Source organism: Mobula hypostoma, chromosome 14, assembly GCF_963921235.1.
Source record: "Mobula hypostoma chromosome 14, sMobHyp1.1, whole genome shotgun sequence".
Classification (NCBI taxonomy): Eukaryota; Metazoa; Chordata; class Chondrichthyes; order Myliobatiformes; family Myliobatidae; genus Mobula; species Mobula hypostoma.
In genome coordinates, this window is record NC_086110.1 from 11,916,403 (window position 1) to 11,988,491 (window position 72,089).

General features: G+C 42.4%; 1 protein-coding gene across 5 annotated transcripts; it reads left to right on the top strand.

Annotated features, from left to right (window-relative positions):
• The first annotated feature begins 4,907 nt into the window (after positions 1-4,907).
• csnk2a2b (casein kinase 2, alpha prime polypeptide b) lies at positions 4,908-56,222 on the top strand. Of its 5 annotated transcripts, XR_010020281.1 has the most exons (12): positions 4,908-5,431; positions 20,675-20,786; positions 32,983-33,084; positions 38,161-38,211; positions 38,380-38,439; positions 39,249-39,332; positions 42,246-42,356; positions 44,326-44,427; positions 52,040-52,140; positions 52,545-52,693; positions 54,271-55,258; positions 55,817-56,219. XR_010020281.1 is itself a non-coding variant. In XM_063066680.1 (11 exons), the coding sequence occupies exons 1-11, from the start codon at positions 5,328-5,330 to the stop codon at positions 54,348-54,350; spliced, it is 1,056 nt and encodes a 351-aa protein (XP_062922750.1). In that variant the 5' UTR covers positions 4,908-5,327; the 3' UTR covers positions 54,351-56,221. The 5 variants fall into 5 exon arrangements, 4 of the variants coding, with proteins under 4 accessions (XP_062922750.1, XP_062922751.1, XP_062922753.1 ...); XM_063066680.1 differs by having other exon boundaries at positions 54,271-56,221; XM_063066681.1 differs by having other exon boundaries at positions 38,392-38,439; positions 54,271-56,221.
• The last annotated feature ends 15,867 nt before the right edge of the window (positions 56,223-72,089 follow it).

The window sequence follows — 72,089 nt, forward strand, 5'->3', positions numbered from 1 at the left end:
AGATAACTGAAGGCAAGGAGCAACTAATTGAAACTGGCTGGTTTGATGAGTTGGAAACGAGCGGCGGGTGGTTCCTGTTAGCTAGGTAGAGGTGTCTGCTGTTCAGGCCTGACAGCTATTCTGTTATACAATATGTGGACCTGACACTGATAAACTCAGTGAATGACTTTTTCAACATGATAAATTTCATCCTGTATTAAATCTTTTTACTATACATGAGCATGAATATATTCTGATGCTAATTACATTATACGTTGTTACCAAGCCATATTGCAGATCTATAAAACTCTGGTTAGATCACACCTGGAGTATTCTGTTCCGTTCTGGTTGCCACATTATAGGAAGGATGTAGAAGCTTTAGAGAGGGTGCGGAGAGCATGTCTTATGAGGAAAGGCTGAGTAGGCTGGAGCTTTCCCTTTGAAGCGGAGGATGAGAGGTGACGATAGAAGTGTACTAGATGATAAGAGGCATAGATGGACTGGATAACTGGACTTTTTCCAGGGCAGCAATAGCTAATATGAGAGGACATCATTTTAAGGAGATTGGAGTAAAGTTTAAGGAGGATGTCAGAAGTAGTTCTTTTACACAGAGAATAGAAAGTACAGTATATGGAATACACTGCTGAGTTGGTCGTTGAGGCAAATACATAAGGCATACCTAAGAGACTTAGATTGCCAGATAGGTGATAGAAGAATGGATGGCTCTGTGAGAGGAAACGGTTAGATTGATCTTCAAGGGGGTCACAAGATTAGTACCACATTGTGGGCCAAAGGGCCTATGTTCATGGGTTTCCCCTGAATGCTGCAGTTTCTTCCCACATCTCAAAGATTGGCTAACTGCCTAAGTAAATTGCAGGTGAATAGTGGATTCCTGGGAGCGTTGATGGGAATATGGGGATTAGTATAAATGTGGGGTTGATAGTCAGTGTGGACTCGATGGGTGTAAGGACCATGCTGTATGACTCTATGACTCTCTAACCTCCTTTTGATTTCTCCGGGCCCAAACTGCAGTTCTTTAAAACACACGGACTCTTAACTGAAGTGATTTGATGCAGTTGACGCCCATGGTTTCAAGTACACAGCTCCACCTCATCACCACCATCACAATCTTTTCCATTAGCTTCCTACTGAATGCTAGTTCACATCACCTCAAAAATGCCTGAGATATTTTGGGCACACAGGTTTCTCCGTATCTGATTGGTTTGCTGAAGTATAGTGCCCATAATGATCATGGTTCAGCTGAAAATGTGGCTGCTAATGGATTATCAAAAACTCCCTTTGCAGATGTACAGTAAATTCCATTTTACATAGGTGACTTCACCACTTTTGCTCCCCATTCCACTGCATTGAATGGTACCCCTGTTTTTCTGTTGTGTAACTAATGGTAAAGGGCCATAAATCTCAAACATTATCTCTGTTTCTCTTATCGCAGATACTGCCTGACATGCTAAACTTTTGCTGATTTTGTTCTGCATCTTTGCAACTGATTTGGGCACATCATTTGTGAGACTCTCTGAAGAGTTCTTACAATATCCTCGTAAGAGTCTATATCTGTAGTTCATGGTGTTAATAAACCCACTGGCATTTCATATGTCTAGCCCTACTAATAACATCTTTCCTCCATGCACATACAAGGACTTAAAAGGTAGGAGCTAGGACTAGTCTGTTTGATTCCTTGAGCCTACGCTGTCATTTTACAAATCATAGCTGCCCCAGCACTTTTTGATTTGCTGTCTCAACACTTTTTTTTTTCCTGGTACTATCTCCGTTTTCTCTTGAATCCTCTAATATCCAATTATCTCTGTTTTATATCCAATCAATGGCTAACCCACAATCCTGCAGCATAGGAAGTTCCAAGATTCACTACACCTTGAGTGAAGAAATTTCTTCTCGTCTCAGTCCCAACTTTTTTTAGATTGTTACCTCCAGTTCTAATCTCCTCAGTTACTGGGAAGCATCCATACCCCATCTACCCAGGAAAGCTAGCTAAAGATTTTGTCTGCTTCGATGGCCGGGGGGGGGGGCGGGGAGGGGTCACTGCTTCTAAACGGTAGGGAATCAATGCCTTGCTTGCACAATCTGCCAAATGAGTCAAGACTTGTCACTCTAGGATTTGGTCTGGTAAATCTTCACTGCGCTCCCTCCAGCAAGTATATGTCCATTTTTAGAAAAGGACAACAAAATTGTATACAGTAGTTAAAGTGTGATCTCATTAAAGCTCTATATAATTGTAGCAAAACACCATGACTTTGGTGCTCAATTCCTTCAGTAATAAATATCACTAAGTATCTGATTTGTCTGCTGCACCCGCAGATTAGTTTTCAGCTAAACCTGTATGAGAAAACCCAAATTTCTTTGAACAGCCACATTTCCCAATCCCACCATTTAAAACATACTCACCATTTCGGGTTTTATCATGGTAGAGTGAGAAAAAACCTCACGTTGATAATATCGCTGATTGATAATCTTGTCCTTATCCATATGAGGTGTCAATGTATCCTCACCACCACAGTAAAATAGATAATCTGGCACTCTCAGGACTTTGGTTTCAGATCGGTGGACTTTCCAAATAATTCAATGTTACTCCTCTGAAATTCACATATTTTAATTGTTCCCAGCAGTATCATAAATTATTCAGGGAACTGGTAAGTTGCTTGGGAAACAGGGCCCCGGAGAGTTGAAAAGGAGTGCAGGAAACAGAATCCAGGGAATGGCCCTACAAGTTCTTTTCTTCTCTCCACTCTGATTGATTTTCCCCTTCACTACTACCCTGCCAGAGCATTCTGGACCCCAACTGCCCACTGCCTTGAAGTTTTTTCCTGATGTTAGTTTTGGTTCTTCTGCCAGTCATCTTCATACATTCATCCTATCATTTTGGATCTCCCCCTCCCCTTCCCACTTTCAAATCTCTTACTAACTCTTCCTTCAGTTAGTCCTGACGAAGGATCTCGGCCTGAAACGTCGACTGTACCTCTTCCTAGAGATGCTGCCTGGCCTGCTGCGTTCACCAGCAACTTTGATGTGTGTTGCTTGAATTTCTAGCATCTGCAGAATTCCTGTTGTTTGCATCTTCATACAATGTTTCCTAGTTCCTGGTCATTCTGGACCTCTCTCATCATTTTGGTTTCTCTGTATTTTCTCTAAAGCCTTCACTTCTTATTTAAAGTAAGGCACTTGGAACCGGTGCCATACCAGTGCTCCAGTTCTGGCAGAACCAGTGTTTATAAAGGCTCATTATAACTTCTTTGTTTTATGTGCAAAAGACTAAAGAAGGTACTATGGAAATAGTGGATGGATTGGATTTCATTTTCCACAATTCCATAAATTATAGAATAGTTCTCACACTTTGGACAGCAGTAAATGTAATGCCACTATTTTTTTTAAAAAGAGGGAGAAAATAAACAAACCCTACAGTCCCGTTGGCGCATTATCAATAATGCAAAACAAAATGCTAGAAGCTATAATAGAGGATGATATCAACAAGACTGTACAAGGTCAATATGGATTCCTGAAAGGGAAATAGTGGTTGCTACATGCACTCGAGTTTGGTTCATGTATTAGAGTGTAACTGATAAATATATAAGGGTAAACTAGTGATGTGGCCTACCCAGATTTTCAAAAAAAAACATAATATAGTCCCATATAAAAGATAAGTATCTGAAATTAAAGTGTACAGGATTAGGACTAATGGATTGAAAATTGATTATCAGATAAAAAGCAGTCAGAATTAATGGGTCTTGCTTTGGGTGACAGTGTTAAATAAGGCACTGAGGGGATCGATGACTGGGCTTTCAGCTATTCAAACTATGATTTAGATAAGGGATGGATTGTAATATTTCAAAGACACTAAACTATGAATTGTGAGAAGATACAAAAGGAGTTCGAAGTGACTTAGACAGATTGAGCAACTGGGCAAGAGCAAAAAAATTTTGGTCTCCTTATCTTGTTATGGAGGGAATGCAGTTCATCGGCACGATTAAGTTGACTTGGTCTGTATAACAGAGCTGAGGAGAATTAGCGGGATTCTAAGGGAACGTAAAAAATCTTGACACACTGGACACCTGGGGGATGTTTCATTTGGTCTGGGATTCTAGAACAAGGAATCAAGTCTCAGATTACAGAGCAAGAGAACTGAGGCTGAAATGAGGAGAAAGAATCTTTTCACAGGGTGGTGAAATCTGTGGAATTTGCATTCAGAGGTATACAGGTATACAGTTATCACATACATTTTAGAAAGATGTAGCTTGAGACATAAAAGGTGAAAAGGTATGTGGGAAGATAGATGATCAGCTATAATTGTATTGAATGGCCTTCAGCCCTTCAGACTTTAAGGGTTAACTAGCCTGTTCCCTACTCCATTTACCTGTTCCTATTTTCAATGTACTTTATTCCTTATTTATAAAGAATTCTGATCCCCAGTATCTTTTTAACAATCTCCTCAACCTGCTTTGCCACTACTGATGAACTATATTTCCTATATTTTCGTTATGATATGGAAAGACATCATTCAGTCAGGCTGGTCTCTGCTGGTTTTCAGTGTTCTCGTTCACTATGTACTTTTTTATAATTGTCCCCTCTTTACCGTCAGATCTTGCCGCTTTAAAATCATACTCTTCGCTGTTACTTTTTTATGACGATAAAAGATTCGTGCATTTATATTGACAGAGGAAGGGGTGTAGTGTTAGAAGTGGTGGTCTCCAGAGGAATATCCTGCATCAGGCGCATCCTTGAGCCTGAGCGCCAGCTTCTGTTGCTGCGGCCTGTGTCCCCTAGGTAGCGCTGCTGACCGGAGTCTGCAGCGACGCCAGGCGCGTCCAATGTGACGTCATCGCGGGCCGCCGTTGTTGGCCGGTATCTTTACCAGGTGCCGCTAGGCAGCGCTGCGAGTGGAGTGTCTCGGTCGTGGCTGGGTGCCGCCAGGAGCCGCTGTGGCCGGCCCTGTCAGTCCCGGTGTTCGGTCTCCTCGCTGACACACCGGGGTTGTGACTGGTTTCTCGCCGCTTCCTCTGCACCCGGTCGAACCGCTGCCGGCCTCGCCGTCGTTAACCTTGGCCTTCTCGCACTTTTGCTCCGGCGTTGCCTGCCTTCCATAGCTGGGGCCCGCTCTCGTTGCCCGGTCCTTTCCTGCCTACCCGCCCCGGTGGAAGCTTCCGCTGGCTCCCCGGACCCCTTTGCTGAAGTTAAGCCGGGAGGTGCTGTGCTGGTTGTGGCCGGGCCTGGCTCCCGATAGTCGGTGTGTCCGGTGGCGGTGCGGTCTGTCTCTCACCCCCGCGGTATCCCGCTGGGGATTTCGCCCTTTTATCCCTGAGCTGAGCCCTGGCTCTGCCATGCCGGGTCCGGCTACCGGGAGCAGGGCACGCGTGTATGCCGAGGTAAACAGCCTGAAACCCCGCGAGTACTGGGATTACGAGTTGCACGTTCCTGAGTGGGGGTAAGAGACATTTACAGAGTAATGTAGTTAATGTTATTTGAATACATTGACATCTATTTATGGAGTGAGTAATTCGCCTGTAGGTTGGAGAAATGCTGGTAAACGTAATAAGAACGTGCAGAGCAGTTGTGTGAACTGTGAATAGGAATATGTGGAAATACAGTTTTTAAAAAAGTAATGGATTTACTTCTATATCCCCAAAGACATATGTTCTTGTTGGCATATAAATGTTAGAAATTGTTAGAACCTCTTAAGTAATAAATTGTGGTTAATTTCTTAATAAACTTCACATCATATGATTTCAGTCCTTGATATGAGCTGTCCTACATCATAAATATATTTAAGTAGGTTGGTATCAGTACTTGATTTTAGTTATTAATTATGTTGTCACTGATTTGAACCACACCCTTTTTATAAACTTCATAGTTAAATACAGATTACTCTACAGGTTATAAGCATTTAGCTTTTGACATTTGGGGTACGTTTTGATTGGCTTACTTGCCTAAATATTGACAAAATTGGATTAGAACTGAATGGCAGTGGCAAGAATGTAAAATCAATGTCAATATTTTCAGAGGAGGTTGCTTGGCTTATTGAGGCTTGGGTACATAAATGTAACACTTGGATGGGGTTTCTTCCTATGTGGTTTCGCATAGTTCTGCAAGACTTGAGCAATGTACAAAGTACTTCTAACTGGGCAAAACACAGAAAACTTCATAATGGCCTTACTGATTGGTGCCTTTATGTTCAGAGTCTTCTATTTTGTCCTGAATACTAGAGCCTGGGTGTGCATGATAAACATCCTTTCTGAGGGAATTCATAGCACCTACACCTGAACTGATACATTCAATTTGGAGATTGGCAGTGTATAGTGACTGCTTTCTGTCCATGCAATTGTCAAAAAAAAAAGAAAAAGTGCTATTTAAGTTCTTTTGATATTTGTTCCTGTGTTAGGTTGTGTTGTTTTTTTTTGTTGTCAATAGAACATTTGCTTTAGGGTTAGAATTTTAGTAAGAAAAAGCTGATTTAGCAATTGGTTGAACAATACTTAGCAAGTCTTCCTGCTTAAAGAAGAGCCGGATTCTAGCATAGCTGCATATTCCTAATGTATAATATTAAAGTAGTCAAGATGTTCCTGAGTTGTATAAAGTGACATTTAAAATATTAAATTATTCCTGTCATAAATTGAAGATTTTTCACAGAAGCAACATTAAGATTGATACCTGCATCTTTAGTTGTCATGAAACGAAACAAATATTGTCTGCACATGTCAGGGAAGCTACTTGATTTACTCAATTTGATTTTTTGAGATTTATTCAGACACCTTGGATGTAGTAACTGCAAACAATAAAAACTCATCTCTATTTAAATCTGCATTTGGGACAACTCTGACCATGTGCATGTTCCTAAAAGACACTTATCTTTTTTAGACATTTACCTGTAAAGAATAGAGTGGGGATCTATAAATCTTTCAGTAAAATATTTGCAAGGAATTTGAGCAAGTGTTCACACTATAGTATTCCAAATGCTGAATTTGTTGGTGTTTACTTAGCTCGTTATCTTAAAACATACAATGTTTGTTTTTATTCTCATAATATACTCGGAAACTAAAATTAAAGAAAAAAGGTTAAATTTAAATGTTATGAACCACTCAGCGATGCTTATCGTAATTTGCTGTTGCATTTTGTTGCAGTTTTACATTTTTGTCAAAAGATGTTTTAAAGAAAATGTTCCAAAATTAGACACAATTTTACCAAGTATGACAAGGAACAAAAAGATGAAAAATCTGTCCTGTTTGGTGATAATGGGACAGCTGTTTCTCTACATGTAGAACCTTTGAAATGCTTAATAATTCCCAGAAAGGTCTTGGTTTAACTTTGTGTTCAATGTAAAACAGAAAATGCTGGGAATACTCAGGCCAAATTGCACCTGCGGCAAGAATTTATGTTGACATTTTTTTCAGCATTCTAACAGCGCCTTTGATCTACAAAGTTAATTCAGTTTCTCTTAAAGGTGCATCCTGGTCTGAGTATTCCCAGCATTTTGTTTTTATTTTACAGAGCATTAGTGAAGTACACACAGAAACAGGTCCTTTGGCCCATCTATTCCATGCTGAAACCAGTTAAACTGCCTACTGCCAATGACCTGTGCCTGTGCCTGGACCATAGACCATATTCCTACTATCCGTGTACTTATCCAAGCTTCCCTTAAACATTGAAACTGTGCTCGCATGGATCTCGTATGCTGGCAGCTCATTCCACATTCTCACAACCCTCTGAGTGAAGAAGTTTCCCCTAGTTCTCCTCAAACTTCTCACCTTTTACCCTTGAGCCACGACCTCTGGTTGTAGCCCCACCCAACCTCAGTGGAAAAAGCCTGCTTGTATTTACCCTATCTATACCCCTCAATTTTGTATACTGCTATCAAATCTCCCCTCAATCTTCACAAACAAATCTGCAGATGCTGGAAGTCCAAGCAACACACACAAAATGCTGGAGGAGCTCAGGAGGCCAGGCAGCATCTATGGAAAAAAGCACAGTCAGTGTTTCAGGTTGAAACCCTTTGGCAGTACTCAAAGTCGGGTTTCAGCCCAAAACATCGACTGTGCTTTTTTTCTATAGATGCTGCTTGGCCTGCTGAGTTCCTCCAACATTTTGTTTGTTCCTTTCAATCTTCATCCTTTCAATGTACGTTCTAAAGCATACAGCCCTAACCTTAATCTTGCCTCCAGACCTGGCATCATCTTTGTAAATTTTCTCTGCATTCTTTCAACCTTGTTTGCATCTTTCCTGTAGGTAGGTGACCAAAACTGCACACATTACTCTAAACTAGGCCTTACCATCATCTTGTACAACTTCAACTTTAGATGTACCTCATCTGTATTTTTCCCATTTTCATTATATTCCTCACCATTATCTGTACTATATGCCATGCCTTAAGCACTTGAAAAAGGCTGAACTGTAATTTCTGAGTGAGATTCTATTTAGATACCAAGGAGGTGATGTCCAACATTAATGCTCATTTGAACCACAGTTCCCTTCTAATTCAATTAAATCACTTAGATACGTTTGTATAAAATTAAGTTTTACAGCACAAAAGATGATTTTTCATATTACTGCTTGAAGACAGTAAAAGAAGGATGCTGCAAAGAACTGCAGATGCGAGGAAGTCCAAAGTAAAAACAGAAATATGCTGGAAATCCCCAGCAGTTTGAAGTAGCAATTGTGAAGCAAGAAATAAAATATTTTGGGTTGATTACTTATTATCAGCTAAGAGGAGTCTCTCTCAAAATGCATAGATTTTGGTTATTAAGGAATTGGTAGGGTATGGGAATTGTGCTAGAGAATGCTGCTGAGGTTAGAATTTCAGACATGACCTTGATGACAGGAAAAAGTTTAAAACATTAACCACTGAGTGGACCTTTGTAACATCTCCCAAATTTTCATGCTTGTTTCTTGTGCTCTTGAACTTGATATGCAAGAGAGTTTTGACTGGGTTTGTGGTTCTGTAGTTTGAAAGGACTGGACTCTGAGCAACAGAAAGCTCCCTTTAAGGAATTCATAAAATATATGCAGAGTAATTTCCCCCCCTAGAGTTTTACTTTGTAAAAGCATAACTGCTGTACAGCTCTAGCAAGGAAGGGTGTGATGCAATCTCATCCTCCAGTGGCATTTATTATCACAGTGGGTTGTAATAATTACAAAGAAAGGTTCCAAAAATTGGAGACAGAATGCCTTTAGATCAAGTTTTATTATCCTAATTAAAATGAAAGATCTTGGATGTGGACACAAGGTAGTTTGACGGGGAAATTGTGATTGAGACGTTTTGAGGTGGATAAGACACGTCTTGAGCTTCTAGCAAAGTTATATGAAAACACTTACAGTTGCAACAGGTTTTTAACAAACCTGTGAATTGTAGAATTCTCCAGTTGGTAATGCACCAAATGAGTTCTTCCAACATTTGAAAGATCGAAGTCCATTTGGCTACTCCAAGTTCCACAGAACTTGATTTTTAAAACTTTTATGAGCTAGGCTATTAAGAGACAGGGCTTTTCAGTTTTGCACTTTAGAATGGGGGGGGGCACTGAAAAATTCAAATGACTCTCACTCATTAAAAAACAATAAAACATTCAGTCAATTTAACAAATAAGGGATATTTTAAGGTGATACAAGTGTCCTTTATCCTGAGGATTGGAAGCTTGGCCTTCCCTGTTACAAGCAGCAGTAAATGTAAGTTTTGTTTTGGGGGGGGAAACGGGATATTTGTTTTTACAAAGCTGCTGCTGTGCCAATTGCAGTGCTGCCCACTCACAGCCAAACTATGTAATATATTAATAAATGTAAGTCATGGTACTTTCTAACATGTGGGATATTGGGGTTGGTAAAATAACACAAGGTACAAGTTAATGCCAACATTAATTTCCCTCCTGCATTTTCATTTGCCATTCAATAGGTCAATTAAATTGAGAATTCCCAATTTTCTATTTTAAAGCTATTTCAATTCTGTCTGGTACATCAGTAAAATCTGTTGTGAATTAATCTGAGCATTGGGTCATTTTGACTGGATCTTACCTACCCTCTAAAAGCTTAAACATATTCAACATGTTGATATATTAGCTTGTACTATTGCACTCTCCCACCATCCTGTGCATGTTGACCTGGAGTGAATCCTGACTGGCTGTAAATATGGTGTTAAAATTCTCAGCCTCATTTTCAAATCTTTGGAGGACTCTTCGTTCCTCCAACTTTGCTGTACCCCAACACTGTAGACTTCATTCTGAAGCATCTCTACTTTTTTCCCAAGTCGCTATTTGTCTTTGTTAGAGATTTCAGTCACCAGTACTAATCTCCTTGGCTATTTGTAGAGTTTGGGTCGCTGTTATACATGTTACTGTTTATCTTCACACACCAAATAGTAAAATAAAGTAAACACGAGGAATTCTGCAGATGCTGGAAATTCAAGCAACACACGTCAAAGTTGCTGGTGAATGCTGCAGGCCAGGCAGCATCTCTAGGAAGAGTAAGAGATTTGACTTCTCTTACTAACTCTTCCTTCGGTTAGTTCTGACGAAGGGTCTCGGCCGAACCGTCGACTGTACCTCTTCCTAGAGATGCTGCCTGGCCTGCTGCGTTCACCAGCAACTTTGATGTGTGTTGCCTAAGTAAAATAAAGTATTCATTCTCACCATACTGGACCAGAAATGTTTAACCTTGAGCTTTTCATATTGAGATGAAATGGTTAATGTTAAAGACATTAACCATTTGTGAACTTTGAGACTTTCAAGATGGGTACTTGAATCATGTGGGCCCATGTCAACAACTGAACTGAAAGTAACACAAACTTTTTATGTATGTTTGAAGTTTGCACATTAATGGTAGAGTCTGTTGCCCCAAATTCAATGGACAGTGCACTTACTAGTAGCAACAATCCTTAGTCTTTTGTCAGTTTTACTCATGTACAGTACAATGAGTCACACATTCTTCTCTTACTTTGTTGCTGTGTGTTTAGTGGACCAGGAGATTAGAGTTCACTTTAATGGAACATAAGTGCTTCTCAGTGTCAAGTCTGTGACTGGAATATTCATATTCTGCAGCAGACCTTTTTCTCTATCCTACCTTGTAAGGAGGTTTTTTTTAAATAATAACTAATTTTAATGAACACTGCAGACATCCTCTTTTCTCCTTCACACCCCTTGTAAGCAAATCTGCCAACAATTTCAATGTTCTGTTTACACTCAGATTTTGCTTGTGTTCACAATTGTCTGCTTCCTCCTTAAAGGCCCTGCTTGATAAATTGAGTTATGATTATTGGACCCAGCAGTACTAAAGCATCATTACTAATGTCCATTCCTTTTTGTGGGTGTTTATGGTCATTCTGACAAGACCATATCTGCTTCCAGTCCTATTGTGGTCAATGATTGGTTGCAAACAGGAGTCTGGCTTGATACTTTTCTATTTTCTTTTGTATTCCAAAGAATAATAGTTATTATTGTCAGCGTCAGGTTTATTGTCACTGACGTGTTGTGAATTTGTTGCATTGTGGCAGCAGTACTATGCAAGACATAGCAAGTGGTGAATGCAACCAGTCAAGGTGTTTTCCCTGAGTCTTTGGTGACATACCAAATCTCCTCAAACTCGGAATGAAATAGAGCCATTAGCGTGCTGCCTTCATGATTACATCAGTGTGTTGGACCCAAAATAATTCCTCTGAGATATTGACACACAGGGACTTAAAGCTGTTCACCCCATCCACCAATGGCCCATCAACAAGGATGGTGTGTGTTTTCTTGATTTTCCTTTCCTGAGGTCCACAGTTTGTTTGTTGGTCTTGCTGATATTGAGCGCGAGGTGGTTGTTGCAAAACCATTCAACCAGCTGATCTATTTCACTCCTGAAGGCTTATTACCATCTGAGATTCTGCCAAAAGAAATGGTGTCATCATTGAGTTTATAGATGGTGTTTCAGCTTTGTCTAGTGTAGAGAGAGTAGACCAGTGGATGAAGCACACATTCTTGATAGGTTCTTGATTAGTAAGGATGTCGAAGGTTACAGGGAGTAGGTAGGAGAATGGGGGGAGGGGGGAATAAAATAACCATGATCAAATACTAGAGCAGACTCAATGGGCCGAATGGCTTAGTTCTGCTCCAATGTCTTATGGTCTTGAGATGCACCAGTACTGACAGAGAGAAGTGTTATTACTGATCTGCACTGCCTGTGACCTCACAGTAAGGAAGTGGAGGATCCAGTTGCAGAGAAAGAGGTGCAGAGGCCCAGGTAATGAAGTTTGTTGATTAGTACTGAGAGGATGATGGTATTGAATGTAATTCATAAAGAGCAACCTTCCGTATGGTTTGCTATTGTCTGGATGCTGCCTGGGCTCTCATCAGCCATGTACTGTTGCACTAGAAAAGGCCATGTTTTCCAGTTTTAATGTCCTACCTGTAAGATTCTTCATGATGTGTGATTAGTCTCTTCTGCTTTTCCTAAAAGTGAACATAGTTGAGGCACATCTGAACATCAGGACTTTACGAAGTAATGTGCAGTAACTAGCTGTATTGTGCACCATTCTACTCTTGGAAAATACTCCAGTATACCTAGAGCACTGAATGTAGATCTAAGATTGCCCTGTTATTGTCCTGCATTAAAACCTACCCTCCGGCTTGGTTGAGGTTCTCAATCCTCAGTCCACCAGAACTCATTTTCCTTTTTATTCTCTGCATGCCAGCATATGAATTCAGAGCAGCAGTTCATGGTTGATCTAATTTTAACCCTTTTCCACAATCCTGCACATCTACAGTAAGCTTTCACTCTTTTGCTGATCAAGCATCAACCTTGCCTCTGCTTTAAAATACTCAGACTCAAATTCCATCTTAAAGGGAGACCCAAAACTCATAACCCTTAGTAAAAATTTTTTTTAAAGTGTCATCTGTCTTAATGATAGGTAGTGGTGTCAGTGCTATTGCAGGCACATATTTGCCTGCATGTTAATTTTGGTAAGGCTCCTGAAGTTTGGAAAATGAGCCTTATTATGGATCTGGATTTAGTTGCCACTGAGTTTTAGATTTGATTGTGTACAACTTGTTTGAATTGGTCAAAATCTTACTGAAATAAAATACCTTGGAATGGTTTTCCTCATTAAACTTTTCTTGCACCCATTAGCTTGAAAAACTCACTGTTAATTTCTGAATATGCAATTGAAAACTGAGCAGCAAAGATGAAATAATGTATCTGGGCCCTTGATGAATGAGGGGATTAACAATGTGTCTTTGACAAAAGAAAAACAGAAAAATATTTCAAGACACATTCTAAAGGCAAGAGACAAAATGAAAGAAGGAATTGAGAAAGATCAAAGACAATAAGCAAAACATTTTAAAACTATGCAGGCTGGAGGATTTGATTGTCATAGATTATAGATTATTTTTGGTGCCTGTTGTAATTTCAATCAGTTTAATGTTCAAATCTAAAATTAATTTTAAAGTTCAGGATGAAGCAACAAGTGAAGTAGTTTAATTTAATAAATTAAAAAGTTGATAACTTTGCCACAATGTAAGTTATCATCATGTGCTTGCCAATATGTGCGGTAATAATAATTTTCAAGCAAGGTTAGTTCATCTATTATCCACTGAAACCTGTGAATAACTTTTCCTTCCTGTGGTTACTCCATTGACTAAGTTAGTTCGTAACTTAGTTTGTCTTCTAGTTGTGATTATTAATAAAATTAGTATGATTTGGAATCAGAAAAGAATAATTACCATTTACAATTACAAACTAACACTAGTTCCAGAGGGACCAGTGATGGAAAGGGTGAGCAGTTTCAAGTTCCCGAATGTCAGCATCTCTGAAGATCTATCCTGGACTCAACATACTGGTGCAATTGCAAAAAAAACTCAACAATATTTCATTAGGGGTTTGAGAAGACTTGGTATATCACCAAAGATGCTTGCAAATTTCTACAGATACACCGTGGAGAGAGTTCTAACTGGTTGCTTCACCATCTGGTGTGGAAGGGCTATTGCACAGGTTCAGAAAAATCTGCAGAAAATTGTAAACTTAGCCTCCCGAGCATCAAGGGCATCTTTAAAAGGTGATGCTCACAAAGGCAGCCTCCATCATCAAGGACTCTTATCACCCAGGACATGCCCTCTTCTCATTGCTGTCATCAAGGAGGCGATACAGGACCCTGTATCGTTGCTGCCATTAAAGAGGAGACACAGAACCTGAAGTCACACATCAAACATTTTAGGAACAGCTTCTTTCCCACTGCCCTCTGAATGGAAAATGAATCCATGCACACTACCTCACTTTTTTTTCCTTTGCTGTTGCACCACAAAAGTGTACACACATACATTTCTATTTCTTCCACAAAGCAACATATTTCATTACATGTACCAGTGATATTAAGTCTGATTCTGATTGCCCAAACCTTCAGTAAAAAAAAAGTTCTATAAATGGATGTAATTTGTATTTCAGTGTAGCATTCTCGCCTTTGGTTAGAGCTCAATTTCTTGGGCCTTAGTTAATAGAAACCATACAAAAAACTACAGCACAGAAACAGGCCTTTTGGCCCTTCTTGGCTGTGCCGAAATGTTCGAAGGTGCCATTTTTTTCCCCTGATAAATATAAAGTAGGATTAGCCTGGTCAGCAGATTTGAGACTGCTGCACCCTTTAACGAGATCATAGCTGAATTGCTACCCCAGCACCATTTTCTTGCCTTCCATCCATAAGACATAGGAGCAGAATTAGGCCATTTAGCCCATTGAGTGTGCTTTGCCATTCCATCATGACAGATTTTATTATTTCCCCCCCCCATCCCATTCTGCCTTCTCCCTATAACCTTTCATGCCTTAACTAATCAAAAACCTATCAACCTCAGCTTTCAACATATTCAATGACTTGGCCTCCACAGTTGTCTGTGGTAATGAAATCCACAAATTCACCACCCTCTGGCTAAAGAAATTCCTCCTTGTCTCTTTTCTAAATAGTTGTCCCTCTATTCTGAGGCTGTGCCCTCCGGTCCTAGACTCCCCCACTCTAGGAAACATCCTCTCCCCGTACACTCTGTCTTTCAATATTCAATAGGTTTCATTTTTTATTTTATGTGATATACAGCATCGAACAAACCTTTCCGGCCCCTGGAGCTGCACCACACAGCAAACCACCGATTTAACCCTAGCCTAATCATGGGACAATTTACAGTGACCCAGTGAACCTACTAACCAGTACATCTTTGGGCTGTGGGAGGAAACCGTGGTTACCCACACACACACAGGAAAGAATGTACAAACCCGTTAACAGAGGCTGCTGGAATTGAACTTCAAATCCAGCACCCCAAGCTGTAATAGTGTCACAGTAACTGCTATGCTACTGTGATGCCCCACAACCTTCTAAACTCCAGTGAGTACAGATCCAGAGAAATCAAACACTCCTCGTGTGTTAACCCTTCCATTCCCGGAAGCATTCTTGTGAACCTTTTCTGGGCCCTCATGTGCTAGTACAACTTTTCTTAGAGAAGGGGCCCAAAACTGCTCACAATACTCCAATTGTGATCTGACCAATGATATATAAAGCCTCAATATTACATTTATTTTTTAATATTCTAGTTCTCTTGAAATGAATGCTGACATTGGATTTGCCTTTCTTACCACCGACACGACCTGCAAATTAATCTTTAGGGAATCTTCCATGAACTCTTCCAAGTCCCCTTACACCTTTGATTTTTGAACTTTCTCTCCGTTTCAAAAATAATCTATGACTTTATTCCTTTTTCCAAAGTGCATAGCTATATACTTCCCGACACTATATCCCATCTCTCAATTTGCCAATTCTCCTAATCTTTCTAGGTCCTTTTTGCAGAATCACTGCTTCCTCAACGCCACTTGCCCTTTAACACTACTTGTCCCTCCACTTATTTGCAAGTTTGTTCGCAAAGCCATAGGTGCTGTCATCCAAATCATTGACATATAACATCAAAAGAAGCAGTCTCAACAGTGATCCCTATGAACACCATTATTCACCTCCAAACAACTAAATAAGACCCCCTTTATTTCCATTCTTTGCCTCCTGCCAGTTAACTGATCTTCTGTCCATGCTAGTATCTTTACTGCAATACTTGGGGGTTTCTTTTCTTGCTTAGCATCCTCATGTGCAGTCCCTGTCAAAGGCTTTCAGAAAATCCAAGTAAACAAAATCCACTGACTCTTTCTCTATTCATGTAATTTCCTCAAAGAATTCCAACATACGTCAAGCAAGATTTTCCCCTTAAAGAAACCATGCTGATTTTGGCCTATTTCATCATGTGCCTAAAAACCTTAGCCTTAACAATAGACTTAAATCTTAAAGCCAGGCTAACTGGTCTATAAGTTCCTTAAAACCAGGCTAACTGGTCTGTAAGTTCCTTCCTTCTGCCTCCTCCCTTTTTGAAGAGTGGAGTACATTTGCAATTTTCCAGTCTCCTGGAACCATTCCAATATCTAGTGATTCTTGAAAGAACACTAGTGCCTCCACAATCTCTTCAGTTATCTCTTTCAGAACCCTGAGGAATAGTCCATCTGGTCCAGGTGACTTATCAACCTTCAGAACTTTCAGCTTCCCAAGCACCAGCTCGTTAGTAATAGCGTCCCTAATCACTTCTGCCCCCCGACACTTAAATTTCTGGCAAGGTGTTTTTTCCACAATATATACTGATGCAAAATATTTACTAAGTTTGTCTGCTATTTCTCCAGTGTTACTCTCTGTCTAGCGTTATATATTTAATCTGAAAATCTTTTGGTATCCTGTTTTAATTATGACTAGCTTACCTTCATATTTCAGCTTTTTGCTGCTTGTGACTTTCTTAGTTGCCTTTTGTTAGCTTCTCAGTTCTCTAACTTCTCTCTAATTTTCAGAATATTATATGCCCTCTCTTTGCTTTTATGCTGTCTTTGATTTCCCTTGTCAGCTACTATTGTGTCATCTTCTTTAGAATGCCAGTACTTTGAGGTGTATCCATCCTGCGCCTTTCAAATTGCTCCCAGAAATTCCAGCCATTGCTATTCTGTCATCATCCCTGCTAGTGTCCCCTCCCAATCAACTTTGGCCAGTTTCTCTCATGCCTCTAATTCCCTTTACACTACTGTAATACTGATGCATCTGACTTTAGAAATTGTCCTATGGTTTGAGAGAGAAAAGTTAGAATTATTCATGTTCCTAGATTCCTACAATATCTGGAGTCCTGCCATTCAGTTTACGATGAAATTAATGTGCAATACCTGGGTCAGAAGTTTAGAAGATTGCTTTTGGTAGGTAGGAAACCGATGACTGTGGTGCATGCTTCTAACAGGTTCTTGTCTGCTTTGATATCTGCCCATACAGTATGGGGATCTATAAATTCTTCAGTAAAATATTTACATGGAGTTTGGGTAAATGTGGAAATAGTATTCCTAGTCCTGGTCATCTTTTTGACTGCTGACTTTGCTCATTCGCTTAGCCCAGATTTGTTGGTTAATGTTTTTTTGCTGACCTTGTCTTTATTCATAAGCTTTCTCTCTCTTCACTCTCCCTCTTTGCACAATCAGTTTGGTCCTTAGTTCAGCTCCTTGTGCCCCATCATTGCAATGCCATCTGGTCAACAAGCTGTGGAATTCTATTCTTAAATTCCTCTGTTTCATCCCTCTCAGGTCAAATAATTAACTTTTTGTTTTTGGCATGAATTATTTGTGATCAAGTATTAGAAGGGAATTTGGTTTGTTTTCTGCTGCTAGGAAGAAGAGCAGTAAATGAAAGTCAGTTTCTCCTCTACTTGTTGCTCCTGGCAGCCAGTTCTTAATTGGTGCAGAGGTGTATGTTCCTGCTTCCTAGTAACTCTGTAGTCAAGTGATAGAATGCAGATTTGCCTAACGAGTGTCATATTTTACCCTGGAGTGGAGATGCACTTATTAAATGAAAGCTTCTAATGGAGATGCCAGAAGGTCTAGTAAAATAGACTCAATCTTCTGTACCAAAACATGCTGAGAAGGGAACACTGAGCTGGCACAATGTTACGGTACTTTGGAAGGCAGATGAATATCAATTAAAGGTCCTAAAATGGTGCATACATAACTAAGTCAATTTGCCAATAACCTGGGATATTATTCAGTACTATCCATTGAACCTTTGAGATTCAATGTCAGAATTTTTATTTTTCTGATAGATATAATGATAGAACTAGCCTAGTTGGGGAAACTTGAGCCTGCATTGCTATTAAACAAGATTATGGCTAATTTTTGACCTCAAACGTCAGACATTGTAGGAATCTAGGGATCTGGGTAGAGTGGAGATCTATCATTCAGTTATGAAATTAATAGACATTAAAGCAACATACATCAAAGATGCTGGTGAACGCAGCAGGCCAGGCAGCATCTGTAGGAAGAGGTGCAGTCGACGTTTCAGGCCGAGACCCTTCGTCAGGACTAATTTGGTTTAAGAAGGTTCAAAGGTCCAACACGTTTCTGCTCATCTCACTCGGAAGTGGTTTGCCCATTCTTTTGAGATTGTGATACCCCCATTGCATTTTTAGTGAAGTAAATCTATACTGTCCCCTCTCTCAGGAGAAAGGATACCAGAATTGAGGTATAAAAGCAAGGCATTGCCTTCATTTACAGATAGGAATAAGATTACATAGCAAAATTTCAAGTAAAGATGGCAATACTCTTCCAGTTTCTCCAGTCAATGTGTATCCTTTCACCGATATCTGAAAACAAAACTATATTGTTACCTTCTCATCTGTAAGTTGTTTGCTCTATTTAGTGTTGATGAGGAGCTATAAATGTACTTGTGGTGAAGTGCCTTTATTCTGCAAGAGGCTACATAAGTAAAACTTTTAGTACAGGTAGCTTTTCATGATCAATTGTGTAAACAAGAAAAATAATTTTTGTTACAATTGTTTGGAGCCAAAAATGATCAAAAGCTTCCTGCAAATGTTTGGGAATCTGAACAAAGTCCCTTAGAATTTTAAAAGCAAAATTTTCCTCAGGAGCCAAATAAACATTTTCAGGAGTGAGCATTGAAAGATAGTGCAGATTCCTTTTGAAGTAGACTTGCATTGTTGTATATAGGAGGAAATTTGTTCTTGCAGGGACTTGTAACTTTATTTCTGGAGTGGAAGTGATGCATGTAGAACAGTTTTTCTTGTAGACTAGGTCTACTATAGTGTGAGCAATATTATAGTAAGAAAGGTAGCGAAAATAATTGTGTGAAGGCACAGGCTTCCTTGAGTACTCTACTCTGTTTTACCCTTTATTGAAGGTGTTGGGATGGAGATTACTGGCAGGTAAGCTTTGTGGATTTGGATAGGAGTCCTGCTTTCTGTTGTTTTACCATATACACTGAAATTAGTTAGTTGAGCCTAAATCTAAGATGTCAGTTATTTTACATATATTTGGAAAAATCTTAAAGGGCTGATACAAAGTTTGAACAGCAGAATCATACAAGCTGGGATTTGTTAGGCCTGTGTCCATGTGTTGCATTACAAAGTGTTAAAACATAGCTAATCTTTTTCTTGCTCATTTTAAGCTTTTGATTACTTCACCCTAGATATTATTTCTAGAACAGACTTTTTCTTTTTGTTATGCTTGTTTCTCTCTGAGGGAGATGTGTGTAGGATGTATTCTCTGAGAAATGTACATGACCCAGTTGGAGTAATTCCTGGATTTTTTTTTCCTCCTTCCCACATGCAAGTTATTGACCCAGGTTCACAATCTGGTGCTCACTTGTAAGGGAAGCATGCAAGCTGATTTTTGGCACTCTGTCTCCATTCCAGTATGCCCCAATGTCTTCAAAGCCTGATAATGCATAAGGCAGGAGTCATGTTTGTTTGATGGTTAGAGAAGAAACCTACCACCCTTCCTGAATTCCGAACAAAAACTGCAAGAATTTTAACTAGTTTACACTGAATAATGTTTTGATGGAACTGAGTTGTTAACAGTAAAAGTCCTGTGCAGTTCGTGGGCGCACTCTCACTGGAGCTGTCACCCATTGACATTGCAGAAATATTGCACATTTTAGTGGAATTATTTCAGAATTCAATATGTCTGATGGTCACAGCCCACAGCCAGTAGAGAAGCAACAAACAATATCAGTAGGTCGGGGCCACAGATCCATTTAAAATCTATTAAAATAAAGCAGGGGAAATCTCTTAATACAATTTTGTGGGATAATATAATTCTGAGATTATTTGTGTTAGAAGCAATGTCAACATTCAAAATTATGCTGGATCAGTGAAGGGAGAATGTTGTGGGGATGGCTGTGGAAAGAAGGAATGTAGGTAGAAGATGGGTCCTTCTCGATGGAATTGATTGCTCATTTGTATAGAGTAAAGTGGACATCACATGGTTAACTTTCTAATACCCTGTTTGGGTTGTGATAAATGTTAGCTTTACATTTCCTTTATGGTTACTTGTGCATAAATTTCTGAGGCAAAAAGAGGACTGAGGTGAGTGCCGTATGTGTTGAAGCTAGGATGGTAGGGTAAGACCTCATTTCTTTGGAATGGGAGCAGAATTAATGATATGTTACATGTTCAGAGTAAAGGTGGGTGAGCAGAGTGAGGTGCTGGTGGGTGGGGATGGGAGAGCAGGGGAGTGTTGAATAATAGACCAAAACTTTAATTGCCCGATACTGTCCTTTGTCTTTGACTAATCAACCATAAGTACAGATCAACAAATGAGTCGCATGTTGCAGACATTCAAATAATTTTTAAAAAGTGATTTTTCTTTTGCTTTGCTACAGTAACCAGGATGATTACCAGTTGGTGCGAAAACTTGGTCGCGGGAAATACAGTGAAGTATTTGAGGCTATTAACATAACAAACAATGAGAAAACGGTTGTCAAAATACTGAAGGTAAGCCTCAGCATTTTATGTTTATCTTTGCTCACCCTGTGTTTCAGTATTGTAGGCGGTAGGGCAATCTGGTATCTATTGTTTCCTTGACTGTTGCTTTTTAAATCCTTGGGCTTGGAGGCCGGATTTTTTAAAATTCAGATTTGGACCCCAGTCTAATGAGGACAAATAGGATAAAGATCCCTTGCATGCGTTATTTTGTTTTGGAATAAGCCTGAGCAGCAGCAGTTTGGTTCATGGTGGTGTGCACTGTGCTCTCGATCAAATTGATTAAAATCGATCATGAAATAGCAGTGGGAATTGGTTTACAAACCACTGAGTGCTTTCTGCTGTTCATTCAATTCTGACATGCTACCATTTCTGCTGATTATTTAGTATTCTTTATCCCTTGATTCTCCTGGAGTCCCATGTTTCTTCATCTTAGCTTTAAATAAGCTCAGCAACCAAGTGCAGTGAGAGAGCAAATTTCCAAGACTTGTATTCCTCAAAAACTGAATTGCTCCATCTCAGACCTAAAGGCCAACCCTTTTCCTGTGACAGTCTGCAATTTACAGTCTGAGGAAATGAGCTTTTGCACCCACCCTCAGAATCTTGGATATCTGGCTGTGACAACTTATTCTCAGAGAGATTTTTGTCTTTCTAATTGCTTGTTGTACCTGACTATTACCTATGTTTTAGGGATTAGTTTATCAGGTTCCCTGTGGCTACCATCGTCGATTTTCTGTTCTTCATCCAAACTGAATAAACTCTCATTTCCCAGGTTATTCCTTTTTCTGTTGTATTTTCCACTTGGTTAGATTGTTTATCCCTTTGTCCTTAATGGTCCTTTGTCAGCAGACATAGAAATTTTGAAAGTTTAATCTAAATTGTCAGGCAACTTGTATTTGAATTGGAACCAAATCTCAAAAGTTTTTGTAGAAGTATATAACTGCAACTTTAAATGGATTATAAAACTACTGTATAAGATATAGAAGCAGAATTAGGCCATTTGGCCGTCGAGTCTGCGCTGCCATTTCAACACAGCTGATCCATTTACCCTCTCAGCCCCTGTCTCCTGCCTTCTTTCTACATCCCTTCATGCCCTGACTAGTCAAGAATCTATCCACCTCTACCTTAAATATTTCCCGTGACTTCGCCTCCACAGCCACCTGTGACAATGAGTTCCACAGATTCACCACTCTCTGACTAAAGAAATTCCTCCTCATCTCCATTCTAAAGGGACACCCCACTATTCTGAGGCCTTGTCCTCTGGTCTTAGACTCTCCCACAATAGGAAACATCCTCTTCACATCAACATTCGATAGGCTTCAGTGAGGTCACCTGTCACTCTTCTGAATTCCAGTGAGTAGAGGTCCAGAGCAATCAAACACTTAAAGCCTTTCAATCCTGGAGTCATTTTCGTGAACCTCCTTTAAATCCTCTCCAACGTCCTTGGATTAAGGGATCCAAAACTGTTCACAATACTCCAAGTGAGGTCTCATCAATGCTTTATAAAGCTTCAACATTGCATCCTTTTATATTCTAGCCCTCTCTAAATCAATACTAACATCACAGTTGCCTTTTTCACGACCAACTTAACCTGAAAATTAACCTTTTGGGATCCTGCACCAGGATGCCCAAATCCCTTTGCACCGAGATATTTGTATTTTCTATCCATTTAGAAAATGTTTGTGCATTTATTTCTTGTACCAAAGGCCAGGACCATACCCTATATTCCATCAGCGACTTCTTTGCCCATTCTCTTAATCTGTCCTTCTGTAGCCTCTCTCCTTCCTCGAAACTACCTGCTCCTCCACCTATCTTCTTTTTGTTCACAAACTTGGCCACAAAGCCATCAATTCCGTTATCCAAATCATTGACATGTAACATAAAAAGAAGCGGTCCTAGCATAGACCCCTTGGAGCCAGCAGCCAACCAGAAACGGCTCCCTTTATTCCCACTCCTGCCTTCTGCTAATCAGCCAATGGAAGTGCTACACATGCCCTTACACTTCCTCCCTTACCACCATTCAGGGCCCCAGACATTGCTTCCAGGTGAGGCAACACTTCACCTGTGAGTCGGCTGGGGTGATATACTGCGTCCGGTGCTCCCGATGTGGCCTTCTATATATTGGTGAGACCCGACGCAGGCTGGGAGATCGTTTCGCTGAACACCTATGCTCTGTCCGCCAGAGAAAGCAGGATCTCCCAGTGGCCACACATTTTAATTCCACATCCCATTCCCATTCTGACATGTCTATCCACAGCCTCCTCTACTGTCAAGATGAAGCCACACTCAGGTTGGAAGAACAACACCTTGTATTCCATCTGGGTAGCCTCCAACCTGATGGCATGAACATTGACTTCTCAAACTTCCACTAATGCCCCACCTCTGCCTTGTACCCCATCCGTTATTTATTTATATACACACATTCTTTCTCTCTCTCTCCTTTTTCTCCCTCTGTCCCTCTGACTATACCCCTTGCCCATACTCTGGGCGTTCCCCCTCTCCCCCTTTTCTTTCTCCCTAGGCCTCCTGTCCCATGATCCTCTCATATCCCTTTTGCCAATCAACTGTCCAGCTCTTGGCTCCATCCCTCCCCCTCCTGTCTTCTCCTATCATTTTGGATCTCCCCCTCCCACTTTCAAATCTTTCACTAGCTCTTCTTTCGGTTAGTCCTGACGAAGGGTCTCAGCCCGAAACGTCGACTGTACCTCTAGAGATGCTGCCTGGCCTGCTGCGTTCTCCAGCAACTTTGATAAAGTGTGTTGCTTTATCTATGCTACTATCTTTCCTGTAATACCATGGGCTCTTAACTTGTGAACCAAACTCGTGTGGCACCTTGTCAAAGGCCTTCTGAAAATCCAAGTACAAATCATCAACTGATTCTCCTTTGTCTATCCTTGCTATTTCTTCAAAGAAGTCCAACAGATTTGTTAGGCAAGATTTTCCCTTGAGGAAACCATGCTAACTATGGCCTATTTTATCCTGTTTATCCTAAACAATCATTTCTAACATCTTCTCAACCGCTGATGTCAGACAAATTGCCCTTTAACTTTATCAGAATCAGTTGATTCTTGAAAGATCATTACTAATGCCTCCACAAACTCTTCAGCCACCTCTTTCAGTCATCTGGTCAAGTGACTCATCTACCTTCAGAGCTTTGTTTTCCTAGAACCTTTAACCTAGTAATGGCAGTTTCAAACTTCTGCCCCCTGCCACTCTCAAACTTCTGGCATACTGCTGGTGTCTTCAACAGTGAAGACTGATGCAATATACATTATTCAGTTCATCCTGCCATCTCCTTCCCCTCACCCTTACTACCTCTCCAGCATATTCCAGTGGATCAACATCTACTTTTGCCTTTATTTACACTTTATCTGAAGAAACTTTTGGTATCCTTATAAATGTAATTGGCTAGCATACCTCATTATTCCATCTTTTTCTTTATGACTTTTTTAGTTGCTTTCTGTTGGTTTTTAAAAGCTTCCAAGACCTCTAACTTCCCACTTTTTTTTTGCTCTCTGGCTTTTATGTTGGCTTTGACTTCTCTTGTCAGCCATGGTTATGTCATCCTGCCTTTAGAATACTACTTTCTCTTTAATGCATATATCTTGAGATTTCTGAATTGCTGCCAGAAATTCCAGCCGTTGCTGCTCTGCCGTCATCCCTGACAGTGTTGCTTTATGATCAATTTGTGCCAGCCTCTTCTCTTGTGCCTCTGTAATTCCCTTACTCCACTGTAATACTGATATACCCAACTCTAGTTTGTCCCTCTCAATTGCAGGGTCCATTCTATCATGTTATGATCACTGCCTCTGAAGGGATCCTTTACCTTTAGCTCTCTAATTAATTCCAGTTCATTGCGCAACATACAATCCAGAGTAGCCGATCCCTTAGTGGGCTCAAACATGAGCTACTCTAAAAAGCCATCTTGTAGTTATTCTACAAATTCTCCTTCTTGGGATCCAGTACCAACCTGATGTAATTTGCAATCTACATGCATCTTATAATCCCCTACTGCTATTGTAACATTGCCCTTTTGGCATGCGTTTTCTATCTCTTGTTATAACTTGTAGAGCACATCTTTACTACTGTTTAGGGATCTGTATATAACTCCCATCAGTGTATTTTTACCCTTGCAGTTCACCTTCCAACCCTATGTCACCTCTTTCTAATGATTTGATTTCATTTTACCAACAGAGCTAATCCACCCCCTTTGTCTCCCTGCCTGTCCTTTTAATACAATGTATCCCTGGACGTTAAGCTCCCAGCTATAATCTTCTTTCAGCCATAATACAGTGATGCCCATGACGTTATACATGCCAGTCTGTAACTGTACTACAAGTTCATCTACCTTATTCTGTATATTGCGCATATTCAAATATAACTACTTCAGTCTTGTATTCACCCTTTTCGATATTGTCTACCTTTTACACTGCAGCTCATCCAGTTGACCACAGTTTTTCCCCATCATCAGCTTCTCCTTGCTAGGAGTCTCACTACACACTGCTTCTGTTTGTAAACCAAATACCCCATCCTTGGCACTATCATTCCACTTCCCATCCTCCTACCAAATTAGTTTAAACCCTCCTGAACAACTCTAGCAAATTCTGCTTAGGGCACGGGTATAGTTGTGTTTATTTTTTTGAACAGTAAAACTCCTATTCATGAAATTAAACCATTGTTTGAGTAGTTACTGTTTTAAGTTCAAGGGCAAGGGGGGAGTGGAAATGGGGACTTTAATCATCATGTAATAGATTTTAGCTCATAAGGCAGTAAGAAATATGTCGTCTGGTGTTGTAGGCACAAGTTAGAAGCAAAAGGATGGGATTGTTTAGATTGCATTGTGTGCACTGTGAATGAGTGCTGAACTGAGCTCTGGTTTGATCCTTTCTTTGTCCCCGAGAGTTTAGCCTGTTGACATTCACTGTGAAGGTTCACATGATTGAGGGGTGTTCTGTGGTGGAGAGCATCAGTTGCCCATAGAGCCATCCCACAGTGAACAGTTGACACCATCAGAAGAATGTTTTTCAAATGATTCTGGGATGCAGAACAAATGTGGAGTGGCATTGGGTAACACAGCATGTAATGTAGCTGGTTAATTGAGATCTCAGTGGGAAGGCCATTAAATTGGCAAAACACTAAACTATTTAGTGATCCCAATGATCAGGTTCACAGTAAAATGAAAGGTCATAAAGAAAAGAGTGCTGTTTATTTCAGGTTACCAGTTTGTATCATTTCAAACAGTATTACATTGGCAATGTATTTCTTTTAAATTTTGTTTACTTGGCATTTTCTCTTTCAATATTTTTATTAGTTACTACATAAAGGAATACAGAATACAAGAATACTTATGTTATAAGGCAAAAGAAACAAAATAGTACCAAATACATTATATTAAAAATATAGTTACAATCACAAACCCTGTATTCATAAAAAATTAGATTAAATTATAATATTGAAATATAACTATATAACATATAACCATATAACAATTACAGCACGGAAACAGGCCATCTCGGCCCTTCTAGTCCGTGCCAAACTCTTAGTCTCACCTAGTCCCACCGACCTGCACTCAGCCCATAACCCTCCATTCCTTTCCTGTCCATATATCTATCCAATTTAACTTTAAATTACAACATCGAACCTGCCTCAACCACTTCTGCTGGAAGCTCATTCCACACAGCAACCACTCTCTGAGTAAAGAAGTTCCCCCTCATGTTACCCCTAAACTTTTGCCCTTTAACTCTCAACTCATGTCTTTTTGTTTGAATCTCCCCCACTCTGAATGGAAAAAGCCTATCCACGTCAACTATTTATCCCACTCATAATTTTAAATACCTCTATCAAGTCCCCCCTCAACATTCTATGCTCCAAAGAATAAAGACCTAACTTGTTCAACCTTAATATTTTTTGTTATACAAAAAAAAAACTAAACCCACTACCAAAGTCAGAGCTGTTATGAAAAGCAAGAAGTTGTTTGCGTTTTTAAAAGGCATTTTCTGTTTGTTTTTTTTTGCTGGAGTTGTGTTTTATCTTAGAATGCCTGATTTAATTGAAGCAACTCATGGATCTGTAATTGAACTAGCTCAGCAAATGTGAGCAAAGGAACATGATGAGAATGGAGTTCATGTGATTTCTTTTTCTTCTAACTAAATCTGATTGCAATATCCCAGTATATATTGGGTGGGGAGAATGAGGTATTTCAGACCATTTTATTTTTAGTGGTTTTTCAAGCTTGTCTTTTTAAATAATACAGTTCCAGGAAAGCTTGCCATCAGCAAAATGAGGCAAGGTTGTGGGTTCAGTGCAGTAGTTCTAATGATGGTAAGTCTAACTCAACCAGATGCCATCTGTGTTTCATTTAAACAATACTTGAACCAATAGTAGAAGTTTTTAGTTGGTATTTATTTCTTATTTTCTTCCAACTCATCCCATTCTGTTTGCCCTATGAGTCCCATTCTGCATATTTCCATGTGACTGATTCTGTCATGCAGTGTATGCAATGGGCAGAAACCTGTTGGCACCAGTTGCTGGTTTGTGAAATAACAAAGGAGTCGCCACCACTTTCAGATTTATCCAAGAGTCTTCAACATACTGAGTTTTAGACACGAGTTCAATATGAATGTGATGAGTAGATTCAGATTTATATTTATTTATCACACATACAGTACACTGAAACATGAAATGCATCATTTGTGTTAACGACCAACACAGCCAAGGATATGCTGGCGGTAGCCCGCAAGTGTTGCCGCACTCTGGGACAAATATGCATATTTAATTCTAATCCTCTTTTTGTACAAATAAATAGGTCTACATATTTACATACATATACACATACTATACAAAAATTAGTCCTGATGAAGGGCCTTGACCCAAAATGTTGATTGTTTATTCCTGTCCACAGATGTTGTCTGACCTGAGTTCCTCCAGCATTTTATGTGTGTTACTCTACATATTTCACTGTCATTGAACAATTTTGACTGCAGTTGACTGCTGGCATTAAATGCTATGGAAATCAGTTCATCTGTCAGATATAAAATGGTTGGCATTTGGATTCAAGATCATTGCAGCTGGGAGTAGCTAGTTTGCATGTGCAAGTCAGATTTAGCACTCTTATGAAGACTAGCCTAGTTAATACAGTTTTCAGCTTCCTCATAATTACCCTGCACTTTGTACATATTGGGAACTGGCTTTTTGCTTTTAGCTGATGTTTATTAACACTGTCACCATAGCATCTTTTTAGAAAGTGTACATAGAGCTGTTAGTGCCCTTTTTACCAGGAAGCCACAGAATTCATTATATGCACCCATCTAATCTCAGCAAAATTAACCAAAAATTAACGTCTTGAATTATTGTGATATTGTAATTGCATGACCTTGGGATCAGTAGGCCATCTTAAAGAGCTGCAAACCTGGTCCACAGAGATGTGGTGCAGCTGTGTGGGGTATTTCGGTAATCCATGTAATCAAGGGCATGCTGTCTATCTGACTGCAGTGACAGCAACTCTAATGGTTTAAGGCCAATGATGGAAGATTATCATTGGTGTTAAGAGATTTCTTGTCATCTGCCCTAAATGGGCAAGTTTTAATTTTGAGGGTTCTGTGGTGCTAGGCTCCCTTGCCCGTGGAAATGTTAACTCTGCGCTGCCCTTCACATGTCATAAAACTTTTGTTCATTACTCATTTCTCACTTTTTTCTGACCTTTAAGTAGAAGCTCAGTCAATTTAATCTCTCATTTGACAAACCTTCAGGAATCAAATCTGTTGAAGCATTGTGGAATCCTTCTGCTGCAATATCTTTCCTCAGTTTAATTATTGCTTGTTATGCCCTGCATGTCAACTTTCTGGATGAATCATGTAAGGAGACACAGGTCCCTCTGCACACCAACATCTTGTGTCTTGTTTTCTCACCTGTCAGTTACTTCCACCCCTCCCCCCCACTTCATTCAGTAAGAAACTTGCACTAATATCTACTAATTAGGAATTGATTTAGAGAGCCAGTGTAGAGCAGGCCTTTCTGGCCCCATCGGCTGTGCTGCCCAGCAACCAACATATTTAACACTAGCCTAATCACTGGCTAATTTACAATGACAAATTAACCTACTGCTACATCTTTGGACTGTGGGAGGAAACCCATGTGGTCCTAGGTAGAACATACAAACTCCTTACAGGCAGCACCGAAGTTGTCTGAACTCCACCCCTGTTTTTATATATTATAGTATTATATTTGAGGTGCCAACATGCTCTTCATGGTCCACTCTATTCAGGCCTTCTGGTATCGAGTAGGTTTTAATGAGATATCTCCTCATCTTCTAAGCTTCATGAGTATAGGCCCAGAGAAATGAAATGCTTCTAAATTTAGCATTTCATTCCTGGGATTATTCTTGTGAACCTCCTGTATCCCTTCTAGAGCTAGCTTGTCCATCCTTGGATATAGAGCCAAAAATTGCTCTCAATTTTCTATATGCAGTCCGAAATATGCCTTGTATAAATATTGCTTTTATGTTGCTCTAAAAATGAATTGTATCGTTCCTACCATTTGCCTTTTTGGTTGTGACTCAACCTGCAAATTAACTTAAGGGAATCAAGAACAAGGACTTCCAAATCTTTTTACCACTTTGATTTCTGAATTCTCTCACCATTGAGAAAATAATCTAGACCTTTATCCTTCCTACCAAAGTGTACAACCCCACACTTGGTACCCTGTATTCCATTTGCCTCTTCTTTGCCTACTCTCCCAACCTATCCAAGTTCTTCTGCAAACACCCTGCCTCGGCAGCAATATCTGCCCCTCCACCTATCTTGGTATCGTCTGCAGACTTGACCACAGTGCCATCAGTCCCTTAATCCATATCATTAATACATGAAGTGAAAAGATGTGGTCTCAACAAAGAATCTGGAGGAACTCTGTTAATTAGAAGCAACCATTCTCCCCCACCACCCCCCACACCTTATCCTCATTCTCTGATTCAAATTTCCTTCATTTGTCTGGTATCCCTGTAAGTCATACACCTCCAAGTGCTCACGGTAGTCATGGTGGGCTTTAATATGCAGATAAGCTAAGAAAATCAGGTTGATGCTGCATCTCAAGAGAAGGAAATTGTATAATGCCATTGAGGTGGCTTTTTAGAGCAGTACATGATCTAGCCCCCTATGGAAAAGGCAATTCTGGATTTGGTGATTTGATTAGGGAATGAAGATTAAAGAACACTTGGGAGGCACTGATCAATATATGACAGAATTCAGCCTGCAATTTGAGAGGGAGAAGTTGAAATTGGATACATCAGTATTAGAATAGAGTAAATGGAATTGCAGAGACATGAGAAAGGAGCTTGCCAAAGTTGATTGGAGTGGGACCTGAGCAGAGATGATGCTGGAGTAGCAATGGCCGGAGTTTTTCCAGAATCTAGGTTGTGAAATTTGTTAACTTAGTGGCAGCTGTATAATGCAGTACTTGATAAATATAGAAAAAGTAAATGAATTACATTAAGTATATATGTATATTAAATAGTTAAATTAAAAATAGTGCAAAAAACTGAAATAATTTTTATAAGTGAGGTAAATGTTCATGGGTTCAAAGTCCATTTTAGAAACCAGATGGTAGAGGGGAAGAAGCTGTTCCTGAATCGCTGAGTGTGTGCCTTCAGGCTTCTGTACCTCCTACCTAATGGTGACAATGAGAAGAGGGCATGTTTTGGGTGATGGGGATAAAGAGTTTTTGGGAGTAATTTGGAAGACAAGATCATTTCATGCCAAAGGGGGTACCATAGTAGCGTAGCAGTTAGCGCAACACTATTACAGCTCGGAGTTTAATTCTGGCATTGTCTGTAAGAAGTTTGTACATCCTTCCCATGACTGTGTGGGTTTCTTCCAGGTACTCTGGTTTCCTCCCATAGTTCAAATTCATAACAGTTAGTAGGTTAATTGTGCTTTGTTTTTTAAAAAAATGTCTTGTGATTAGGCTATGGTTGCTGGGTGGTGCTTGTTGGGCTGAAAGGGCCTGTTCTGCATTGTATCGCTAAATAAAGAAGTAGCAGCATTGTAAAAGGAGGATGAGGCAAATGGCAGCCATGCAATGTCAAAAACAGCAAAAAGAGAAGGCATACGATATTGCAAAATGCAGCAGGAATCTTAAAAACCAACAGAACTGGGGGAGGAGAGGAGAAGCAGTAAGAGGAGAAAGGATAATATAAAGGATACCAGAAGGGTTTTTTTAAACAGATATATAGAAAGAAAGTACTCTGACTGCTGGAAAAAATTGCTAGATATGCAACAATAGGGGCAAAATTACAAACAAAAGTATTTTCGATCGAACTTTACTGTGGAAGATCGCAGCAATGGACTAGAAATTAGAGAGTCAGGGGCAGGTGTAGTCACTTTTAAGGAGAAGTTGCTTAGGAAGCTGAAAGGTCTACGATGGATTGCACCCCAGGGCTCTGTAAGAGGCTGCGGAGACTTTTATAGTGATCTTTCAAGCATCACTAGCGTCAGGGATGGTTCCAGACAACTGGAAAATTGCAAATATCCCTCCAATCTTTCCGTAGAAGCTTTATATTTCTAGTTAACTTCTGCCCATTGTGTTTTGTGTTTTCCCCTTATTAATTTCTTGGTCCACTGAATTCCAAAATCTTCTAGTCTTTGAGCTTGCTGCTCTTTTTAATATTATAAACATTTTTTCTTTTTTAATCTTGTACAGTCTTTAACTTCATAGTCACCTCTGTATTTTTCACCAGCAACTTTGATGTATGTTGTCTGTATTTTTTTTTCCTCTTTGAACTCTTGTGCGGAAAATTTAGATACAGGAGCCTGAAAACAGATGGTCAACATTTTAGGAAAAGCTTCTTCTCTGCCATCAGATTTCTGAGCAGTCAGTGAATCAACTCATGAACACTACCTCAATATTGTTGCTCTTTTTATTTTTGCACTGCTTATTTAATTTATTTTTTATATGTTATTGTAATTTATAGTTTTATTGGGTATTACAGTGTATTGCTGCCACAAAACAGATTTCATGACACCTATCATGACACCAATATTAATGACACCATTATTAATTCTTATTCCTTTTTGGTAATATGTACAATTTGTAAACTAATTCTAGAATTGTTAATCTTGTTTACTGTCAATTCTTGTAATGTAGATTCCCAATCTGCAGCAACAGCGCACAGCTTTGTACTTTGAATTGTTCAGATTTAAGAAACACTTTTTGGATTGAACTAATAGTTCTGTGTTTCTTTTTAAACATTTGTCATTTGTGATCATTGCTCCAGAAAGACACCTTAATTACTGATTATTAATTAATCCTTTTCATTTCCTGATAAATGGCCTCTTTTAGTATTAGATCCTCAGTATACTGACCAAAAATATAATTCTAGACTAAATGGGACCAACTGTAAGAGAGACTATAATGCTCTGTATAAAAGTACTGTCAATTAAGGGAGGAAGGGAAGGGAGGGAACGCCGACTCAGACCATGAGAAGCTTGCGTCGGGCATTTTCATGCCTTGCAAGGAAGGAAGGGCTGTTGCACAACTCCACCAATGTTTCTTTCTCCATCAGACCACCCCCCCAACAGCATTCTTTAGTTACACTCAGGTTTCGTGAACTATTTGGTTTTCTGAGCTGAGGTTCTTCCTTTTCTTTGCCTTTTACCCCATCATTTAATGGGTCTCTTTTATCAGTTCTAAAAGTGAATTCTGGAATATTGAATTCTCATCAATTTGCAACTATGTCCATAAGATCATATTTATTTCTTCTTGTGCTATTAATTCACCAGTCATGTTAGCGATACCGTGTGCATTCAGAGAACTTTGTGCTTTTAGTTTCTTTTGTCAATTCTTTCCTGACTAGTTAAAATTATGCTGTTTCAACTAGATCATTTCGAGCCTTATTTGAGAAGGACACCATGACAGATTTATAAGTCACTCTGGGTCAAAAGAATTAATTCTGCCAGACCTGAGAGTTGCATCACATAATAGCCGGCAAGGCTCCAGGTTGCCTTGCTTCTTCTTGAGCACACAATAGTGTTTGAAATACAAAGTAAGGAATATGAAGACACTGATCTCAGTTATTTAAACCTTATTCAGTGACTCAGCAAAGTTACAGAATTTATCTTTGCAAGGATATCAATGCCTGCCTTCTGAGCAATGCCTCAGTCTGTTGGTTATTCTCTTTGCAACTGGTTTCTTATTTAAAAAAAATATTATTTTACAGCCTGTGAAAAAGAAGAAGATAAAGCGTGAAATCAAGATACTGGAAAATCTCCGTGGGGGTCCCAATATCATCAAGCTGCTAGATGTGGTAAAGGACCCTGTGGTGAGTAACTGTGTAGACATATTCTCCAGATTAAAAGTAAGCCTTGCCATTCAGCTTTATGAAAATGCATGTTTGCAGAGGTTTACTTTGCTCAGATAATATTGCATTGCATGCTATTTTGTAGCATTGAGGCAATCCCATGGCAATGCACTACCACATTGAGTGACACGCTGAAGCACTATCAAGTCAGAGCACTTTCATTTGGTGAGGTATTAAACTAGAACCTCGATCTGGTTTAGTTGAAATGGATATTAGGGATCTACTAGGGATAACCAAGTTACATACGCTTTTTCATTTCCTCCCCTTTCAATTAACCTATCAGAAATAGTTTATCTTATCACGGTTGCTATGTGTAAAAGCTACCATTTTGGATCATATGAGAATATTGCATATGTTAATCACAGAGTTAAGTGATTTAAGAAGATTTTCGAAAGCATAAGGTCTAATTGGTTCCAGGATAACATTTTTTAAAATTGTTCAGTGTCTCCAATTTTATTGTTTTATTTGCCCTGACTTTACTATACAGTGCTAATAGTGTCTGTCAAGTGTTCATGAAAATGTACAGTTCAGTATGGTGTGATTACTTAAAGTACAGGCTTGCTTCGTTGCTTTTGTCAAAATCCACCATTCTTGCATCATAACTTTCTACTTTGAGTTTTAATTGACAGCTATCCCATTCACTAGCAAGAAACATTTAAGCAGAGAAGCAGCATGGTTCTGTAATGACCTGGCCCTTTTAAAGATGACAGAACCCAATATACTAGTGTACATACAGTAAACTTTTCTCTGTTTTTCTCTGCACCTTGTGCCACATTGGGTGGCCACCTTGCCATTTCTTTAAAGTGTGCAAGGAACTGGCCGGATTTGAACCCGGATTCACTCTCTTCAAAGTCCAGTGTGGATGCCACTACACCACCAGCTGGCTATACAATAAACTAGAACTGCAAATTAAATTTTGCGCCACTACTACTACGTCGACTCAGGGTTAGGGGGCCAGTGTCGGGCACGATGACGGACTCTCCACTTCTCCCTCTCCCTCATCAGTGTGTTCAGTTCATCTACATTAGCCAAGCTGCTGTCTTTTAGGAGTGTGTTGCCCATAGTCTTGGGAGGGCGCCCAGGGTTCATCCTCCCATGCTTGGGCTCCCATATGATGACTAGGCTGGCAGGTAGCTCAGGATGGCATAGACAGTGCCCCGCTAGTTGCAGTCTTCTTGCCTCGATTTTAGTGGTGAGCATCGGTAGGTTGTTATAGAGCTCGACGTTCATTATGTGCTGTAGCCAACTCACGTCAAGAGCCATCCGGAGCATTCGTGTATAGCAACCATCTAGAGACTTTCGCATCGTCTTGGTGAGTGTCCACGTCTCGCATCTGTACGTGAGAATGGACTCTATGACTGCTATGAAAATCCTCTTTTTAAGCCCTCTGGTCAGGTTCGACTTCCAGATTTCCTTCATGTCGTTCATAGCCCTCCACGCCAGTGCCTTCCGTATCTTTATCTCCTTCTCCGAACTCATCATTCTTGACCCTAGGTACTTGTAGTCAAATTTTCTTAATGGTATCATTCTGTACGGTTTTGAGAGTACCTTTGTCACAGTTAAACGCCATGTACTCTGTCTTTTTAGCGTTTAGGTGAAGTCCAACTTTATTGCATGCAATTTCCACTTCTGTCAGTAGCTGCTGTGCTTCCTCCATCTGGTCAGAGAGCAGGACTATATCATCTGCAAAATCGAGATCTGTGAGTGTAACTAGTCTGACCCTTTTGGTTTGCCCTGGTTTTATGGTAAAACCAAACTTGTCATGATGTTTGGTAGCTTGTCGCAGAGCATAATCAAGGATGATTATAAAGATGTAGGGTGCCAGAGTGTCTCCTTGCAGCACACCAGCTAGGAGCTCGAACACTGCTGTTTCTCCGTCTGGTGATACAACTTTTGCCATGGTTTTGGTATAGCTGGACTCTATTGCTCTCAGTAGACGGTCTGGCACTCCATAAGCTTTCAGGATCTTCAGCATTTTACCTCGGTGAATGGAGTCAAAAGCTTTGCGAAAATCAATGCAAGTAAACACGGCTGGTAGATTGTTCTTCTTGACTTCCTCGATGATCCTACGGAGAGCAAGTATTTGCATTACTGTTGTGCACTTCTGCCGAAAACCATTCTGATTGAATCTTAGCTTAGGGTCAATAGCGGTGCGAATCCTGTTCAAGATCATCCGATTGTATAACTTTGCTAAGATGCAGGTCAAGCTGATTCTGCGGTAGTTATCTGTCTTTGTGAGGGATCCAGACTTGGGGACTGGGATAATGTTTGCGAGTGACCACTGTTCTGGTTTGTCGCCTTTCATCAGTGCCATATTACATGTGTCCAGCAAGATGTCATCCAGGTCACAGTTCTTCAGGACATCTGGTGGTATCCCATCTGGTCCAGCGCTCCTGCCTTGTTTGAGTGCATATTTGGCCGCCTTCGGTTCCTCAATGGTGAATGGGCCACCATCGATTTCGACTTGCATTAGTATCATGGGTATGTCCTCTTCTTCCTGATCGTTGGAGGGCTTCCCAGCAGGTTCTTAAAGTGGTTAAACCCGGTCCTCTGGTGTTTTACCACTTATTTGACCTGATGGGGACTTCTTCCGTCTACTGATCTCATTGACTAGGCGCCATGCTTCTCCATGCTGCATGTCTTCATTAGCAGCTTCTATCTCTCTAATCCTCTCAGCTAGTTCCCCTTCCTTCAGTCAGTCGTAGGTGGCAAAGAGATTCTGCTTTGCTGTCTTGAACTTGTCTGTTAGCTCTTCTGATTTGCTCCTTCTAAGTTCGGCATGACAAGCATTAACCACACTTCTTGCTGCAACGACGTCAGGATGTTTCGAGATCCGACTCTTCTTGATTTGCTTCACAGTAGACAAACTCTCTGTTGCATCTGTGTGTGCGTCTATGAGATGTTGATAGCGGTTGGTGGCAGTCTCTTCCTCCCCCCCTTTCCAGTGGGCCGAAGTGATTTCTCACCTCCACTGTGTACTGGGCTTGAAGAATAGGTTGTGAGGAGAATGCCTTCCAACCGGCACACCCCCTGGTGCACTTTGGTTAACCGGGAGGAGGGTGTGTAGGCACCCAGCAGGACTGAAAACAAAACCTGTCAAAGGGCGGATGAACTCTTTGTGAGTCAACGGCCACCTACTGTCTGTGTGAGGAGTGGCGCGCCACACAGTATTCCGTTTCACGCCTTGTAAGGCATTATGATGACAGACAACCCAACAAACCCTATACTTCCAGAGCCGGGAGTGCTCAGGAACTCTCCGGAATGCCCAGACCCTGGCCTAGACAGGCAGTATGAAGATGCAACCTCAAACCCCACGGGGAGGGTTGAGTCCGACAAGGGGGCCGAGTGAACTGCGCCTCTTTTGCGTTGTAAGGTAAAAACGATCATTTCAACCTTCAACACAAACACCATCTTGGCATCACAGGCAAGCAGCTACGAGATCTCCATCCTGGGGATCCAGGAACACCATCATGTACACCCTGATGAAGAGATAAGGTTCACAGAGGTAGAGGGGATGCACCTCATCACCTCGTCTGCATGGAGAGAGCCAGCACAAGGTGGAGTAGGGCTGATGGTGAACAGCAAGGCAAAGGAGGCACTGAGGGGTGTAGTCTCAGTCAGTGACAGAATCCTTACTGCGGAATTCGACGGAAACCCGGTGACCTCTGTCATCATCTGTTACTCCCCGCACAACAGCAGCGAGGAGAAGGAGGTGGAGGCCTTCTACAGTAAACTTCACGAAGCTGTCACTTCAATACCGGCACATAACTTCCTGGCTGTGCTTGGTGATTTTAATCAGACTGGAAGATGTTCCATACTCATACCAAGACTTTACCAACAAAAATGGACAATATCTAGTTGATTTCATCCAGGAACACAGTCTCATTGCTGCCAACACACAATTCAAGAAGCGAGCTGGTAAACTGTGAACATATGAAAACAGAGCCTCCATCTACAGGAAACAGCTCGATTACATCCTCGTAAGAACAAAATGGCGTAATTGTGTGATCAACACAGAAGCCTACAGCACCTTCAACTCGGTCAGTTCTGACCACAGAGTATGGTCAATGCAAGTGAGACTGAGCCTGCGGCAACCCAAAGCCACAGGTCCCAAGGAGAAGGTAGACTGGAAGGCATTCTCCTCACAAATTTTGTGCCACTCTCTGAAGAGTTTGTACATTCTCCCTTTGACTACGTGGGTTTCCTCTGAGTGCTCTGGTCTTTTTCCTCCCACATTTCAAAGACATGGGTTAATTGGTCACGTAGTTTTAATAGGGCAGCACAGGTTACTTGTTACTGTGCTGTATCTCTATATAAAATAAAATCCTGATGTTCTGATCAAATGCAGCCCCCCACTTCCTACACACATACGCACCTATATTCTGCCTTTTGCCAACTTATCCCTCAAAGTGAGGAGTAGAAAAGTTCAGTGACCTGGATTAAAGAATCTCTTCAGTCCACCTATTGATTGTTCAGTGGAACGTGGTTGAAACTGAGGGATGAACAGTATTGTCTTTTGGGTTTTTCTTCTCCCTTCCCAGTCTTAAGTTTCTACTATTTCTTCTAAACTTGTTAATATTCTGGAACAAGATGTGCATCATTTATGTACGCAATGAAGCATAATGCTCAAAAGATCATTCAGGTCAGTTTTAGCCTTGGCTGCGAGATGGTAAAGGAGCAACAGGGAGGAAGAGTTGTCTTGAGTTGTTCTTTGGTTTTAGCTGGTGGCTAGTCTGAGAGCAGAATTACAGAATCCTGGGAGCTGATGAAGCATATCTGATTGAGAGAGTTAATTGCACAATCCATTAAATGGAGAGGGCCACTGGCTTAACAAGGGACTAACCCAAACTGACATTATGAAATGTATTTTTAACCTCTACTTCACAGTAGGTAATATTGACCACTATGACATTATAAACTTTATTGCCTGTAGCAGTTTCTGTTGACTATTTGTGGTAAATCATGAAGTTGATTCCTGGCACATTGTGCCTTCAGCTATATGCTGTATCTTACACAGTGATCTTGTTCTTTCTGCAGTCGAGGACTCCAGCTCTTGTTTTTGAGCACATTGATAACACTGATTTCAAGGTGAGTTTGTAGATTTATGTGTATGTATAATCAGAGCAGCTCTTGCATTTACTGATGTTACTGTTTGGTTTGCACTTGCGTACAGCTTTACTAACACATGCTGAATTTTCCTCCAATCTCACCCTACCACATTTCCTGCCATCCCGTTTTTCCCCTCTCTTTGTCTAGCAACTGTATCAGATCTTGGTGGATTATGATATCCGGTTCTACATGTATGAGATTCTTAAGGTGAGTTACAAGCCATAAGATTCTTCCAGCTAATCAATTGAATTGTGTTTATTGATTCTGTATTCTAGCTTCTTTCTGCTTTTGTTCCCTTTTAGGTCATCCCTGCTGTGTCAGTGCCCTCCCCACCACCACCACCATTCACAGATGATTCTTTGGCAGGAACTAATTCTATACAGAGACTGGCGTGGGCCCCAGGCTCCTCCCACACCAATGTTTGCATCACTTGGTGGGTGTCCAGCTAGTGATTGACATTCAAGTGGTGGCAAGCCCCTCACTTCTGGATAAAGCAATATGAGCTTCATCTGGTCTGGTTGAGAGCAAATGCTTCTCTTCCCTTCCCTCTGCCAATGTAGGAACGTGGTGCTTTCTTCCCGCCGTTGAAAGCATGCACTGATGAATCACAGGGCAAAATGGAAACGATAGAAATGCTAATGATACATTGTCTCTCATTTTAACACTAACATGTCCAACAACAAAACTGAAATTAGGTTCCTTTTGTTAGGTTATATTTGCTTATAGTGAAGTTCAAGGGAATTTATGTTGTGAATAGCATTAGTTTGACAGGTCACAGCAATCCCCAGATATTGATTTTTTTGTTGTTGTTGTTTGCTTCCTGTAGTACTTCTAGGTAATTGTGGTAATTGGAAGCCAGTTATTCCATTCTGAAGATCGGTTGCTCTGGAACAGCTGGTAACCAGCTTGAGACATGGAGCATGTTGTCCACATTACATTGTGGTAGCAGAATGGGAGGGTGCAAAACACAGGCATGAACTTGTACTACTCATTGCTTAATACTTTTGTTCTTATAGGCCTTGGACTACTGCCACAGTATGGGCATTATGCACAGGGACGTGAAGCCGCATAATGTGATGATCGACCATACCCAGAGAAAGGTATGAGAATGACTGCAGGTTAGGTTGCTTCAGCAGTTTTATTGGGGTTAGTGGGCAGACTGCAGCATAATAAAGGAAACCTGCAAGTACTACTACTAAATGCTGCCTCGTATGGTAAGTCAATGACTAAATGTGTTGATCAAGTTGTATTCAATATGGTCCTTTGTAATGTGTTGCACTAAGCTGTTGTCAGAAAGTTTATACAAGGCTTCAGGTGAAGCATCTATTGAAGTGAATCAAATTTTTTAAAAACCTGGGACACTGAAACGTGCATGCCTCATAAGTACATGCTTGTGCGGGTCTTGTATTTTATGATGGCATTTCAACTTGTGTTTACTCTTGGTTAATTTTTTGTATCAACAAATTGAAAATCATGCTTGTTTCCAGTGATACTACTGAGGAAATTTCCTTTTAATGTTAGTAACTTGAAAATGTGCTGTTGTTTCCAGTGTTGGAGCTCCGAACTGATCATGTGGGAGACAAAATTTGGTTATTATTTAGTAGGAAGTTGTACTACTACTGACTATTTGATATAACAAAATGGTGTCCAGAGGAATATGCCCTTCAGCTCAATGTCTGTGCAGACCATGGCACCCAATTAACTACCCCATCTACCTGTACATGATGCATCTCCAAGTTTGCGGATGACACGAAGCTGGGTGGCAGTGTTAGCAGTGAGGAGGATGCTAAGAGGATGCAGGGTGACTTGGATAGGTTGGGTGAGTGGGCAAACTCATGGCAGATGCAATTTAATGTAGATAAATGTGAAGTTATCCACTTTGGTGGCAAAAATAGGAAAACAGATTATTATCTGAATGGTGGCCGATTAGGAAAAGGGGAGGTGCAACGAGACCTGGGTGTCATTATACACCAGTCATTGAAAGTGGGCATGCAGGTACAGCAGGCGGTGAAAAAGGCGAATGGTATGCTGGCATTTATAGCGAGAGGATCCGAGTACAGGAGCAGGGAGGTACTACTGCAGTTGTACAAGGCCTTGGTGAGACCACACCTGGAGTATTGTGTGCAGTTTTGGTCCCCTAATCTGAGGAAAGACATCTTTGCCATAGAGGGAGTACAAAGAAGGTTCACCAGATTGATTCCTGGGATGGCAGGTCTTTCATATGAAGAAAGACTGGATGAACTGGGCTTGTACTCGTTGGAATTTAGAAGATTGAGGGGAGATCTGATTGAAACGTATAAGATCCTAAAGGGATTGGACAGGCTAGATGTGGGAAGATTGTTCCCGATGTTGGGGAGGTCCAGAACGAGGGGTCACAGTTTGAGGATAGAGGGGAAGCCTTTTAGGACCGAGATTAGGAAAAACTTCTTCACACAGAGAGTGGTGAATCTGTGGAATTCTCTACCACAGCAAACTGTTGAGGCCAGTTCATTGGCTATGTTTAAGAGGGAGTTAGATATGGCCCTTGTGTCTACAGGGGTCAGGGGGTATGGAGGGAAGGCTGGGTTCTGAGTTGGATGATCAGCCGTGATCATAATAAATGGCGGTGCAGGCTCGAAGGGCCGAATGGCCTACTCCTGCACCTATTTTCTATGTTTCTATTCCTTGCACACTAACTGCCCTCAAGTATCAGTATCCTATCTGCTCCTCTTTCTCTCTACTTGCCATCCTCCCACCCCTGGACAGGCAGTAGTTCTGCATTGTAGCCATTTGCTATTCTGTATTAAAATAAATCTCACCGTTCACTTATCCTTAAACCCCTCCCTATCACCTTAAATTTATGCCCTCTAGAATTTAACATTTCCATTAATACCTCTCATAATTTTATAAACTTCTATTTGGTTATTCCTCTTTTTCTTTTTAAATCTTTTTATTGAATAAGTATACAAAAAGGTAAGCCATATAGGCACTAATACACTGTTAGGGTTATTCCTCAACCTCCATTCCAGAGAAAACAAATCAAATTTATCCCACCTCTCATTATAATCAATAACTCTAATTCAGTCAACATTCTGGTGAGATTGGATTCCTTGCATCTGCCTTCCTCTCACCATTTGAAGGCCTCCAGAATTTTTCATTCTCAATTCTGCCCAGATTCTGTACTTGCATTTCTCCCTCTTCCTTCTAACAATATTCCTCAATCAATACTTCACCTTTCAGTTCCCTTCAGATGCTTCAGACACAATAGAGAACGATGTAAAATAGGTGTGGGAGTAGTATGGGGAGACTGTCACAGCAGTATTTAGAGAAGGTGTTCTGTAGAAGGTCATCCAGTGAAGCAGTATGGGTTAAGCTTGGAAGCAAGAAAAATGTAGTCATGGGATGATACTATATACTCTCAATAGTCAGTGGGAGACAGGGGAGCAGGAATGTAAAGATTCTTATGATTATAAATATAGCATAGTAGATTCTTCAAATTTTTCTTTGCGGTTGATATGTAGACATGATCCTTCCTATTTTTGGCTATGCTCAATCTATGAAATGTAAACCTATTCCATTCCTGTTGAAAAGTCAGTTAATTAGTCAATTCATTTCCAAAGAGGAATTGTGATATCAATATTGTGGCTCATTTTGGAAACAGTTTGGGCTGAGTCTGAGTTCTGTTGTGCACATTGTTGTGGAAACCTGTATGTGTTTTAAAAGTATGCTGGCTCCATCTAGTGTTTGATTTAAGTGTTTTGTTTTTGATGAAGGGTCTCAGCCCCAAAACATTAACTGTTATTCATTTCCCTAGATGCTGACTAACCTGCTGAGTTCCTCCAACATTTTGTGTGCATTGATTTGAATTTTCAGCATCTGCAGAATTTTTCTTGTTTTTGTTTTTGTTTTGTTTCTGTCCATTTTTGTCTTTTCTTGAAGAATGCCAGTGGAAGGTGAATGGGCAAGCTACAGCAATTCGTGTAGCTCCAGCACATCACCTGATATTTGACTGACTATCCCAATTTATTTTACAGCTTCGGTTAATTGACTGGGGGCTGGCTGAGTTCTATCATCCTGAGCAGGAATACAATGTTAGAGTGGCCTCCAGATATTTCAAAGGTCCCGAGCTGCTAGTTGACTACCAGGTACAACTAGAAACAGTGAATCCTGGATTATGCTTTATTAAGATTGTAATGTCCTGCTGGAGCGGAGGGCCGTAGTTCAATGTCTCTCTTGCTGCACTTTGGTTCCCATTTTCTCCTCTTGCCTCCCCATTCCGTGTCACTCTCATTCTTCATGAAAGTACCAAGGTTCCCTTCCCCAGACCCCTATTCCCTTCTATATCCAAGCTATTTTGAGAGCAATCCCAATTACTCTTCTTTTGGCTTTCTTGACAGTGGCTTCTTTCCAACCTTAACTTGCCATGTATAGTTACTTGGAATGCAAACTCTATTTCATAGTCTGATCCTTTTTATGCATTTCTTTAATGAAAACCACAAATTCCATTTAAAACAAATCCTGCATGTTTTCTCATATTTTTTTTGTTGTGTGGTAAAAGTTGAGTTATTACCTGACTAGAAGTTTGAACATTGCCATCCTAAGACAAATTGTCAAAGGGCCAATTAGTAACATGTTAATTGGAATGCTTAACTTGAAACATTTGAGAGTGAATGAATAGAAAGGGGTGGACTTTATTATAGTCGTCTGTTTCTGTATTGTCTTATTGGTGAAATAAGATAATTTAAGGAATAAAATGACATATAGGGGATATTATAAATGCATTTGTTTTAATTTGATTACAATATCAAGTCAAAGTAAATGGTCATATGCACAGGTGCAGTGAAAAGTTTGCATGTAGCAGCATTATGTCAGATAAACAGCATTCACAAAACATAAATTAAACACATTGTACACAATTTTAACAAAGAAAAAACATTGATTAAAGCAAAAAAAAAAGTCCAATACAGTCCTGAAAAAGGGTCTCAGGCCAAAATGCTGACTGTTTATTCATTTCCATAGATATTGCCTGACCTGCTGAGTTCCTCCAGCATTTTGTGTGTTTTGCTCTGGATTTTCTGCAACTGCAGACCCATATTTATAAAATCCAATACAATGCAGGCTGATCAAAGCTGTCAGAGTGTTGCAGTACTGTAATGTTTAGGGTTGGGCTAATTGGTTCAGTAACTGAATGGCTATTCTTGAACTGATAGTGTGGGACTTAAGGCTTCTGTACTAGCTGCAAGACGGTGGCAAGGTTTGATAGGTGGTGCTGCCTTTAAGTAGCACCTTGTGTAGCTCTACTAATGGGAACCATATATTGGGCTATGTCCGCTACTCTCTGCAGCCTCTTGCATTCCTGTGCACTCATATTTCCATACTAAACCGTGATGCAACCAGTCAGGATACTTTCAATGTCTGTAAAAGTTTGAGAGTGTTCAGTAACCTGCCAAACCTCCTAGGAAGTAAAGATGCTGGCCTGCCTGCCTTTGTGATTGCATCTATTGATGGGCCCAGGACAGGTCATCTGATATGTTAATACTCGGGGATCTAAAGCTGCTGATTCTTCCACTGCTGAGGTAGAGTAATCCAGCATGGAAACAGGTCCTTCAGTCTCCTCATTCTTGTTAACTAAGGTGCTCACCTGCTTGCCTGTGTTTGGCCCATGTCCATGTGTTTATCCATATGTACCTGCCTGTTCCATATCTGTACCATCCTGTGTGAGAATGTTGCCCCTTAGATCCCTTTTAAATCATTTACAACTCGTCATAAACTTGTGCTCTCTAGGTTTTTGTTCCTTTTCCATGGGGAAAAGAGACTGCATTTGCTCTGTCCTTTGAGATTTAATTCATCTGTTACTCTTTGGTAAATTGGTTTATTATCACATGTATAGAGGTGCAGTAAAAATCTTATCTTGCATACCATTCATACAAACCGATTTATTGTATATGTAAGTCTTTAGTTGAAACTTGTGGGTGAACCTTGCCATAATTGGACTCAACCTCAGTCAAAAATCTCTGGGCAATGTAAACCCAAGTCATGCCAGATACTATGGTTTTTAATTCAATTTTTGTTTTGTCTAACCAGTACCCTAATCTGCCTTTTATTTTTTTCCAGATGTATGATTACAGCCTTGACATGTGGAGTTTGGGGTGTATGTTGGCCAGTATGATATTTCGTAAGGAGCCATTCTTTCATGGACATGATAACTATGACCAGGTAGGCTTTTGATGCTGAAAGCAGAAAACACAAACATTTGACAAGTTGGGCAGCATCTGTGGAAAGAGAATTGTTACTGTCTCATGTAAATGATTTTCATTAGGATCAGAAAAATTAGAAATGAAACACGTGTTAATTTCCAGGGAATCTCAAGGGTTGCAGCTAACAAGGGGAATGTCTCAAACAGTTGAGACTGGAGGACAAATACTGTTGGTGTCGGCTAAGAGCATGGGGAAGGCGTTTAATAGTTCAATGCTCCCTGCCAGAAAGTGACTGGCTGGAAATCGTCTCATATTTAAAACAGATGCCATGCTAAGATTTGCTGTATGCTTTGGATCTTAATGTAGATTGCTCATTTCACTGAATCAAATTTCAGTCACATCAGGTAGCATCTGTCAAGTGTAGCTTGTTGATTTTAATTCAATGTCACCATTAGGACATTGTTACACATTTATTTTTAACAATGTAACTGCTTAATTTTTCCTTAAACAGGAAATGCATAAGGTTTTGCATTCTCTTAAGAATCAAACTCTGTTGCCCCAAACTCCCAGGGTTTACTTTCCCATTATTCACAAGACTGCAATTCAGTGAGAATTGTCAAAATCCTTTGCAAAATGAGTTTCTTCACTGTTGGAAAACTTCATTTTTTGACCTGATCTATCTAAAGCACTTCAGCAGAGACCCACTATTGTGGAACCCTAACTTGTGTAATCTCAGCTGACACTTGCCTTGAACATCCTCCATTGTTGCTTCAAACTTCAATTTGCCCTAGGTTTTGCAAGTAGTGAAACATTTAATCTTGCTTTGTATTCCAATCAAAATCTTGTGGTTTCAAAGAAATTCCTCGATTGTAAGACAATAGTTGGTGTGTACAACTTGGAAACAGTAATGGTCACCATGGTATCAAGTCGAACATTACAAGTAGTTTTAGTTCCTTCAAAACTAATAACTAATGTGGAACTAGGTGGCACACTTGTCAATCTAACATGCTGATATTCTGAATATTTCTGCATTAAACAAGTGTTTGGAGGTAACCCTGCTTAAAATATAGTAAACAAAGAATCAGATTTAATATCACTGGCATATGTTGTGAAATTTGTTGCTTTGTGGCAGTGGTACAATGCAATACATAATGATAGAAAAAAGCCAGTAAGAGGGGACTTCTGGGTCATCAAGGGAATGGTGGCGTAAGGAAAAGGTCTCTCGACAAAAAAGAAAGTAAACTGCCCCAAAATCGAATTTAGACAAATACTTAATATTGCATAACTATATTAATAAAAGGGGCAAGGATGATGTCTAAGAACAAGAATAAAAAGTCCGCTTCGAAGGCTGATAAACATAAAGAGATGCAGCAAGGCGACGGGCCTAGCTCCCCCACGGCAAGCCAGGACGGAGATAATGAGGGGGAATCGGTGACTCTGTCTTTGATTCTCGGAGAGATTCGCGAGTTCCGACAAGATAACAGCAAACAGCTGGAAGATATTAAAGGAGAAATAGTAAAAACTAACTCGCGGATAGATGAAGCCGAAGCGAGGATTGTTGGAATTGAAGAGAAGCTACAAAACGCCGAGGAAGTGATAGCAGAAATGCTGAAGCTACAAGACCAGCTCCAGTGGAAACTAATAGATCAAGAAGGCCGCTCGAGAAGGGAAAATGTGAGGATCTGCGGAGTTCCCGAAGGAACCGAAGGTAAACCCGGATTGATGATTCCCTTCGTGGAGAAGCTGCTTAGAGAGAACCTTGATATACCGGCCGCAAAAGACCTACAGATAGAAAGGGCTCACCGTGCGTTGGCACCACAGCCTCCGGCAGGCGCCCAGCCCAGATCGATTCTGATCAGATTTCTCAGTTACAGAACGAAGGAAGAGGTGCTTAAAAGAGCATGGCAAAAGAAAGGTTTCATGTGGAACAACTGCAAAATCAGTTTAGACCATGACTACGCACCGGGGATTCTTGCCAGACAGAAGGAATATACGGAAACACGGAGAGTCCTGAAGGAAAACAACATCAGATTCCAGACCCTGTATCCAGCTCGGTTGAGAGTCTTTTACGACGAAGGGACAAAAACTTACGCTACGGTGGAGGAGGCAACGTTGGACCTGGCGGACTGGGGACTACCTATTAAAGTTATCACCCAACCGGAGTCGCTACTGGAGAGGATTCGGCAGAAGTCGTGGCAGTTAGTGGGGCGAGGACGCTCCACTCGAACCAGGTGTCAAACTACAAGGAAAAGCTGCAAATATTCAGACGCGAATGTACAGAGAATACAGATTAATTAAGAGAAATGACTGAAAAGAGTAAATCGGACTTAAAAGTAAAATGAAAACTGATAACTGAAAATAAACTAGGCGGAATAACTTGAATGATAGCAATATGGTCGAGACATAAATAGGAGAAAATTCTCTATGATTATTCAAACTGCTGAGGGCCCTCTAACACGGTGAAGATAGAGGTTATCCCTCTGAACTGAGGCGGGTCGGTGCTCAGGCCTCACTGTGGGAAGTCGGGAAAAATTTTCAAATGTTATACGTTCAGAAATGTCTAGGGTGTGGTTATATGTCTTGGTTTACTGTTGAGAAGGGATTGCTTACTGTTTGGTTAGAAAAGGAGAGTGCTTTTTTTCTACTAGAGAAAAATGCAAACTGGATTGGTAAAAATAATTTCCTATAATGTTAATGGGGTTTTGAATCCAATTAAAAGAAATAAGATTAGGTCTAAATTGAAAAAAGAGAGGGCACAAATAGCTTTCCTCCAGGAAACACATATGAGCCAATCTGAACATGGAAAATTAAAAATTAATGGGCTTTAAGCATGTATTTTATTCATCATATAAATTGAGTCACAAAAGAGGGGTAGCTACTTTATTATCAAGTACTCTTAATTATGAACATATTTCAGAGACTAGAGACAAAGAAGGACGGTTTGTAAAAATCACAGGAAGAATAGAAGGTACAGAAATAACATTGCTGAATGTTTATGCTCCTCCAGGTAGTGAATGGTCATTTTATAGACACATTTTTGACCTAATGGTCAGTTCTCGAGGGGTAGTAATTTGTGGAGGGGATTTTAATATTAGATTAAATCCTATATTAGATTCTTCAAGAATAGTTACTCAGAATAAACCTCTGACTCGGAAAGTGAATTCATTGATGGAGGAGTTGGGAATTATAGATGTCTGGAGGGAATTACACCCTACTAGTAAAGATTATACATATTACTCTTTCCCTCATTCAGCCTATTCAAGGATAGACTATTTCTTTATCTTTAATACAGATAGACTCAGGATAAAAAACTGTAATATTGCAACAATTGATCTGTCGGATCATAGCCCAGTCTCTATGTCTCTAATCCTGGAAAGGAAAATGAGGAAAACACTATGGAGGCTAAACTCACATATACTCAATAACCCGAAAGTAATGGAGAGATTAAGGGGAGAAATCAAAGAATATCTAGACCTTAATGACACGGGAGAAACGTCACCAGTGATTTTATGGGATACATTGAAAGCTGTACTGAGAGGGAAAATTATTTCCATTACTACTCACATGAAAAAAATCAATGCACAAAAATTAGCGGACCTTGAAGGAAAATTAAAACAACTTCAAGTTGGAGATAGCAACAAAAGTAATTCAAATCGAAAACAGGAAATTAGGAAATTGCAAAGTGAAATTGATGATATTTATACGTTGGAAACTCAAAGAAATTTTCTTTACCTGAGACAAAAGAATTATGAAGTAGGAGGTAAATCAGCTAGATTATTAGCATATAAATTACGAAAACAACAAGCAGACAATACAATTCATAAAATAAAGAATCCAAAGACAAAGCTTGTGGAGAGTACAATAGGGAAAATTCAAGAGAGTTTTGAAACATATTATCGAGAGCTGTACTCCCAACCCCGGGCCCCCAATGAGCCCTATATAGACAGTGTATTGAATTTTTTAGATCTACCTAAACTTACAGATTTACAAAATGAAAGTTTATTAGAACCAGTAACTGTCAAAGAACTGAACGTGGCCATCTCTAGGTTAAAGGCTGGAAAGTCCCCGGGTTCTGATGGGTTTACCTCAGAGTGGTACAAGTCCCTGAAGACACTGTTAGCCCCATTACTACTTAACACCTTTAATTGGATCTTGCAGAGAGGAGAAACTCCACCTTCCTGGAGAGAAGCGATTATTTCAGTTATTCCTAAAGAGGGTAAAGATAAACTAGAATGTGGCAATTATCGGCCAATTAGTGTTCTTAATTTAGATTACAAACTATTTACATCTATATTAGCGCGCAGATTGGAAAAGCTTTTACCTGGCCTAATCCATTTAGACCAGACTGGATTTATTCAACAAAGACAAACACAGGACAACATAAGGAGAACTCTGCACATATTAGAACAGGTTAATAAGAACGAGACAGAGACAATGGTAGTAGGATTGGACGCTGAGAAAGCTTTTGATTCGGTTAGTTGGGCATTCCTATACAGAGTGTTAGGAAGATTCGGCTTTCAAGAAAGGTTTATTAAAGTAATTCAGACTCTATATGACAGCCCTACAGCCCGAATTAAGATAAATGGGGACCTCTCTGACTCCTTCATTTTAGAGAGAGGCACTAGACAGAGATGCCCAATTTCTCCTCTCCTTTTTGCGCTATATATTGAACCACTTGTCCAACTAATAAGACAGAGCGAAATCGTAAAAGGTATCAAGGTGGCAGGGATTGAACAGAAAGTGGCGTTATTCGCAGATGATGTTTTGGTCTATCTGAGTGAACCAGAAAAATCATTTATAGGATTGTTTACACTGTTGGATGACTTTGGGAAAATATCAGGTTATAAAATAAATGTAAAGAAAACGCAGGTTATGTCCCTAAATTATACACCATCCAAAAAATTGCAGGATACATACGATCTTAAGTGGGAAGCTAAATCATTAAAATACTTAGGAATAACCCTGCCGAAGGATCTTTCAACACTGTCACAGGTAAATTATGGGCCATTAATCTCAGAGATAAAAGCAGATATGCATAGATGGAATCTTATCCCCTTTTTAAGTTTAAATTCAAGGATAAATACTATAAAAATGAATATTCTTCCTCGGTTATTATATCTTTTCCGTACTTTACCAGTGGAGGTGGATGATAATCAATTCAGGGAATGGGACAAATGGATTTCCCGCTTCATTTGGCAAGGAAGGAAACCTAGAATTCGATATAACACCTTACAGTTAGGGAAGGAAGGAGGAGGTATGGTTCTTCCTTGCCTGAGATATTATTTTTATGCCTCACAGGTAACCCCTCTGTTATATTGGTGTAATAGGGAATATAAGGCTAGATGGAAGGAAATGGGATTTGGATTAGTTGACAGTTTTCCTCTTCAGGCCTCAATAGCTGACAAAGGATTGATGGTCCAGTTGGAAAAATTTAATAATAAAAATTTAATGCTTGGATAAGTCTTACATTAAAAGTATGGCAGAAGGTGGTTAATTCATGTGGAATTAATAACATGTTAAAACTCTTTAGATGGTGTGCATATGATACCGAATTCCTTCCCAACAGAGGAGATAAAAGATTTGAGCTATGGATAAAGAAAGGTCTTACAACCTACCTCTCATTTATAGATAAAAGAGTATTACAAAGTTTCCAAATCCTGCAGGACAAACATGGCCGAGAACATAATGACTTTTTTAGGTACCTTCAAATACGAAACTATGTTAACCAGAGTTGTAGATACACAGACCTATCAACAGTAGAAATAGAATTTTTCAAGATTCTGAATTCGGCTTACAGTTCAATACCTAGTAAATCAGTTTCTCGCCTATATAATGCACTCTCCCATGCTAAAAATGTAAATACACTGTATATTAAAGAGAAGTGGGAGAAAGAAGCGGGGTTGGTACTTTCAGAGGAGGCTTGGGGGAAAATCTGCAGCTTTCAATGGTCCTCGACTAATTCTTTGACTTGGAGAGAATATTGTTGGAAAAACATTATAAGATACTTCAAGACCCCATATCAGGAAAAATATAAAGATACAAATGTGATGTGTTGGAGAAGGTGCGGCTCCAAGGAGGCAAATCATTTTCATATTTTCTGGGATTGCCCTAAATTAAGTCTATTTTGGGAAGGTATTCATAGAACATTAGTTAAGGTACTTAGGTCCCAGATACCTCTGAACTTTGAGACGCTCTATTTGGGGCATGTATTGTTCCTTGAACAGAAGGAAGATATAAAGTTGCTGCAGGCCCTCTTAGCGGCAAGTAAGAAATCAATCACTAGAAAATGGCTAAATCCAATACCACCCACATTAGAAGATTGGTACGAAATTATCTTGGAAATATTTAAAATGGAAAAGTTGACTTACTCCCTGAGAACTCAAAAAGAAACATTTTATCAAATCTGGAATAAATGAATTGAATATATAACCCCAATGCGAGCAGACTTTAGATGACTCTCCTAATGATTTATATTGCTCTTCTCATCAACACAGTAATATTGCTAACGTAAGCACCCCTAGTCTAAATGTTTGTTTTTTTTTGGAAAATAGAGAATTAACACAGGTAAAGGGAAAGATTTGGGAAAGGGATAAAAAAAAAGAAAAAATTAAGTAAATAAGTACATAGGGATTGGATAATTATGTCTGCGGGCAGGAACAAGCACGAACAAATTGGGATATAAACACCTCCAATGGTTGGTATATAGGCTTGTATGCAACATTTTGGACCAGTGGAAATGGTCCAGAAGAGTTGTATGGAAACTATTATTACCATTTTTCTTAACAACTAATTTCATTACTTAGCCTAATAGGTTAGATTTACCACAGTACATAATTATCTATCTAAATGTTTATTTTCCTTTTATATCATCTCAATGTGTACTTAAGAATGTATAAACAATTGTAGTTTTATACATATAAAAAAATGGAAAAGGTTATATGTGTGAAAAAAGTACATGATAATTGTGAATTCCTTATCCAAATAAAAATAAAATTAAAAAAAAAAGAAAAAAGCCAGTAAGTATATATAAAATAGTTAAATTAAATAAATAGTGCAAAAATAGAAAAAAGTAGTGAGGTGGAGTTCATGGGTTCGATGTCCGTTCAGAAATCGGATAGCAGAGGCGAAGAAGCTATTCCTGATTCGTTTATTGTGTACCTTTAGGTTTCTGTACCTCCCTCTTGATGATAGCTATGAGAGCAGGGCATGAGCTGAGTGACGGGGGGAGGGGGAATGCCGCCTTTTTGAGGCATTGCTCCCTGAAGATGTCCTGTATACTACAGAAAATGGAACATTTTCTTAAAATGGGGAGAAAGCTGATAGGCGTTCCTGATGTATCTTCCCTTGAGGGAGAATATATTCGTTTGGTTGCTCTCCAAATGAAAGTGACTAAGGATAGGAAGTTTTCTTATTATATCAAGCACCAACTCTGGATGATGGCATTTGTATGCAAATCGGATAACCCAGATCTTAAGTTATTTTCAAAAGTATGTCTCATCAACAGTTATAAAAGTGAATGTAGGTGGCCATTGTCTCTTCAGAGATCTTTCATTAAAAATCAATGAATGGATCACGTTATTCTGCTGTCATTGAGTGCATGTTAAGATACTTTTGACTTTTCTTCCTTCCAGCTTGTTCGCATTGCCAAGGTTTTAGGAACTGATGAATTGTTTGACTACCTCAAGAAATACCACATCGAACTGGACCCTCGGTTTAATGATACTCTTGGCCAGTGAGTTGAATAATTGAGTAAAATAAATCTGAGATTATTTCTTCAATGTTGATTATTAAGTGTACACTTGTTTTTGCAGGGATGGAAAAGAACTACAAAGTTAATTTCAGAAACTTGATTTACTTTTGGTTTAAGATGATGTAGGTATTGAGCAAGAGACTGGAACCAGAAATGGGTTCTGCAGTCCAGATGGGGATAAAGAATAAATGGATGGATCTGATGTGTGATATGATTCTCAATGAGAATATGCTTTAAAGAGGAAAATAAATGGATTTATTTTGAGGCTATTTACATTTTGTATAAGCTACATGTTAAAATGCTCGTTATTTGACATTTTCTTAGCTGTATCCAGAACACATTCATGTGGCATATTCACTTTTAAAGAAGCATTTGCTGTTCCTTAGGCATTCTCGAAAGCGTTGGGAGCAGTTTATTCACAGTGAGAATCGGCACCTGGTTAGTCCAGAAGCCTTGGATTTATTGGATAAGCTACTTCGTTATGATCATCAGCAGAGACTCACAGCTAAAGAAGCAATGGAGCATCCATACTTCTGTAAGTACAAGAATAATTATAACTAGCACTACAGAAATTCTCAAAGCTGGGCGCTGCGACTTTATTCAAAATTTCTGTACTCAGTATGCCACAGGCTATTTGCTGGAAGTAGTATTTCTATATATTGTAATCTGGTAGTATTACAACTTCACACAACTTAATAAAATTGGGAGGGGGGCACATTGGCACTCTTTCTATACTCCATCTCCATCTCTTGCTGAATGGAGTTTTTATTTCTGGTGTTGTGGTAAAAGATTATTATCAATGATGAGTGTTCCTCCTCCTCACTTCTCATATATCCATGTAGCCAGATAATTAAATTTATACCGTATTCTATCTGAGAAGTGCCAGAATAGAAATTGGAAATGCTATCAAAGATGTAGAACTGAGGTAGAAAATTGCCTCTTTCCGGCATTCTGGAAGCAGGTTATTTGGCGCCTCCTGCCTGTGCTTCCATTCATTCGCATCTTTTATCTCGGTGTCACATGCCTGTACTGACATTTGTGTCCCTTGATTCCTCTAATTTAACAAAATATATGAATTTCTATCTTGGATATACTTGGTAATTAAACCTTCATACTTTTCTTGAACAAAGATTCACCACCTTTTGAAAATTTATTTTTGTCTCAGTCCTCCATGGTGAACCCATTAATGACTGTGATCCATGGTTCTGGACAACAGAGCCAGTGCAATATCATACATTGACCTAGGTACTTGTATGATTGAGAAGGGTATCATCACATTCTTTCAAGTTCAAGTGGATTGTAAACACAGGCTAGTTAATCTGTCTGGACAAACCTCTCATCTCTAGAATGTGTCAGGTGAAGCTTTTGTGCAGTCCCTCTGTAGCAATTTATCCTTCCTTAGACAGTCCAGATTCATGTGCAATATTTCCAGCTGTCAACTCACTGGGCCCTATTTTGTCATATTTAAAGATAGTTCTGAATCACAAGATGTCATTTCCATTGCATTTACAACAAACAAAACCAACTTCTAATGAATACCTTGCAGCTCTTGAACAATATCAACAAAAAGAATAGTAGTTATCAAAAGCTTGCCTGCAAAGTTGGAGAAGGAGGTTAACATTTTCTGGATTTTTTACTGCTTTTGCATCTGATTGCACAACTACAAATGCAGTCAATAGGTTTTCAGAGAAAAGACTACAATCGGAGTACCATTGATAGCGTTCTGGAACTGAGTGGTTAGAGACTGGGTGCAAACATCATTTTCTGTGAGGATTATAAAATTGAGGCAGTTTGGCCAACAAGCATAGGGTGATGGGTAAACAGACTTGGTGTACCTTTTTAGGATATGCAGCAGTGTTTTGAATGTCGTATTTATAGAGATAAAATTATCAAGTTTGGAGGAAACCCGGGTGTACCATCCTGCTATCTCTTTTGATGTAATGCAAGATTTTAGATTGCTGTAATTCAACAATAGAGATTTGGTGCATATGCACAATGCCGTCTCAGTAACTAGACTCTTTTGAGTCTGCTGAATTTTGGGATGCAGTGGTCAGTTTGGTTCTTGACTCGTTAGCCTTAAGTTATTTGACTTTTTTTTGCACTCCACTGCAGATCCAATTCTGAAGGAACATTCGGATGGTGCTCGGAATAACAACTCGCATGTGCCTGGTGTTTCTGCAGCTGTGCGGTGAATCCTGGTGTCTGCAGAGTTCATTTTGCAAGATGATGGAGTTTCGGATTTACAGGGAAGACATTGGACAAACAAGGAGCTAACACAGTCTGGAAATGTGAACTTGTGACTGCAGCAACACAGGTGACCATGGCTTACCCTAAACCCAGTGGCAGCACTGTACTACATCCATTTATTTTAGATTTCCATTTATGTTCGGAGAGAATTACAACTTACTAGATTTTGGTTCTAAAATTACAATGTTTTTGTATATTTATATATTATTTTTTGTATTGTAATAAAATACCTAGAATGTGTTCCATTATCAGATTTTCTTGTTGTCCTTTTTCCTGTCTGTCTATAAAATCAATTTTGCCAAATGCATTTAATATTTCTAAAGGTAAGGTAGAATAAGTTTATACTGCTCACAACAGTTCATCAGTTGGGGACACTTGGTGACTTGGGTTTGAAACAAAAAGAAAATTATTTTCAAGAGGTCCTCTCTCAAATGTCAGATCTCTTGCAAATTTGAGTTTCAGTGTTTTTAGGAAGTAAACTGATCAGCAAAGATCCTGAAGTGCCACTTGGCTGTCATCTGAAAGTCGAGGTTCTCCAATTGTCCCTCATTGGATGCCGCAGTAATGTGTATGTAATTGAGGCAGACCTGAATGAAAGTAAAAGAGAATGTTGTCCAAGGGGATGTTTAGTGCCGTCATAAATCCCGTTCTGGCAGCAGCACGTGAATAAATGTACCTCTGTGTCATAGTTTTGGTTGATTGGAATGGAACCATTAGCTACAGGGAGTGTATCTTACTGCCAATCTGTGTCCTGAAGTAACGCTAACTGGTGGTTTTTATTCAGTCTTTCCCTGTTGGCTTCAGAAATGTCAGGTTTACCAAAGTGCACGTGAGAAAATAAAGGATTGTGCAGGTACGAAGGTCACAAAAAATAAATAGTTTAGGGTTCTGCCCCATAAGATTTTGTTGAGACAATCTGTTAAATGCTGTACAAAAAAAATGTAAGCAGTTGTTGAATGGGTGGGTGGTCAATTTAGTGCAGCAAAGGAGCCGAAGACTTGAGGTGGAAGGAGGAGAGGCAAGTCACAAAAACACTTCTTTGATATATGGGTATATTCTGTAGATGGGAATAATGTAACTTGAAAATATACAGATGCAATGCATATACTTAGTGTCTAGAGAAAATGTATGTGAAGTCCAAAAGAGAGCATGAGAATGTTTGCAAAATGTACACTTAATTATAGTAGCATGGTAAACTGTTAAAACTTGCTAAGACCGAATGCAAAGCACTGTGTAAGCTTGTGTACAGTCCAATCAATCAAGTTACACTGTACATATTTAAAACTGGCAGACAATTTTAATATTTACAAAGGAAATTGGGAAGGTTTCTGCTAAGCAAAATTATTTTGCATGTTGAATTAATTTTCTTTAACTGCATGGTGGTGTGACTTTTCCAAATTTTGTTTAACAGATTATTTAACAACAGTCCCAGTTGGAATAGATTTACTGCTTTAGAGGCTGCAGAAAATCACTCAACAGTAATGGAACTTGACTGCTGGCGCAAACCTTGTGTTGTCATTCTGAAGGTGGTGCCTCAGAAGTATCTTTGGGTTTTGTCCAAATTGTCTGAGCAAATGATCCTTTTCCCTGAGCCCATTTGCTACAAGGTAGTGCATGGAGTAGAGCAAAAGTGCGCTTCATTTTAAGTATGTACCAGTTGACTGAGTTTGTGTGGGGTTGGTACAATGATGTGATGTTCCAGATTATGGCAGCTGCCATCCCGAAATCCAGATTAACAAAATCAGTAAGATGTGGGATTCATTGGCATTTATACACAAGTGTTTGGATTATAAAACTACTGTAACCTTTTTAAGTTCAGAATAAAAAAAACTGAGCAATGTAAATATTCTACAGTTCCTTTATCAATGATGACCACAACTAGTGTGTTTTTTGCATTTGACCTCCCAAATTTGGGAATGGCTTTTAAAGAGTTGAGGGTCCAAGTGAAACTGACACTTCAGAAGCACCAGTACTTGCCTGACGATAGACAATAGGTACAGGAGTAGGCCATTCGGCCCTTTGAGCCTGATACAATAATAAAATGCTTATTATGCTTAATGCAATGTAAATCATTCCTAACATTTTAAACAGTGGCCTTGCGCCAAAGGGAAATTATTTTTGTAGGGTTTTAATGCCAGAAATACAAGTGGGAAGAGAAACACAATGGTGCAACAAGCGTGAGGGGCTGAATAGCTGCTTCTGTTCTTCCTGTTTATAATAATGCTTAAAATTAAGCTTATTTTTATATTTCAGACAATGAAACTGCCAGGTTTTTGCTTTCAATTACTATACAATTTTATAGCATGCAAAGTAAATCCCTGCTCTTCAACTTTGTGCTCAACATTTTGTTTTGTAACTTAAAAAATAAACCAAATCAATCTAATTTTCTGAGGCCAGGAATGTGTTGCAGTACAGAAAGGAGAGAGTGAGCCTCGTGACACAGTGTCATGACAACAACCTTTCCCCCAATGTCAACAAAAGACCTGGTCACTAACTTAATGGATTCTGACCTAATTCATTACATAATATGAATATATTAATATCCCATACCTCTCTAAGAAAATGTTCGCTGACTTAAGTGTGTGGTTATGAAAACCTCCTTGCTCCTGTAAATCCTCTCTTGCTAACTGTTACAACCTCAATTTAAATTCCTGCTTTATTTAGAGATGCCGTACAGAACAGGCCCTTCCGGTACAATGCAGCGCCCTGCAACCCACTTATTTAATACTATCCTAAACCCAGAACAATTTACAATGACTGGTTACCTACAATGACTAATTACCTTACTAATCTGTATGCCTTTGGACTGTGGGACTAAACTGGAGCACCTGGAGGAAACCCATATGTCCACGGGTAGAATGTACAAACTCATTTTAGACAGTGCTGCCATTGAACTCCAAACTCAGCAGCATCCCGCGTTGTAATGGCTTCATGCTAACTGCTACGCTACAGTAGTGCCCTGTCATTATCTTAATAAATTTTGAAACTGTTCATGACTTCAATGGAACAATGGTATTGCAAATGTAAATTTCTCATGGGGCTCAACTGCAGATTTTATTCCTCTTTTAGTGTATTATATGTTTTCATTTCTAGGTCTGAGTCACAATCTTTATGTAATATGGAAATGAGTACTGACTGACATGCTTTACTACATAAGCTTGGAGGTCACATGAAGCAGAATACAAAGCTGCATTTACAGAAGATTTCGTGGGATAATTGAGCTGCTGGCTTCTGGAGCACAAACATACAGGAGCAAACTGAGTAAACAAGTTGAACCTAGTATGTCCAGTCGATGAGAAACTGAGGATTACATATAGCATGAAAGAAGGTAACCTGTCTCAGTGACCGTCGTCCAGTAGCAGTTTCATCCATTGAAGTGTTTTGAGTAGTTAGTGATAAAGCATATGAACTCCTGCCTGAGATTGGATCTGCTCCAATTTGCCTACATGCACAACAGATCCACAGCAGATGCTATTTCATTGGCTTTTTACTCAACCCGAGAATGTCTGGACAGCAAAGATCCATAAATCAGCATGCTCTTCATAAACTACAGCTCAGCATTCAATACTAGCATTCCCTCAAAACTAATCAATATGCTTCAGTGCCTTGGCCTCTACCTCCTTGTGCAATTGAATCCTTGACTTCCTCACCTTCAGACCCCATTCAGTTTGGATTGGCAACAATATCTCCAAAAGTGTAGATAATAACCAGCGCACCAGTCATGAGTTGGAGAGCTACGAAAGAGGAGGCAGCACACCGGTCCGGGAGCTAAGTTTAAAAGGGGGAAGCCTTGCAGGAACTTAGCTATAACCAGCACACCAATCGTGTGTTGGAGAACAGGGAAGGTTCAGGGATAAAAGCAAGACACTGCCTTGTGGAGCGGTCTGAGTCAGAGTTGTAGGGCTTTGGCAAGGTAAGTGGACTTTGTTTTTTCCTTGCATTTTTTGAGGAATAGAGAGCATGTCTATAGTGCTCTGCTCTGGGTGTCAGATGTGGCAGTCCTGGGAATCTTCCAATCTCCCAGATGGCCACATCTGCGTCAAGTGCACAGACATGCAGCTCCTGAGAGAGCGTGTTAAGGATTCTGGAGCTGCTGTGGCTTAATGACCTACAGTTTTTTAGGGAAAGTGAGAAAGAGATGGATAGAAGGTACAGAGAATTAGTCACCCTGAGACCGCAAGAATTAGACAAGTGGGTGACCGTCAGGGAAGGGAAGATCTCAGATAATGGAGAGCACCCCTGTAGCCAGATTTAGCCCCCTGTCTTACTCTACTCTCGTTACAATGGATCTGTGCTCAGCCCCCTGCTCTACTCTACTCTCGTTACAATGGATCTGTGCTGAGCCCCCTGCTCTACTCCCGTTACAATGGGTCAGTGCTCAGTACACTGATCTACCCTCGTTACAATGGGTCTGTGCTCAGTCCCCTGCTCTACTCACATTACAATGGGACTGTGTTCAGCACCCTGCTCTACTCTACTCCCGTTACAATGGGTCTGTGCTCAGCCCCCTGCTCCACTCTCGTTACAATGGGTCTGTGCTCAGCCCCCTGCTCCACTCCCGTTACAATGGGTCTGTGCTCAGCCTACTGCTCTACTCTCTACAATCGGACTGTGCTCAGCCCCCTGCTCTACTCTCGTAACAATGGGTCTGTGCTCAGCCCCCTGCTCCACTCAACTCTTGTTACAATGGGTCTGTGCTCAGCCCCCTGCTCTATTCTCGTTACAATGGATCTGTGCTCAGCCCCCTGCTCTGCACTACTCTCGTTACAATGGGTCTGTACTCAGCCCCCTGCTCTACTCTACTTTCGTTACAATCGGTCTGTGCTCAGCCCCCTGCTCCACTCTCGTTACAATGGGTCTGTGCTCAGCCCCCTGCTCTACTCAAATCTTGTTACAATCGGTCTGTGCTCAGCCCCCTGCTCCACTCTCGTTACAATGGGTCTGTGCTCAGCCCCCTGCTCTACTCAAATCTTGTTACAATCAGTCTGTGTTCAGCCCCCTGCTCCACTCTCGTTACAATGGATCTGTGCTCAGCCCCCTGCTCTACTCTCGTTACAATGGGTCTGTGCTCCGCCCCCTGCTCTACTCTACTGTACTTACAAAGGGTCTGTGCTCAACCCCCTGCTCTACTCTCATTACAATGGGTCTGTACTCAGCCCCCTGCTCTATTCTCTACAATGGGACTGTGCTCAGCCCCCTGCTCTACTCAAATCTTGTTACAATGGGTCTGTGCTCAGCCCCCTGCCCCACTCTACTCTCGTTACAATGGATCTGTGCTCAGCCCCCTGCTCTACTCTTGTTACAATGGGTCTATGCTCCGCCCCCTGCTCTACTCAAATCTTGTTACAATCGGTCTGTGCTCAGCCCCCTGCTCTACTCTCGTTACAATGGATCTGTGCTCAGCCCCCTGCTCTACTCTCGTTACAATGGGTCTGTGCTCAGCCCCCTGCTCTACTCTACTGTACTTACAAAGGGTCTGTGCTCAACCCCCTGCTCTACTCTCGTTACAATGGGTCTGTACTCAGCCCCCTGCTCTATTCTCTACAATGGGACTGTGCTCTGCCCCCTGCTCTATTCTCTACAATGGGACTGTGCTCCGCCCCCTGCTCTACTCACGTTACAATGGGTCTGTGCTCAGCCCCCTGCTCTACTCAAATCTTGTTACAATCGGTCTGTGCTCAGCCCCCTGCTCCACTCTCGTTACAATGGATCTGTGCTCAGCCCCCTGCTCTACTCTCGTTACAATGGGTCTGTGCTCCGCCCCCTGCTCTACTCTACTGTACTTACAAAGGGTCTGTGCTCAACCCCCTGCTCTACTCTCATTACAATGGGTCTGTACTCAGCCCCCTGCTCTATTCTCTACAATGGGACTGTGCTCAGCCCCCTGCTCTACTCAAATCTTGTTACAATGGGTCTGTGCTCAGCCCCCTGCCCTACTCTACTCTCGTTACAATGGATCTGTGCTCAGCCCCCTGCTCTACTCTCGTTACAATGGGTCTATGCTCCGCCCCCTGCTCTACTCTACTTACAAAGTGTCTGTGCTCAACCCCCCGCTCTACTCTCGTTACAATAGGTCTGTACTCAGCCCCCTGCTCTATTCCCTACAATGGGACTGTGCTCCGCCCCCTGCTCTACTCACGTTACAATGGGTCTGTGCTCAGCCCCCTGCTCTACTCAACTCTTCTTATAATGGGTCTGTGCTCAGCCCCCTGCACTACTCTCGTTACAATGGGTCACTGTAATCTCGTTACAATAGGTCTGTGTTCAGCCCCCTGCTCTACTCTCATTACAATGGGTCTGTGCTCAGCCTACTGCTCTACACTTGTTACAATGGGTCTGTGCTCAACCCCCTGCTCTAATCTACTCTCGTTACAATGCGTCTGTGCTCAGCCCCCTGCTCTACTCTCTACAATGGGACTGTGCTCAGCCCCCTGCTCTATTCTCGTTACAATCGATCTGTGCTCAGCCCCCTGCTGTACTCTACTCTCATTACAATTGGTCTGTGCTCCGCCCGCTGCTCTACTATACTCTACTTAAAATGGTTCTGTGCTCATGAACCCGCTCTACTGTACTCTCGTTACAATGGGTCTGTGCTCAGCCCCCTGCTCTACTCTCGTTACAATGGGTCTGTGCTCAGCCCCCTGCTCTACTCTCGTTACAATGGGTCTGTGCTCAGTCCCCTGCACTACTCTACTCTCATTACAATGGGTCTGTGCTCAGCCTACTGCTCTACTCCCGTTACAATGGGTCTGTGCTCAGCCCCCTGCTCTACTCTACTCTCGTTACAATGGGTCTGTGCACAGCCCCTGCTCTACTCTCGTTACAATGGGTCTGTACTCAGCCCCCTGCTCTATTCTCTACAATGGGACTCTGCTCCGCCCCCTGCTCTACTCTCGTTACAATGGGTCTGTGCTCAGCCCCCTGCTGTACTCTACTCTCGTTACAATGGGTTTGTGCTCAGCCCCCGCTCCACTCTACTCTCGTTACAATGGATCTGTTCTCAGCCCCCTGCTCTACTCTCGTTACAATGGGTCTGTGCTCAGCCCCCTGCTCCACTCTCGTTACAATGGGTCTGTGCTCAGCCCCCTGCTGTACTCAAATCTTGTTACAATGGGTCTGTGCTCAGCCCCCTGCCCTACTCTACTCTCGTTACAATGGGTCTGTACTCAGCCCCCTGCTCTACTCTCGTTACAATGGGACTGTGCTCAGCCCCCTGCTCTACTCAAATCTTGTTACAATGGGTCTGTGCTCAGCCCCCTGCCCTACTCTACTCTCGTTACAATGGGTCTGTACTCAGCCCCCTGCTCTATTCTCTACAATGGGACTGTGCTCCGCCCCCTGCTCTACTCAACTCTTCTTACAATGGGTCTGTGCTCAGCCCCCTGCACTACTCTACTCTTGTTACAATGGGTCACTGTAATCTCGTAACAATAGGTCTGTGTTCAGCCCCCTGCTCTACTCTCATTACAATGGGTCTGTGCTCAGCCTACTGCTCTACACTCGTTACAATGGGTCTGTGCTCAGCCCCCTGCTCTACTCTACTCTCGTTACAATGCGTCTGTGCTCAGCCCCCTGCTCTACTCTCTACAATGGGACTGTGCTCAGCCCCCTGCTCTATTCTCGTTACAATGGATCTGTGCTCAGCCCCCTGCTGTACTCTACTCTCGTTACAATTGGTCTGTGCTCCGCCCCCTGCTCTACTATACTCTACTTAAAATGGTTCTGTGCTCATCAACCCGCTCTACTGTACTCTCGTTACAATGGGTCTGTGCTCAGCCCCCTGCTCTACTCTCGTTACAATGGGTCTGTGCTCAGCCCCCTCCTCTACTCTCGTTACAATGGGTCTGTGCTCAGTCCCCTGCTCTACTCTCGTTACAATGGATCTGTGCTCAGCCCCCTGCTCTACTCTACTCTCGTTACAATGGGTCTGTGCTCAGCCCCCTGCACTACTCTACTCTCGTTACAATGGGTCTGTGCTCAGCCTACTGCTCTACTCCCGTTACAATGGGTCTGTGCTCAGTCCCCTGCTCTACTCACGTTATAATGGATCTGTGCTCAGCCCCCTGCTCTACTCTACTCTCGTTACAATGGGTCTGTGCACAGCCCCTGCTCTATTCTCGTTACAATGGGTCTGTGCTCAGCCCCCTGCTCTACTCTCGTTACAATGGGTCTGTGCTCAGCTCCCTGCTACACTCTCGTTACAATGGGTCTGTGCTCAGTCCCCTGCTCTACTCTGATTACAATGGGTCTGTGCTCAGCCTACTGCTCTATTCTCGTTACAATGGGTCTGTGCTCAGCCCCCTGCTCTACTCTCGTTACAATGGGTCTGTGCTCAGTCCCCTGCTCTACTCACGTTACAATGGATCTGTGCTCAGCCCCCTGCTCTACTCTACTCTCGTTACAATGGGTCTGTGCTCAGCCCCCTGCTCTACTCTCGTTACAATGGGTCTGTGCTCAGCCCCCTGCTCTACTCTCGTTACAATCGGTCTGTGCTCAGCTCCCTGCTCTACTGTACTCTCGTTACAATAGGTCTGTGCTCAGCCCCCTGCTCTACTCTGATTACAATGGGTCTGTGCTCAGCCGACTGCTCTATTCTCGTTACAATGGATCTGTGCTCAGTCCCCTGCTCTGCACTACTCTCGTTACAATGGGTCTGTACTCAGCCCCCTGCTCTACTCTACTTTCGTTACAATGGGTCTGTGCTCAGCCCCCTGCTCTACTCTCCTTAAAATTGGTCTGTGCTCAGCCCCCTGCTCACTTTCGTTACAATGGGTCTGTGCTCAGCCCCCTGCTCTATTCCCTACAATGGGACTGTGCTCCGCCCCCTGCTCTACTCACGTTACAATGGGTCTGTGCTCAGCCCCCTGCTCTACTCAACTCTTCTTACAATGGGTCTGTGCTCAGCCCCCTGCACTACTCTCGTTACAATGGGTCACTGTAATCTCGTTACAATAGGTCTGTGTTCAGCCCCCTGCTCTACTCAAATCTTGTTACAATCAGTCTGTGTTCAGCCCCCTGCTCCACTCTCGTTACAATGGATCTGTGCTCAGCCCCCTGCTCTACTCTCGTTACAATGGGTCTGTGCTCAGCCCCCTGCTCTACTCTACTGTACTTACAATGGGTCTGTGCTCAGCCCCCTGCTCTACTCTCGTTACAATGGGTCTGTGCTCAGCCCCCTGCTCTACTCTCGTTACAATGAGTCTGTGCTCAGCCCCCTGCTCTACTCAAATCTTGTTACAATGGGTCTGTGCTCAGCCCCCTGCCCTACTCTACTCTCGTTACAATGGATCTGTGCTCAGCCCCCTGCTCTACTCTTGTTACAATGGGTCTGTGCTCAGCCCCCTGCTCTACTCAAATCTTGTTACAATGGGTCTGTGCTCAGCCCCCTGCTCTACTCTCGTTACAATGGATCTGTGCTCAGCCCCCTGCTCTACTCTCGTTACAATGGGTCTGTGCTCCGCCCCCTGCTCTACTCTACTGTACTTACAAAGGGTCTGTGCTCAACCCCCTGCTCTACTCTCATTACAATGGGTCTGTACTCAGCCCCCTGCTCTATTCTCTACAATGGGACTGTGCTCAGCCCCCTGCTCTATTCTCTACAATGGGACTGTGCTCCGCCCCCTGCTCTACTCTCGTTACAATGGGTCTGTGCTCAGCCCCCTGCTCTACTCAAATCTTGTTACAATGGGTCTGTGCTCAGCCCCCTGCTCTACTCTCGTTACAATGGATCTGTGCTCAGCCCCCTGCTCTACTCTCGTTACAATGGGTCTGTGCTCAGCCCCCTGCTCTACTCTACTGTACTTACAATGGGTCTGTGCTCAGCCCCCTGCTCTACTCTCGTTACAATGGGTCTGTGCTCAGCCCCCTGCTCTACTCTCGTTACAATGGGTCTGTGCTCAGCCCCCTGCTCTACTCAAATCTTGTTACAATGGGTCTGTGCTCAGCCCCCTGCCCTACTCTACTCTCGTTACAATGGATCTGTGCTCAGCCCCCTGCTCTACTCTCGTTACAATGGGTCTGTGCTCAGCCCCCTGCTCTACTCTACTTACAATGGGTCTGTGCTCAGCCCCCTGCTCTACTCTCGTTACAATGGGTCTGTGCTCAGCCCCCTGCTCTACTCTCTACAATGGGTCTGTGCTCAGCCCCCTGCTCTACTCTCGTTACAATGGGTCTGTGCTCAGCCCCCTGCTCTACTCAACTCTTCTTACAATGGGTCTGTGCTCAGCCCCCTGCACTACTCTCGTTACAATGGGTCACTGTAATCTCGTTACAATAGGTCTGTGCTCAGCCCCCTGCTCTACTCTCATTACAATGGGTCTGTGCTCAGCCTACTGCTCTACTCTCGTTACAATGGGTCTGTGCTCAGCCCCCTGCTCTACTCTACTCTCGTTACAATGGGTCTGTGCTCAGCCCCCTGCTCTACTCTCTACAATGGGACTGTGCTCAGCCCCCTGCTCTACTCTCGTTACAATGGATCTGTGCTCAGCCCCCTGCTGTACTCTACTCTCATTACAATTGGTCTGTGCTCCGCCCGCTGCTCTACTATACTCTACTTAAAATGGTTCTGTGCTCATGAACCCGCTCTACTGTACTCTCGTTACAATGGGTCTGTGCTCAGCCCCCTGCTCTACTCTCGTTACAATGGGTCTGTGCTCAGCCCCCTGCTCTACTCTCGTTACAATGGGTCTGTGCTCAGCCCCCTGCACTACTCTACTCTCGTTACAATGGGTCTGTGCTCAGCCTACTGCTCTACTCCCGTTACAATGGGTCTCTGCTCAGCCCCCTGCTCTACTCTACTCTCGTTACAATGGGTCTGTGCTCAGCCCCCTGCTCTACTCTCGTTACAATGGGTCTGTGCTCAGCCCCCTGCTCTACTCTCGTTACAATGGGTCTGTGCTCAGCCCCCTGCTCTACTCTCGTTACAATGGGTCTGTGCTCAGCCCCCTGCTGTACTCTACTCTCGTTACAATGGGTTTGTGCTCAGCCCCCGCTCCACTCTACTCTCGTTACAATGGATCTGTTCTCAGCCCCCTGCTCTACTCTCGTTACAATGGGTCTGTGCTCAGCTGCCTGCTCTACTCTCGTTACAATGAGTCTGTGCTCAGCCCCCTGCTCTACTCAAATCTTGTTACAATGGGTCTGTGCTCAGCCCCCTGCCCTACTCTACTCTCGTTACAATGGGTCTGTGCTCAGCCCCCTGCTCTACTCTCGTTACAATGGGTCTGTGCTCAGCCCCCTGCTCTACTCAAATCTTGTTACAATGGGTCTGTGCTCAGCCCCCTGCTCTACTCTACTCTCGTTACAATGGGTCTGTGCTCAGCCCCCTGCTCTACTCTCGTTACAATGGGTCTGTGCTCAGCCCCCTGCTCTACTCTCGTTACAATGGGTCTGTGCTCAGCCCCCTGCTCTACTCAACTCTTCTTACAATGGGTCTGTGCTCAGCCCCCTGCACTACTCTACTCTTGTTACAATGGGTCACTGTAATCTCGTAACAATAGGTCTGTGCTCAGCCCCCTGCTCTACTCTCATTACAATGGGTCTGTGCTCAGCCTACTGCTCTACACTCGTTACAATGGATCTGTGCTCAGCCCCCTGCTCTGCTCTACTCTCGTTACAATGGGTCTGTGCTCAGCCCCCTGCTCTACTCTCGTTACAATGGGTCTGTGCTCAGCCCCCTGCTCTACTCTCTCGTTACAATGGATCTGTGCTCAGCCCCCTGCTCTACTCTACTCTCGTTACAATTGGTCTGTGCTCCGCCCCCTGCTCTACTATACTCTACTTAAAATGGTTCTGTGCTCATCAACCCGCTCTACTGTACTCTCGTTACAATGGGTCTGTGCTCAGCCCCCTGCTCTACTCTCGTTACAATGGGTCTGTGCTCAGCCCCCTCCTCTACTCTCGTTACAATGGGTCTGTGCTCAGCCCCCTGCTCTACTCTCGTTACAATGGATCTGTGCTCAGCCCCCTGCTCTACTCTACTCTCGTTACAATGGGTCTGTGCTCAGCCCCCTGCTCTACTCTACTCTCGTTACAATGGGTCTGTGCTCAGCCTACTGCTCTACTCTCGTTACAATGGGTCTGTGCTCAGCCCCCTGCTCTACTCTCGTTACAATGGGTCTGTGCTCAGCCCCCTGCTCTACTCTACTCTCGTTACAATGGGTCTGTGCTCAGCCCCCTGCTCTACTCTCGTTACAATGGGTCTGTGCTCAGCCCCCTGCTCTACTCTCGTTACAATGGGTCTGTGCTCAGCCCCCTGCTCTACTCTACTCTCGTTACAATGGGTCTGTGCTCAGCCCCCTGCTCTACTCTGATTACAATGGGTCTGTGCTCAGCCCCCTGCTCTACTCTCGTTACAATGGGTCTGTGCTCAGCCCCCTGCTCTACTCTCGTTACAATGGGTCTGTGCTCAGCCCCCTGCTCTACTCTCGTTACAATGGATCTGTGCTCAGCCCCCTGCTCTACTCTACTCTCGTTACAATGTGTCTGTGCTCAGCCCCCTGCTCTACTCTCGTTACAATGGGTCTGTGCTCAGCCCCCTGCTCTACTCTCGTTACAATGGGTCTGTGCTCAGCCCCCTGCTACACTCTCGTTACAATGGGTCTGTGCTCAGCCCCCTGCTCTACTCTCGTTACAATGGGTCTGTGCTCAGCCTACTGCTCTACTCTCGTTACAATGGATCTGTGCTCAGCCCCCTGCTCTACTCTACTCTTGTTACAATGGGTCTGTGCTCAGCCCCCTGCTCTACTCTACTCTCGTTACAATGGGTCTGTGCTCAGCCCCCTGCTCTACTCTACTTACAAAGGGTCTGTGCTCAACCCCCCGCTCTACTCTCGTTACAATGGGTCTGTGCTCAGCCCCCTGCTCTACTCTCGTTACAATGGGTCTGTGCTCAGCCCCCTGCTCTACTCTCGTTACAATCGGTCTGTGCTCAGCCCCCTGCTCTACTCAACTCTTCTTACAATGGGTCTGTGCTCAGCCCCCTGCCCTACTCTCGTTACAATGGGTCACTGAAATCTCGTTACAATAGGTCTGTGCTCAGCCCCCTGCTCTTCTCTCATTACAATGGGTCTGTGCTCAGCTCCCTCCTCTACTCTCGTTACAATGTCTCTGTGCTCAGCCCCCTGCTCTACTCTACTCTCGTTACAATGGGTCTGTGCTCAGCCCCCTGCTCTACTCTCGTTACAATGGGTCTGTGCTCAGCCCCCTGCTCTACTCTCGTTACAATGGATCTGTGCTCAGCCCCCTGCTCTACTCTACTCTCGTTACAATTGGTCTGTGCTCCGCCCGCTGCTCTACTATACTCTACTTAAAATGGTTCTGTGCTCATGAACCCGCTCCACTGTACTCTCGTTACAATGGGTCTGTGCTCAGCCCCCTGCTCTACTCTCGTTACAATGGGTCTGTGCTCAGCCCCCTGCTCTACTCTCGTTACAATGGGTCTGTGCTCAGCCCCCTGCTCTACTCACGTTACAATGGATCTGTGCTCAGCCCCCTGCTCTACTCAACTCTCGTTACAATGGGTCTGTGCTCAGCCCCCTGCTCTACTCTACTCTCGTTACAATGGGTCTGTGCTCAGCCCCCTGCTCTACTCTCGTTACAATGGGTCTGTGCTCAGCCCCCTGCTCTACTCTCGTTACAATGGGTCTGTGCTCAGCCCCCTGCTCTACTCTCATTACAATGGGTCTGTGCTCAGCCCCCTGCTGTACTCTACTCTCGTTACAATTGGTCTGTGCTCAGCCGCCTGCTCTACTCTACTCTCGTTACAATGGATCTGTGCTCAGCCCCCTGCTCTACTCTCGTTACAATGGGTCTGTGCTCAGCCCCCTGCTCTACTCTCGTTACAATGAGTCTGTGCTCAGCCCCCTGCTCTACTCAAATCTTGTTACAATGGGTCTGTGCTCAGCCCCCTGCTCTACTCTACTCTCGTTACAATGGATCTGTGCTCAGCCCCCTGCTCTACTCTCGTTACAATGGGTCTGTGCTCAGCCCCCTGCTCTACTCTCCTGTCGTTACAATAGGTCTGTGCTCAGCCCCCTGCTCTACTCTCGTTACAATGGGTCTGTGCTCAGCCCCCTGCTCTACTCTCGTTACAATGGGTCTGTGCTCAGCCCCCTGCTCTACTCAAATCTTGTTACAATGGGTCTGTGCTCAGCCCCCTGCCCTACTCTACTCTCGTTACAATGGGTCTGTGCTCAGCCCCCTGCTCTACTCTCGTTACAATGGGTCTGTGCTCAGCCCCCTGCTCTACTCAAATCTTGTTACAATGGGTCTGTGCTCAGCCCCCTGCCCTACTCTACTCTCGTTACAATGGGTCTGTGCTCAGCCCCCTGCTCTACTCTCGTTACAATGGGTCTGTGCTCCGCCCCCTGCTCTACTCTCGTTACAATCGGTCTGTGCTCAGCCCCCTGCTCTACTCAACTCTTCTTACAATGGGTCTGTGCTCAGCCCCCTGCCCTACTCTACTCTTGTTACAATGGGTCACTGTAATCTCGTAACAATAGGTCTGTGCTCAGCCCCCTGCTCTACTCTCATTACAATGGGTCTGTGCTCAGCCTCCTGCTCTACACTCGTTACAATGGATCTGTGCTCAGCCCCCTGCTCTACTCTACTCTCGTTACAATGGGTCTGTGCTCAGCCCCCTGCTCTACTCTCGTTACAATGGGTCTGTGCTCAGCCCCCTGCTCTACTCGCGTTACAATGGATCTGTGCTCAGCCCCCTGCTGTACTCTACTCTCGTTACAATGGGTCTGTGCTCAGCCCCCTGCTCTACTATACTCTACTTAAAATGGTTCTGTGCTCATCAACCCGCTCTACTGTACTCTCGTTACAATGGGTCTGTGCTCAGCCCCCTGCTCTACTCTCGTTACAATGGGTCTGTGCTCAGCCCCCTGCTCTACTCTCGTTACAATGGGTCTGTGCTCAGCCCCCTGCTCTACTCTCGTTACAATGGATCTGTGCTCAGCCCCCTGCTCTACTCTACTCTCGTTACAATGGGTCTGTGCTCAGCCCCCTGCTCTACTCTCGTTACAATGGGTCTGTGCTCAGCCCCCTGCTCTACTCTCGTTACAATGGGTCTGTGCTCAGCTCCCTGCTACACTCTCGTTACAATGTGTCTGTGCTCAGCCCCCTGCTCTCCTGTCGTTACAATAGGTCTGTACTCAGCCCCCTGCTCTACTCTCCCTACAATGGGACTGTGCTCCAGCCCCCTGCTCTACTCTCGTTACAATGGGTCTGTGCTCAGCCCCCTGCTCTACTCTACTCTCGTTACAATGGGTCTGTGCTCAGCCCCCTGCTCTACTCTCGTTACAATGGGTCTGTGCTCAGCCCCCTGCTCTACTCTCGTTACAATGGATCTGTGCTCAGCCCCCTGCTCTACTCTATTCTCGTTACAATGGGTCTGTGCTCAGCCCCCTGCTCTACTCTACTCTCGTTACAATGGGTCTGTGCTCAGCCCCCTGCTCTACTCTCGTTACAATGGGTCTGTGCTCAGCCCCCTGCTCTACTCTCGTTACAATGGATCTGTGCTCAGCCCCCTGCTCTACTCTACTCTCGTTACAATGGGTCTGTGCTCAGCCCCCTGCTCTACTCTCGTTACAATGGGTCTGTGCTCAGCCCCCTGCTCTACTCTCGTTACAATGGGTCTGTGCTCAGCCCCCTGCTCTGCTCTCGTTACAATGGGTCTGTGCTCAGCCCCCTGCTCTACTCTCGTTACAATGGGTCTGTGCTCAGCCCCCTGCTCTACTCTCGTTACAATGGGTCTGTGCTCAGCCCCCTGCTCTACTCTCGTTACAATGGGTCTGTGCTCAGCCCCCTGCTCTACTCTCGTTACAATGGATCTGTGCTCAGCCCCCTGCTCTACTCTACTCTCGTTACAATGGGTCTGTGCTCAGCCCCCTGCTCTACTCTCGTTACAATGGGTCTGTGCTCAGCCCCCTGCTCTACTCTCGTTACAATGGGTCTGTGCTCAGCCCCCTGCTCTACTGTACTCTCGTTACAATGGGTCTGTGCTCAGCCCCCTGCTCTACTCTCATTACAATGGGTCTGTGCTCAGCCTACTGCTCTACACTCGTTACAATGGATCTGTGCTCAGCCCCCTGCTCTGCTCTACTCTCGTTACAATGGGTCTGTATTCAGTCCCCTGTTCTACTCTACTTTCGTTACAATGTGTCTGTGCTCAGCCCCCTGCTCTACTCTACTTACAAAGTGTCTGTGCTCAACCCCCCGCTCTACTCTCGTTACAATAGGTCTGTACTCAGCCCCCTGCTCTATTCCCTACAATGGGAATGTGCTCCGCCCCCTGCTCTACTCACGTTACAATGGGTCTGTGCTCAGCCCCCTGCTCTACTCAACTCTTCTTACAATGGGTCTGTGCTCAGCCCCCTGCTCTACTCTCGTTACAATGGATCACTGTAATCTCGTTACAATAGGTCTGTGCTCAGCCCCCTGCTCTACTCTCTTGTTACAATGGGTCTGTGCTCAGCCCCCTGCTCTACTCTCGTTACAATGGATCTGTGCTCAGCCCCCTGCTCTACTCTCGTTACAATGGGTCTGTGCTCAGCCCCCTGCTCTACTCTACTGTACTTACAATGGGTCTGTGCTCAGCCCCCTGCTCTACTCTCGTTACAATGGGTCTGTGCTCAGCCCCCTGCTCTACTCTCGTTACAATGAGTCTGTGCTCAGCCCCCTGCTCTACTCAAATCTTGTTACAATGGGTCTGTGCTCAGCCCCCTGCCCTACTCTACTCTCGTTGCAATGGATCTGTGCTCAGCCCCCTGCACTACTATACTCTCGTTACAATAGGTCTGTGCTCAGCCCCCTGCTCTACTCTCTCGTTACAATGGGTCTGTGCTCAGCCCCCTGCTCTACTCTCGTTACAATGGATCTGTGCTCAGCCCCCTGCTCTACTCTCGTTACAATGGGTCTGTGCTCAGCCCCCTGCTCTACTCTACTCTACTTAAAATGGGTCTGTGCTCAGCCCCCTGCTCTACTCTACTCTCGTTACAATGGGTCTGTGCTCAGCCCCCTGCTCTATTCTCGTTACAATGGGTCTGTGCTCAGCCCCCTGCTCTATTCTCTACAATGGGACTGTGCTCAGCCCCCTGCTCTACTCTCGTAACAATGGGTCTGTGCTCAGCCCCCTGCTCTACTCAACTCTTGTTACAATGGGTCTGTGCTCAGCCCCCTGCTCTACTCTCGTTACAATGGATCTGTGCTCAGCCCCCTGCTCTACTCTCGTTACAATGGGTCTGTGCTCAGCCCCCTGCTCTACTCTACTCTCGTTACAATGGGTCTGTGCTCAGCCCCCTGCTCTACTCTCGTTACAATGGGTCTGTGCTCAGCCCCCTGCTCTACTCTCGTTACAATGAGTCTGTGCTCAGCCCCCTGCTCTACTCAAATCTTGTTACAATGGGTCTGTGCTCAGCCCCCTGCCCTACTCTACTCTCGTTGCAATGGATCTGTGCTCAGCCCCCTGCACTACTATACTCTCGTTACAATAGGTCTGTGCTCAGCCCCCTGCTCTACTCTACTCTACTTACAAAGGGTCTGTGCTCAACCCCCCGCTCTACTCTCGTTACAATGGGTCTGTGCTCAGCCCCCTGCTCTACTCTCGTTACAATGGGTCTGTGCTCCGCCCCCTGCTCTACTCTCGTTACAATCGGTCTGTGCTCAGCCCCCTGCTCTAC

Bases quoted from the DNA above. Each gene is read 5' to 3' on its own strand.
- csnk2a2b (XM_063066680.1), top strand. From the start codon at position 5,328: ATGCCGGGTCCGGCTACCGGGAGCAGGGCACGCGTGTATGCCGAGGTA. The intron at 33,085-38,160 runs GTGAGTAACTGT...TTCTTTCTGCAG, and splicing joins ATGTGGTAAAGGACCCTGTG to TCGAGGACTCCAGCTCTTGT. The intron at 38,440-39,248 runs GTGAGTTACAAG...TTGTTCTTATAG, and splicing joins ACATGTATGAGATTCTTAAG to GCCTTGGACTACTGCCACAG.